Source organism: Glycine soja, chromosome 11 (genome assembly GCF_004193775.1).
Source record: "Glycine soja cultivar W05 chromosome 11, ASM419377v2, whole genome shotgun sequence".
NCBI lineage: Eukaryota > Viridiplantae > Streptophyta > Magnoliopsida > Fabales > Fabaceae > Glycine > Glycine soja.
Window position 1 is genome coordinate 18962347 of NC_041012.1, and position 72089 is coordinate 19034435.

Sequence of the window (72089 nt, forward strand, 5' to 3'; positions counted from 1 at the left end):
GGCCATGTAAACTTGCCTAAGTACCCCTGTTCGGGGTTTTTTTTTTTAAATTATCTGGGAAAGCCGTGAGACTCTCCAAAGGTGGCCTGACTCATGTTTGCACGTCAACGATTCCAAAAAAAATAACAGCAGACACCGGTTCATTCGAAAAGGGCCTGCAACAGAAGGCCCAAAACTCAAAAAAGTTAGTTTCGGGCCAACATTTCCTCTTTATGGACGACACATGGCCTGCTACTCTGGCCCTTATCTGGCATGTCCATCTTTCATGGCGTGACATTTAATTCGTCGTCAGAAAAAACTGAAGGACACCTCACTTGTTTCTCTTTCGGCCGCCACCGATCTTGTTGTCGTCGAAGGCGCCCTTGCGCTTGCCGGTAGAACCTTTTTCGGCAACCTCCTTGTCTTTTCCTTTGGCCTTGTTCGTCCTTTCTACAGAGAATGCAATGAGACCAATGCCAATTGCATGGTCAGAGTTAGAGAAATGGAGAGAGGAAGAAGTGTGTGACTGGAGTGTGTGTAACTTTGAAGAACGAGGAGTCCAAAATGAATTTTACTGTAAAAAATTTCAGGAAAAATGTGACCGACACATATCATGCGGTGCGTAGAAGAATCGGCCATTGGTCAACTTCTCAGAGGAAAAAATCATTTAACTAGTACAAAATAATCTTAAAATTAACAAAATAATTTAACTAAGTAACCCATGAAAGAACCTTCTTCCGTGGGACTCCACGGAAGAACCTTCTTCCATTGAGTCCCACGGAAGAAGGTTCTTCCGCAGTTCCACGGAAGATTTCTTCCGCCCCTGTCAACGGAACAAGTTTGCAAAAAAGCATGAAGAGCATTTTTGGGAATTTTAAAATTTGCTGGGTGCCCCTAGCAAATCCCCCAACAAAAGCTTCGGCTCTGTTGAACAAGCCCATGGATCAAGAGCATATCAAGCCCATAACCCAACCCATAACAAATAAGGGTGTTACTTGGTGCACCCAACATTTTTGCTGGGGCACCCAGCACCCATGGTGAAATGGAAAAATTTCCCTTCATCCTAATATTATAAAAACTCCTAGTTTTTTGTCCGTACGCTGCTTCTTCGTCTCCTACACTACTTCTTCTCCTCCTACGCTGCTTCTTCGTCTCCTACACTACTTCTTCTCCTCCTACGCTGCTTCTTCGTCTTCCTCTTCCTCTGTCATCTTCGTCTTCCTCTTCCACTTCCTCTATTGGTGCTTATTGGTTGTTCCTCTTCCTCTATCACCGTTGGTGCTTGATCCTCTTCATCTTCCGTTGTGCACCTCTTCGTCTATGTTAGGAGTCCATTGATGAGAAGGGGCTGGGGAAAGCTTGAACCCAATTCCTATAGTGATGAATAAAAGTGAAATTAAAATTCCTAGGGAATTATACATTTGTGTATTGATAAACCATGAACAGAAATAGATCCCGTGTCGCCGTTCTTCTTCTTTGTCTCCAACAAAAAAATGACATTTTTCTAGAAAAATCCATACGGATCAGCGATCCGTACGGATTGCTAATCCATATGAGTTTTTTTTTGTTGAATAATTTAAAATTTAAGATTGGATTGCTAAAATTAAGATACGTTTTTTTTAAAATATATTAGTTATTACTAAGATTAGATTAGATTGCTAAAATTAAGATTAGATTGGTGAAACAATTAATTTTCAATATTGTTATAAAAAAATATGGAAACCAAAATTTAAAATATAATCAGATTGTTAGTTTAAGATAATGATTTAGTAGTTATAAAAAATATATTAAAAATATTGAAACCAAAATTGTTATATAATTGATTTAGTAGTTATAAAAAATATTGAAACCAAAATTTAAAATATGATAAGATTGTTAGTTTAAGATAATGATTGAAATCAAATTTAAAAATATATTAGTTATTAATAAGATTGTATTAGATTGCTAAAATTAAGAGTAAATTGGTGAAGCAATTAATTTTCAATATTGTTATAAAAAATATGGAAACCAAAATTTAAGATATAATCAGATTGTTAGTTTAAGATAATGATTTAGTAGTTATAAAATATATTAAAAATATGAAAACCAATATTGTTATATATTTGATTTTATAGTTATAAAAAATATTGAAACCAAAATTTAAAATATGATAAGATTGTTAGTTTAAGATAATGATTGAAATCAAATTTAAAAATATATTTGATTTTGTAATTATAAAAAATATTGAAACCAAAATTTAAAATTTAAAATATGATAAGATTGTTAGTTTAAGATAATGATTGAAATCAAATTTAAAAATATATTAAATTTGGTAGTTATAAAAAATATAGAAACCACAATTTAAGATTTAAAATTTATTATGAATCCATATGTTTTAATTTTTTAAAAATTATTTTTTTAGAAATTTTTTATTCATTTAATTTATTTACAAAATTTAATAATTAAAAAAATTTGATATTTAATTGAATGATGTATTTAAATATTTATTATAATGATTAAAAATTAAATAAATATGATATTTAATTGAATGATGTATTTAGATGTTTTTAATAGCAATTGATAATTAAATAAATTTGATATTTTTTACATATGTAAATACTTATTAAACCTACCATTTTTATTTATAATTTATATATATAAAAAAATTAATTAATATATAAAAAATAATCATCACAAAATTTATTATGTAAATTTACATATACATTAAATATAAATTAGAAATTTTAGTGTTATATATAACGACACTATTTGCTTATAACATAATGCGTCTATTAGCTCGTTTAGTTTGAGTATTCTATTAATAATGCAAGTGATACAAGTTTGATTCCTTCTTGGACCATTAATTTTAAATTAAATCGTAAATTATATTTTTTTAAAAAAAATTAAAAAAAATCTTATGGGTCACGTACGGATTGACAATCCATGGATGTATGATCATACGGATTGGTCATACGGATTATTAATCCATATGTGCATACCATTTTTTTTTTGTTACCTTTCCTTTTCTGACGATGAAAACCGACCAAAAATCACCATATACTCTTGACAAACGTACGTACACCACCGGAGACTAAATACACTTCCAAACCACCCTTAACGGAAGCAAATTACACTAAGTGACAGAAATTTTACAAAAAAAAAATGATGCTGTAGAAATGAAAAAATCATGCTGCTATTTGTAACCGAAAATACCATAAGAGTATTTTTGGTATTTTGATAAAATTACTGGATGCCCCAACAAAAATGCTGGTGCCTCAAGCATTCCCAACAAATAATCAATGTGTACATAGATGGTCTATGGGAGGAAGGGATGTGCGGCCTAATGAAGGAATGCTAGGTAATGCTTGAGCAGCATTCTATAATAGGTGCAGGGGGAGTGTAGGAAAACCAATTAGTATAGTCATTTTGGGGATTAGGAACTTGTTCCTCCGGGTAGCAGGTAAATTCCTCTGGTTGTGTAGCTGTTTTGGGTCCATCTCTTAATACCTTATAGTTTGCGTTTTGATTTTCAATCTATCAAAATGATTTAGTGGCAGCAACTCGATAAAATAGAAGGGTGGAATCTGTTGAGGTGAGAAAGGATCAGTTAAGGCATTATGGAGGATGCAATGAGGGGAGCCCATTAGAACGTTAGGCTATCTATCTTAAAACAAGATGGAAGTATGGAGGATTATGTTATATGTTTTAAAGTCTTGATATGGAGTTGCCAAAACACTAGGTTCTGAGTTATTTACTTGGGGGATTAAAAGAGGACATTAAGACAAGGATCATAACATACCAACATTGTTGAATAATGCAGGCTATTGAGCTGGCGAGGAGCATTGAAAAGGAATAGCGTGTGAAGTGAGGATGTTCAACGCCAATGAAACTGCTGACAATTGGGCACTCAGTAAGAAGATTGGGCTATTCTATTTGTGTTCATACTCATACTCACGCAGGCAATTGGATCTTTTAGTGGGAAGTTGGGCCTTGGGTCAATGCTGCAAGGAACCTCCATGCCCAACACAACTTGACCCAGCTCTATATCATAACTGCAAAGTTCCTCAACCTAGAAGTGCACTATTGTTGACAGCATCCACTAAGCCTCCAATCCATTTAATAGGAACAAAGGCATAAAGCACGTTCCCTACACTAACTAAATGAAATGCAATGGGTTCTGTTTCAGACATGGGGATGCGTACACCCTGTACATCAATACCAAGAGAGAAGTCTGCGATAGAACAACCTAGTAAAAGAGAGAGAATAGTGAAGAACGCTTAAACCCTTATGAACCCCACATTGGAATCACATACTTCCGATATGGGACTGTACCTTGCAATTGAATCCTAACAAGCTGACAATCATGTTGTTATGCAAAGATGAAGAGGGAACTAGGAAGCAAAAACCCCCAACAAGGACACCAGACAAGATGCAAAAACAAACACTTTGAGATTGGGACATTATGCATGTGCTCTCATGCATGCATGTGTAAGTGAGAGAAAGAGAATCAAACGAAATTAAATTTTGACATCATGACAATAGATCTAAATTGAGAATCAAGATTGTATATTCACCTTCTCAAAATAAATTGTTAAGTCTTTACATTTTTCTTATGATAACAAACCTCACAAAAAAGTACTAAGTTGAATCAATGTAAGCACTTTATTTCTTTATAAAGAAATCCCAAAACAAGATAAAATTTATCTTTCAGAAAAGGTATATTCACCTTCTCAAAATAACTTGCTAAGGTTCCCATTTTTCCTATGACAATGGGCCTCACAACTTCTCTCAAGGAAGGATCAAGGATACAAGGAGCAATGTGAGCTTTACCCAAGACCCTTGCATGGTACATGTCTTGAATATCTTATAGGGGTATTTTCCTAAATGGGTTAAAGGAAGAAGTCAAGGGTGAATTGAAAGGTGCCTAGTGGAATACCAAAGATGATGAATTATGCCCTGTAGAAAGATGATAGGAGTTGGATATTAAATGGGGGGATTTTCAGGCAGTGAAGGAAGGGCTATATATAGAAGTTACACATCATACAAAACAACATATGAATTTGTTTCTGGGAAACTTGTAGGAACCAACCCAAAAGAAGGTTCAGTGATGAATTCTGCAACTGGCAGAACCAAATGGTACTTTGACAAGCCAAGAGAGTTTAAGAGATATGTTGATGCATAAATGCAGTTGAATTTCATCTTGATGACAAGGTCAAACTTTTGGTAGTGGGGAGTGTTGTTTCAGATCATGATAATTATAAAGGGAGAGGGGACAATTCACATGTATAATTAAAAATAAAAAGGAAGATGGAGAGTTACCTAGGATAGTTATATGATTTGGTTTTGTTTGAAGGCTTTCGCTTAGTTTGTTTCACTCATTTGGTTTTTCTTTCGTGTTAATTAGTGACAGGATATTTAACTAAGATCAGTTGTGGACTTCTCAGTCCCAACTTTGACTAGTTCCATTTATGTATTCAACTATCAAAGAATCAACCAATCTAAAAGAGATTAAAAAATATTCACATATTAATAAGTTAGAGATAACATATCAGTTAGGGAGATTGGTTGCTAATGGCTGAGTGTCTGTGCTCCTGTTGCAGGGCTGACATGGAGGATTGACATGTGCCTTAGAGTGCCATGTAAGGTGCCACGTGTATTTTGTGGACCATGGATAGTACATCAGCCCCCCAAGCTCTGAGTTGGCTTGTGGGCAAAAGAGATTTTCTGGTGTCGAAGAAGAGTATTTGATGTTTGTGGTTGTTGTCTTGACAAGTAAAGAGCGACTAGTTTGTCGAGCCCCCAAGTGTGGACGAGTGTTTGTCCGATGTTGGGTGTGGTAACCTCGACAGGTGAGAGAATTTCAGGTCGATGTGGCTTGTCAAGCCCCCGAGCCTAGACAAGTGTTGTCTAGACAGCTTCTATCAAGTTGTCTGGGATGGACATGTCTTTGACGTGTCAGGTGAGGAAAGTCTATAGATTTGATAATTTTACCCTTTTCTGACCGTTGGAAGGGTGCATTGAAGACATACATTATGTTTTGTCTGCTGCTATAAGCATCTGCGGCGCACATGCAGTACTCTTGCATACGTGTCACTCATGGAGTGGGTACCTACTGGAGTTGTGATGCGTGGGTGAGTGGGGGTGCATCGTGGTACGAAAATTTAGGGCACCACTTATGCTCCCACCAGTTACCGAAAAGTTTGTCTTCCTTTCAAATGGAGTGAACATTTGATTTTGGGTCACCGTTACTTTGAGCTATTGTTTCCTTGCCTTCTGCTTGCGATCCCTTTTCTTTTTCCTTCACTTTCTTGCGATCCATTTTCTTCTTCCTTCACCTCTACGATGAGTGTCACTGCTCTTTAACGCTAGGTGATGCTGGCAAGCCTTGAGAACTCTTGCAAGATAGTCGTTCAAGCTTGCGGGAGTGATGACTTTCCCTTCTTGAGGGCGACGTCGAGTAGTCCCCCCTTCTTCTTTATTTATAGGTGTCTGTTAGAGGTCTTGGGTCTCATTCTCCTCTTGACCACTTTCTAGTGTGCTTTACTTGAGCACTTGAATGTGGTTCCTTCTCAGCTACACCCAAACAATTGGGCAATGGTGAGAGCTTTTGAAATTTTATGCCTTTTCTTCAACATCCAGCCTATTGTACCAGTCTTTTTGTTTTTCTTTCAAATGAAACTAACTAGCAAGATTGATTGGGTCTTATTGAAAAACATGTCCAAGAAGTTATTTGAGTTCGACTCAAACATCTTTCGCCGCTTTAAGGATCGTTTCTTTAAGGTCATGGTTAATGGTTTGCCACTAATGTTCAATAAGGATGGGGAGTCCCACTTCCCGTTCTACTGGCAGTTTAACCCTACCAAGCTCAAGTCATTTGATGAAGATCTGTTGACCCTTGTGGAGAGGTTCGACAAGGCTATTTTGGAGCAATTGTCGGTCTCGCTGGACTCGCAGGCCATTCTGTCACTTTCCTCAGTGAACATCCCCATGCTGCCTTGGACTATAAAGTGCTTAACCTTGTCCTTTTTTGTGTTTGAGGTTGGTGTTGGCCAAAACTAACACTTGCTTGTGATGTTGTTGCTTATTTTGCAGGTATTATGGGTGACTTTGCTTGGAGGCAACTCATGAAGCAGGTGTTAGTCGCTATTCATGGTTTTTTTGTAGGAATTGTACATATTTTTATGTTTAATGTGATTTTATAGAGTAGATACTCTCATTCTGTGAATTAATGTTGAATCCAACTCAGTTTTAGGCCAAAGAGAGAAGGTTCAAGTAGTTTATGACTCGCTTAGCAAGGCAGATCCGCTCAGCGAGTGACATCTGCTTAGCAAGGCATACAACTTGCTTAGCGGGTTGGGAAACCCTAGAAGAGGATCAATCAAAGATGTGCTCACCCAGCGCACAGCTAGCTCGCCCAGCGAGGACATTGTCTCTGTTGGCGCTCATCACGCCCAGTCTCGCTAAGCCAAAATTCACTTACTCTCGCTTAGCGAGCCTTCGAAAGCTGAAAAGTCTAAGAGCCTTTATAACACTGAGGTTGGCAGAATTTCAAGGGAGAGGGTTTAGAGAGCGCATTTTTTGAAGAACAGAAGATAGAAAGAGAGTAGCAAAGAGAGCTTAGGTTAGAAGGAGTGAAGTTTAAGGGTTTAAAGGTTGTAGGAGACATCCTCAACCATCTTTTGCCATTTTCTTTCACTCAAAGCTATTCCTTCCTTGTATTGTGAGATTGCATTGCTTGTAATGGAAGGCTAATCCTCTTTGTTGGGGAGTTCTGCTGAAAAACCTTGATGTAACATTCTTACACTATCTATTTAATGTTATTTTTATGTGTTCATTGCTTCTATCTATGCTTATTTTACATGCTTGTGGCTGGATCATCCATTTGTATGTACAGTTAGAATTTTTAGCATTGGGAAATGCTTTAAAGCCTTAGAACTTGGTATAGCAATTTAGAAATCTATATGTCTAGGAATGGAGTGTAGTGATCTAGTCCATATTATGCTGTAGGCTTAATGCAACTCTTTTAGACTAAGTTTGTTGAGGGATTAAAGACGAAGTTTAAAGAGAGTTAGGCTCATTCACTAGAGGGATCTTGGTTTGAGTAGGTTCTCAGCATAAGAACATTAGGATAATGTTAAATAGAGAAAAATATGTATTAAACATTAAGGGAAATTCAGTAGAACAACTCAAGGCTTTTTACTTGATAGTTTTCACCTTCATGATTTTAGATATTTAGTTTATGTTCAAATAGATTTTAGTACAGAATCCAACTTGATATTTACCTTGTTTTTAATCCCTACAAATGTTTGCATACTGAATGTACAATGTCTGAGTGAAACAAATTCCCTGAGGATACGATACTCGGTCTTACCGTTTTGTACTACTTGAGCGAATCGGTACACTTGTCGACTAGCGAACAGCAGGTCGAACCCGTGGGTGAGACTGTGTCACCGTTTGCTACTATTCCTATTGTTGGAGAAAGAGGTCAACCTGTTGGTAAGGTTGTCCCTATTGCTGCTCTGAGGTCACCTCTGGTGCCTCTTCTTTTGTTTTGGCAAAGAGAAAATAAGATGATGGTGTTGGGCCGTCTGGCCAAAAAAAGTCGAAGACCTATATGAACCTTCGAGCCCTGAGGCAGGCTGTAGGGTTGGCGCTCGATGTGGGTCACCCTTCGATTATGCAGGGTGTGCCTCCGGCTTCATCGACCATCGAGGCTCCTATTGTTGATGTTGCTACTCCTATTCCTTCATCTCATTCTGTCGTGGTTGTTCGGGAGACTGCTTGTTAGTCGTCATTTACAACTAACTTTTGTATTGAAAAGCTTCATGAAATTTATATCTTTTCCCCAATTTATGGTTCTTTTTGTAGGTTTGTACATATTTTTTGTTTAGTTTAATTTTACTAAGTAGATACTCCCAATATTATGAATTAATGTGGTTCAACTTCAGTTTCAGGCTAAAGGATGAAGAAGAAGAAGGTTGAAGAAGTTGTTGTCTCGCTAAGCGAGGCATATGTGCTTAGTGAGTAATATTCGCTAAGCGAGACATTCAGCTCGCTTAACGAGTGGGAAGAATTTGGAAGAGAATCTTTAGCTCGCTCAACGAGTCATTTGTCTTTTCTCTCGCTCAGCGCGCCCAACTCGCTGAGTGAAAATCCACTAACTCGCGCTTAGCAGGAAAATGGCACTAAGTGAGCCTTCAGAATCAAAAAGCCCTTAAAAGACTAAAGTTGGCAAAAAAATAAGGGGAGTTCAGTGAGTTTTTGTGAAGAGAGACGTAACAGAGCAAGAGAGAAAAACTTGAACGAAAGGCCTCAACTTTCAAGAAGATTTTAGGTTTAGGAGTGATTGTTAGGTTTCTAGAGGTGGAGGAGACATCCCCACAACTTTGTAATCTTAATTTTCCCTCAAAAACTTTATCTTGGTGCGGAAAGGTGCTAACATGCAATGGAAGGCTAATTCTCTTGTTGGGAATTTCTGCCTAGCTTTGATGTAAAACTTTTCACTATCTATTTAAAGTTGTTTTTATGTGTTCATTGCTTCTATCTGTATGCAATTCTTGCGTGCTTGTGGCTTGATCATCCATTTGTGTGTAAAGTTAGGATTTTTAGCATTGGAAAGTGTTTTAAATCATTAGAACTTGATAGAGCAGGCTAGAGAACTGTATGTCTGGACACAGAATGCAGGGATTTAGTTTATAATATGTCGTAATCTTAATGCAAATCATTTAGGCTAAGTTTGACGAGGAATCTAGAACGAATCTTAAATAGAATTAGACTCATTCACTAGAGGGATATTGGTTTGAGTAGTCATTTTCGGCATAGAACACAGAAACAACCTTAAATAGAGAAAAACACTTAATTACGTCATTTTGTTCAGTAGAAGGACCCAACGTTTGAATCATCTGTTTATCTCTCACATTTAGATAGTTAATTTTGTAGTTAAATTAGAACTATAGACATAACTTCTCTTTATATTTACTAGCTTTATACAAATGCTTACCTACTGAATGAATGCTCCCTAAATGAAACAAGTTCCCTGTGGACTCGACACTCGGTCTTACCATTCTATATATTACTTGTGCGACTCGGTGCACTTGCCGATTAGCATCACTGACCAGTGAAACAAGTATTTCAGCGAGAAGCGAACAAAGTTTTTGGCGCCGTTGCCGGGGAACTTCTTTCCATTTGGGAAGTATAGTTCAGTTTGTAGGCATTGATTCTTTATTCTTTGATTAATTTTTGTGTGAATAGTTAGCTGAAATTTATTTTTCTCTTGATTAGGTTGACTGCTGCTCTTGTTAGTGTTTTGTATGCGAGGTAACCCTTCTACAGGTGATTTAGCTTCATTGGATTTGGAGATAGAAGCCACTTGTAGGAGGAACAACATAGATAGAAGAAGGAAAATACTGCAGGACAAGACAACACCACCAATTCCAGAGGAACCTCAATCATCTGAGTCGTCTTCTATTTTTCCAGAGCCAAGAGAATTAGAAATAGGTGCATCTGAGGCTAACATAATGGTTGAAGATCAATCTAGGAGGGTTACCCTTGAAGATTACTCTAGCTCGACTATGCCACAATTCTTCATAAGTATAGTGTGGCCAAAAGTTCAAGCACACAACATTACATACCCTCACTCCTTAATACAGTTAATTCAGGGAAATCTATTTCATGGCTTGCCGAACGAAGACACATATGCACACTTGGCAACATACATTGAGATTTGCAATACATTCAAGTTTGTCGGTGTTCTTGAGGACGCAGTGAGGCTGAGTTTGTTATCTTTTTCATTGTCTGGAGAAGCAAATAGATGGTTACATTCATTTAAGGGAAACAGTCTAAAGACTTGGGATGAAGTGGTGGAGAAATTTTTGAAGAAATATTTCCCTGAGTCTAAGATAGTTGAAGGAAAAGCAACCATCTCTTCATTTCACCAGTTTCCGGATGAGTCTCTAAGCGAAGCACTTGAACGATTCCGTAGCCTGCTGCGGAAAACACCGACTCACAGATTCTCAGTACCAATTCAGCTCAATATTTTTATAAATGGGTTAAGGCTGCAGTCCAATCAACTGTTGGATGCTTTTGCTGGGGGGAAGATCAAATTGAAGACCCCGGAAGAAGCCATGGAACTCATTGAAAACATGGCTACAAGTGATCATGCCATCTTGCGTGATTGGACTCACATTCCAACAAAGAGAAGCCTGCTGGAGCTTTCCTCTTAAGATGCATTATTGGCACAAAACAAGTTGTTGTCTAAGCAGCTTGGACATTGACAGAAACATTGAGTAAGTTGCCTAATTAATTACAGGTTAATCAACCTTCACATTCAGTTGTTTTGCAGGTTGGAGGTTGCAGCATATGCGGAGGAGCTCATGAATCTGGACGCTGTATTCCCCTGGATGACACATCCTAAGAGGTAAATTACATGGGAAACCAAAATAGGCCAGGATTTAATGCAGGTGGATATGCAGGTTACCAACAAGGTTCCAATTATAACCAGAATCAAGGGTAGTGGAGGTCCCACCTTGGAAATCAGTTCAACAAGGACCAAGGCGGATCATCTAATAGGCCTCAGAACCAAAGGCCTAGCCTCTATGATAGAACCACCAAACTGGAGGAGACTTTAGCTCAATTTATGCAGGTTACAATGTCAAATCATAAGAGCACCGAGTCTGCCATTAAAAACCTGGAGATTCAAGTGGGGCAGCTAGTCAAGCGAATAACAGAGAATTCTTCTAGCAATTTTGGAGCAAACACTGAGAAGAATCCAAAGGAAGAATGCAAAGCTATCATGACGAGGAGCAGAAAGGAAAACCTGGTTGAGGATGAGGGAAGGATTAGTGACAAGCAAGAGCTTGTGATTGAAGAAGGAGAAAAAGAGGAAGAAGAGGATCAGTTGATGGAGAACAAAATATATGATTGTAAGAAAGAAATAAATAAAGAAAAAGAAAAAGAAAAAGAAAAAAAATGAAAAAAATAGAGAAAGTGAGGGAGAAAGGAAGACAAAGAGTGAGCTTGCAAGAGAAAAGAAGAAAGAGGTTGTCTCATGTACTGGGAAGGAAGCACCATACCCTCTGGTGTCATCAAAGAAAGAAAAGGAGCGACATCTAGCTCGTTTCCTTGACATCTTCAAGAAATTGGAGATAACCATTCCCTTTGGAGAAGCCCTATAGCAAATGCCACTCTATTCTAAGTTTTTGAAAGATTTGCTGACCAGAAAGAGCAAATACATCCATAGTGATAACATTGTGGTGGAAGGGAACTGTAGTGCGGTGATTCAAAGAATCCTTCCACCTAAGCATAAGGATCCTGGGAGTGTTACTATTCCTTGCTCTATTTGTTCGGTGTCGTTTGGTAAAACTCTCGTTGATTTGGGGTCCAGTATAAATTTGATGTCTCTCTCCATGTGCAGCAAAATTGGAGAGTTGGAGATTATGCCAACTAGAATGACACCACAACTTGCAGATCGGTCTATTACAAGGCCTTATAGCGTAATTGAAGATGTTTTGGTTAAGGTGCAGCATTTTACTTTCCCTGCGGATTTTGTTCTGATGGATATTGAAGAGGACGCTGAAATTCCCTTAATTTTGGGTTATCCCTTCATGTTAATCACCGATTGTGTGGTGGATATGGGAAAGGGTAAGCTAGAAATGAGCATGGATGACCAAAAAGTCACATTTAACTTATTTGAGGCGATGAAGCACCCAGATGATCACAAGGCCTGTTTTAAAGTAGAAAAAGTGGAACATGAGATAGATATGGTAGCTAGAGCCATGGTACTGTAGTCGCTACTTGAAAAAGCATTGAATAACACTATAGAAGGTCTGACAATAGAAGAAGAAAAAGAAGTGCAGACCTATTTGGAGGAATTAGAAGGTGTAAAGAAGGACAATCCAGCGAAAAAGGATAAAGTGGAGTTGAAGACCCTTCCTGAACACCTGAAGTATGTATTTATAGGAGAAAATGAAACCAATCCGGTGATCATCAGCAGTTCTTTGAGGAAGGAAGAGGAGGCTCAGCTGGTGAAGGTTTTGAAGAAACATAAGGCAGCCATTGGATGGCACATTTCTGACTTGAAAGGAATCAACCCATTTTACTGTATGCATAAGATCAATATGGAAGCTGACTATAAGCCTGTAAGACAGCCACAAAGAAGACTTGATCTAGTTATGAAAGAGTAAATGAGGAAGGAAGTGCTTAAATTGGTGGAAATGGAACATAAGGCATATTGGACCTTAAAATTTCTGAACTTTGATGGGGGTTGCATCAAGGGAAAAGAGGAGAAAAGAGGAAGATAAAGCTCTTGGAATTTGAAGAAATGAGATTGAATGCATATGAGTCTTCAAAGTTGTACAAGGACAAAGTGAAGGCTTACCATGATAAGAAGTTGCTCAAGATGGACTTTAGCCCAGGACAACATGTGATGTTGTTCAACTCAAGATTGAAGTTATTCCAAGGCAAGGTCAAATCCAAATGGTCTGGACCATTTACAATCAAGGAAGTCAGGCCATATGGAGCAATAGAATTGTTCGATCCTCAGTCAGAGACTCCAGATAAGACATGGGTAGTAAATGGTCAGAGGTTGAAGCTTTACCATGGTGGAAGCATTGAGAGGTCAACCATCGTTCTTCATTTACAAGACACATGAGGTAATATGTGTCAAGCTAATGACGTTAAGCGAGCGCTTACTGGAAGGCAACCCAACTCTTTTTATTTTCATTAATCATTGCATATAATTAGGATCAACTTGTTTATGATTGCTTGAGTAAGTCATCAGCATGTTTTGCATAGAGATATGGGGTTGTCAAAGCTTCTTTGAAGCTGTGGATGAAAAATAACTTAGAAAATTTTTCAGTCATCCACTCGCTCAACGCGCCCTGTGCACTAAGCAAATCATCATGCATGCGCTGAGCGAGTCATTACTCGCGCTGAGCGAGTCATTACTCGCGCTGAGCGAGTCATTACTCGCGCTAAGCGCATCAACCCCTACCCATTGGATCATGGGGTCTCGCTAAGCGAGCCTTGTGCACTAAGCCTAAAAACCTCTTTGAAATTGCATTTAATGGAATTGGGCTAAGTGAGTCATCTCGCTAAGCGCACAACATAGTCTCGCTAAGCGCAACTTTGCGCTAAGCGCAATTCCTTCTCTGTCTGGACCATCATGTGAATTGGGCCCAGCGGGTCAGTCCGCTAAGCCCAAATCCATCTCGGGTATGGAATTGCGCTAAGTGAGACGGTCTCGCTAAGCGTGCCCCACTACTACATTAGGAAGCATTTAATTCGCTAAGCGGGCACCTGTCCCGCTAAGCGAAAGTTGCAGACCAATCAAAGCTGCAGATCATGCTAAGCGCATACCTTTCGCGCTAAGCCCAAATCCTTCTCGGGTTTTCTAATTTTCGAATTAGGCTGAGCGAGTCTGTCATACTGAGCACGTGAATTTAAAATCTGAAAATTCAAAAGTCACTGAGTGCTTGATTAGTGAGTCACTCGCACTAAGCGAGACAGTCAAAACTGCCAAAAATAAGACTTAACTGCTCTGGGCAGTTTCTTTTATGCACTTTACAAATTTCTTCTACTTGCATCTTTGTCATTTCTGTACTCATCTGCACTGCACACTCACTTTCTCTGCTTCTTGCTCCCAACTTGCATTCTCTACTCACTGCAATCCAAGTAAGTACTTCTCACTTTGCCTTTTTAATTTTCATTTATGAACCTTAGGATAGAAGCCATGCTTAGGTTTTCAAAGCTTTGATTATGTGTTGATTCTACTGTCATTAGGGTAGTTATTAAAAACCATGTTCTTAGGGGTTTTGTTTCGCACATAATGTATGTTGTTTTGCTGTGAATTGCTTAGGTTTTGAGGCCTAATAGAGGCCTATAGTTGGGGGCTGCAAAGCCCCAATTTTTTTGGAATTCTCGATGTTCTCGCTATGCGAGCCCGCTCGTTAAGCGAGTTCATCAATTCTTGATGAATTTCTGGGTTTTTTGATGAACTCGCTAAGCCAGCCCTGTCCCACTAAGCGTGTTCATCATTTTTGTTTAAATGTTTGAATGTATGTATGAAATCGCTAAGCCACTGCACTTCAGCTTAGCGAGTGCTTAAATTTCCAGATTTTGTTTTTATGTTCGTATGAACTTGCTAAGCTGGCATATCGCGCTTAGTGAGTTGTGTTGCTTAGGTCAGAGTCAACGAGGTTGTTAGTCTTCTGTTGGTGGCTAAGCAAGTCAGTCTCGCTAAGCCACCATGCCTCTATAGCTTGAATAAGCCTGGGCTAAGCAAGTCAGTCTCGCTAAGCCTAAGGCAATTTAGTTTTCCGAGTTTTTGTTCATGTGCTAAGCGAGTTAGTCTCGCTAAGCGCAATTTCTTCTCTGTTTTGGAATTAGGCTTAGCAAGCCTGCTCGTTAAGCCAATTATGTTCCAGTGGTCAAGTTTGGCTAAGCGCTTGCTGGCGCTAAGCCTGTATAGTGTGTCACTCTAAGTGAGTCAGTATCGCTAAGCGCAATTAGCTCTTTGTCAGAGAATAAGGCTTGGTGAGCCATGCTCGCTTAGCCATTATGTTGTTTCAGCTAAGCGAGTGTGTCTCGCTCAGCCAAAGTCTGTGTTTTTGTGTTGTCATGCTAAGCGCGCCCTGTGCGCTAAGCGTGTGCTATTATTTTCATAAGCGAGTCAGTCTTACTAAGTGCCCAGTCTGTTTTTCTGTTTAATTTTTCTATTTTCAGTTTGAGATAAAACCTGTCTAACTTGATTCCTGTGATTCTTTTTTGATGCAGATGGCCTCCTGGAAAAGGAAATGCACCGCCTCCCGGCCCTAGGAGCCTTATGACACTACCAGATTTATTTCTAAGGCTACCTAGGAGAGGTATTCCCAGAATGTTCACTCTCGGAACATCCTTCTGGAGAGGAACGTCACTCTTTATGTCACAGAATATGATGAGTTCCGCTAGGAGCTCGAGAGGCGATGTTGGCATAAAGCCTTGACCAGGCAAATGGATGGGCATATAATTGAAGCCCTGGTCAAGGAGTTTTATGTGAATTTGTATGATCCTGAAGACAAATCCCCCAGGCAAGTCAGAGTGCAGGGGAAGCTAATCAAGTTTGATGCCATCTCTCTTAATGCCTTCCCGGAGATGCCACCAGTTCTTCAGCCAGGGGAGCAGTACACTTCTTATTCCATTTTCTGCTGATCATGCCCAAATCCTTAAGAGCTTGCTTCCAAGCTCTGCATTCCAGGGCGCGGATTTGTTTTGAATGCTGAAGGGGCACCCTAAAAGCTCCTGAGGAAGGACTTGACTACTCTGGCACAGACTTGGAGTGTCCTGTCCTATTCTAACCTCGCCCCCACCACTCACACGTTCGATCTGAATATAGACCAAGCAAGGTTAGTTTATGGATTGGTTATGCGGATGGACATGGACTTTGGCTTGCTCATCCCAGGCCAGATCTCACAGATGGCCCAGTCTAACTCCTATCGACTTGGCTTCCCAACCCTCATCACTACTTTATGTATCGCCTAGGGAGTCGTCTTAGATTCACTAACATTTGAGTCCCTGAGCCCCGCCATTAACTTGGCATACATCTGGAAGAATTTTTGGAACCCGGATGATCCTTCGATCACCTTTCCGGGGACCCGCAAGGCTCGGGCTTGGGGACCATCGAATGCTTCTGCTCCCTCTTCTTCTGCTTCTCCAGTTCCAGCCCCATCTTCTTCTGCTCCAAATTCTACTTATGCACCTCCAGTACCTTCCGGCCCCTCCGCTCTAAGCTCAGACGCCATGGTGACGATGTTGTAGAGCCTTCACCAAGGCTTATGTCTGGTGATGCAGAACATTCATAACTTGGCTCAGCATCGACCCATCATTAGCATGGAGGATTTCATGGCTCGGGTGGTCTGGCCAGGAGTCCAACCTTCTCCTTTGGGGGGAGGTGAGGCTCCTACAACCCAGGAGCCGTAGCCAGAGGCACAGCCCACGTCGGAGGTCACATAGGAGGCTACACCAGAGGTCTCACCTGCTGCCACACCACTTTGTGGAGGTCTCTGAGGAGGAGGATGGTGCTGCAGACACCGATTATGCAGCTAATATGGTAGCAACATAGAACACTTGGGATCCCTGGCCCACAGCAGCACAGAAGACATCTCAGTCAGCTCAGGATGCTCCTTCCTCACCTTGGGATGATCAGATACCGGTGCAGGATGAGTGATGACAGGACTATCATTTATTTTCCTACTTTAGATACAGTTTTATGTTTTTAGTTTCAGTTTATTTAGTTAGCAAATTTCAAATCTTCTTGAACAGTTTACATTCATTTATGCAGTGGTTGTTTTGGTTTGGAATTTCAGTGTTTGTGAATGATTTGAAATTGATCAATGGCATGAATTAAGTGAATTGTGATGATTAGATCACGTGCTTTGAATGAGTATGCAATAATTAGAAGAGAAAGAACATGAATTAGGGATGTGAGTGAAAATGTTAGTTGGTTTGACAGGTAAATTGTGAAGGTAATCATTAGCCATAAACTGGTGAGTTGTGTGAACCTTAATTGTGAGAGAATGACTAGCATTGAGTACCGATTTTTGCATGAATCTCTGAATACTGAATGAATGCATGAATTTGGAAATGATGAAGGTCATGATTGATTGAAATAGCCACTTAGCTAAATAGCTTACCTTGTTCATGAATGAATTATCCTTTGCACCCACGTTGAGCTTAAACTTGATTGATTAAATTGAACCCTGAGCCTGTTGAAGTGTAATCTCCATCTACCTTTTCTTAGGTTGTAGGAGAGCATCATGGTTCAAAGCAAATTTGTCCCAAATTTGGGGGAGGATGTTGGGTGACAATAATTGTGGTAAGACAAATAACAGCCACACAAAAATATCATAAAGTAGTAAGTAAAAACTGCTAAAATAAAATATAAAAAAAAGAAAAAGAAAGAAAGAAAAGAGAAATTTCAAGAATAAAAGTATGTGTGTGTTGTTACTTAAGCTAAGTGCCTTAAATGTTGATTGGCAAGTCAGTAGAAGCTGGGAATAAAAAGAAAAAGAGTTGATCTAAGGATGAATGCTCTCCTAGAACCTAAGTTTTGCATCCTAGAAAAACCATGAGTTGTTTGCAGCCTAGCCTCATTACAAGCCAAGAAAGTCCTTCAAATTCAATTTATGTGTTTGTGATTGTATGGCATGAGATGAAATGCAAAAGTTGAGACTTGTGTTGGTTGTTGACTAAAGAATTGCCTTAAACACTTGTGCTTATGAGTGAAATAGTGACAATGAGGATTTGGCTTGATGAACCTTCCTTGATACCTATCTTGCTTGCTAGATTATTTCACTTGTGTTGCTTAATAACCATGTTCATATCTTTGAAATTCTGCATATCTTTATGAGAAGTTGTTGGTTGAAAGCAATGTTTGCCACTTGTGTTCATATGATTGAATGCTTTGGAACAAACACAATTTTTAATAACCACTGTGATTTTGTCACTTGAGGACAAGTGAACTGTTCTTTCCTTGCTTGAGGATAAGCGAAATTGTAAATTTGGGGGAGTTTGTTAGTTGTCATTTATGACTAACTTTTGTATTGAAAAGCTTCATGAAATTTATATCTTTTCCCCAATTTATGGTTCTTTTTGTAGGTTTGTACATATTTTTTTTGTTTAGTTTAATTTTACTTAGTAGATATTCCCAATATTGTGATTTAATGTGGTTTAACTTCAGTTTCAGGCCAAAGGATGAAGAAGAAGAAGGTTGAAGTAGCTAGTGTCTCGCTAAGCGAGGCATATGCACTTAGTGAGTAACATCCGCTAAGCGAGGCGCTCAGCTCGCTTAGCGAGTGGGAAAAATCTAGAAGAGAATCTTCAGCTCGCTCAACGAGTCATTTGTCTCTTCTCTCACTCAGCGTGCCCAGCTCGCTAAGCGAAAATCCACTAACTCGCGCTTAGCGGGAAAATGGCGCTAAACGAGCCTTCAGGATCAAAAAGCCCTTAAAAGACTAAAGTTGGCGAAAAAATAAGGGGAGTTCAGTGAGTTTTTATGAAGAGAGACGTAACAGAGCAAGAGAGAAAAGCTTGAACGAAAGGCCTCAACTAAATTATGTCTAGACACGGAGTGCAGGGATTTAGTTTATAATATGTTGTAATCTTAATGCAATTCATTTAGGCTAAGTTCGACGAGGAATCTAGAACGAAGCTTAAATAGAATTAGACTCATTCACTAGAGGAATCTTGGTTTGAGTAGTCGTTTTCGGCATAGAAACACATAAACAACCTTAAATAGAGAAAAACACTTAATTACATCATTTTGTTCAGTAGAAGGACCCAACGTTTTCATCATCTGTTTATCTCTCACATTTAGATAGTTAATTTAGTAGTTAAATTAAAACTGTAGACACAACTTCTCTTTATATTTACTGGCTTTATACAACTGCTTACCTACTGAATGAATGCTCCCTGAATGAAACAAGTTCCTTGTGGACTCGACACTCGTTCTTACCATTTTATATATTACTTGTGCGACTCGGTGCACTTGCCGATTAACATTGCTAACCTGTGAAACAAGTATTTTAGCGAGAAGCGAACACTGCTCTTGTTGTTGCTGAAGTTAGTATGCCAACTGCTTTGGTTGGTTCTGTTATGGCACCATCGTCCACCGTTGCTACACCTTTGTTGAGTGTCGGTGTAGAGACCATCAGTGCTCTTGTGGTGTCTCCTCCTTCCTCTTCGGCTCCAATGGTCATCCCTCCACTGCGTTGGCGGCGACATCACCTTCTTCGTCTTCTTGTCCCCGTGTCTCCTTGGATCATTTGTACACCTTTAGTGATACTGATTCACTATGGGGTACAAGTTACAAGCTGGAGCAGAAGACCCCAATTGGCTTTGTTTTAGCCTTTGATAAGAACCTTATTAGGTCAGCTGGGGTGCAGAATGCTACGCATTTTGCCAAAGTTTTTCTTTAGAGAAGTTTGGCGATTCTGGAGGAGAACGAATAGTGGCACCAAGAGGCTTTGCATAAGGTGGCATCCTTAGAGGCAGAGGTCGCCAAATGAAGGGCTACTGCTCGCACAGTTTGGAGAGTGGAGCACCCTAAGGTGACTAATGCCACCATAGCCTTTGTTAAGGTCGTAAGGTCAAATCGCCAACTGTCTTCCAAAGTTGGTGGTGTGTTGGCCAAGTTGCTACGCACCAAGTTGGATGGTGATGAATTGTTCAAATGCTACAAGGACTTGCAAGTGGATAAAAGCTACCTAGCTAGCAAGATGGAGGGCATTGTGGCAGAGAGGGACGAGCTTGTGAAGGTGAATGTTGATTTAGAGGCTCGACTTAAGGAGTCAAAGTCTCGGTTAAAGGAGTACGAGCTGTGGGCTGCCAAGGAAAGGGAGGCCAGCAAGGAGCTTAGGGAGGAGTTGCTCGTTTACAAGAAGGAAGCCATGGAGCAACATGAAAAAGGATTCAACAAGGCCGTCAGGCAGGCCGAGTTCTTTGCCAAGGACCTTGACTTGGGTCTCTTTGACCTTTAAAGGATGTGAAGGATGATGTCTTGCTTGACGAGGAAGAAATTGTTGTGGACAAAGAGGCTATTGATGAAGAGCAGAGTGTTGAGGAGCAAGGCGATGATACTTGTGTCTAGGTTGCCTTTGCCTTTACCTTTCTTCTTTTCTTCATTGTTAGAATTTGAGTCGTACAGGCCTTGTAACTATGACAATTATTTTTATTTTTCCTTAATGCGTATGTCTTCAATGCACATGCTTTCCTTCGATGGTGAATTTTTTCCTATGTGTATGTTATGTATGTTGCCTTTGTCTATGCAACACTCTATTACTTGTGGTAGTATGGATAGGTCGTCGTGATGGTAAGTATAGAATCTTTGATGGCAAAAGTATTTACGCTGAATACTTGTTCCACTGGTCAGCGATGCTAATCAGCAAGTGCACTGAGTCGCACAAGTAATATAAAATGGTAAGACCGAGTATCGTATCCACAGGGAACTTGTTTCATTCAGAGATCATTCATTCAGTAGGTAAACATTTGTATAAAGCCAGTAAATATAAAAAGAAGTTGTGTCAACAGTTCTAATTTAGCTACAAAACTTACTATCTAAATATGAGAGATAAACAGATGATTGAAACGTTCGGTCTTTCTATTGAACAAAATGATGTAATTAAGTGTTTTTCTCTATTTAAGGTTGTTTCTGTGTTCTATGCCAAAAATGACTAGTCAAACCAAGATCCCTCTAGTAAATGAGTCTAATTCTATTTAAGCTTCGTTCTAGATTCCTCGTCGAACTTAGCTTAAACGAATTGCATTAATATTATGGCATATTATAAACTAAATCCCTGCATTTTGTGTCCAGACATACAGTTCTCTAGCCTGCTCTATCCAGTTCTAAGGATTTAAAATACTTTCCAATGCTAAAAATCTTAACTTTACACACAAATGGGTGATCAAGCCACAAGCATGCAAGAATTAAATACAGATAGAAGCAATGAACACATAAAAACAACTTTAAATAGATAGTGAAGATTTTTACATCAAAGCTCAGCAGAAATCCCCAACAAGAGATTTAGCCTTCCATTACAAGTTAGCACCTTTCAGCACCAAGATGAGGTTTTTGAAGGAAAATTAAGATTACAAAGTGGTGGGGATGTCTCCTCCATCTCTAAAAACCTAACAATCACTCCTAAACCTAAAATCCTCTTGAAAGCTGAGGCCTTTCGTTCAAGCTTTTCTCTCTTGCTTTGTTTTTCGGCTTTGTTACGTCTCTCTTCCATAAGAACTCCCTATTTTTTCTCCAACTTCAGTCTTTTAAAGGCTTTTTGATCCTGAAGGCTCGCTTAGCGCCATTTTCTCGCTAAGCGCGAGTTAGTGAATTCTCACTTAGCGAGCTGGACGCATTGAGCGCGAGAAGAGACAGATAACTCGTTGAGCGAGCTAATGGTGCACTGGGCGCGTGCATGAATGGCAGATTTTCTTCCAGATTCTCCCCACTCGCTAAGCGAGCTAAGTGCCTCGCTTAGCAGATGTTACTTGCTAAGCGCATATGCCTCGCTTAGCGAGACACCAACTGCTTCAACCTTCTTCTTCTTCATCCTTTAGCCTGAAACTGAAGTAGAACCACATTAATTCACAATATTGGGAATATCTACTCAGTAAAATTAAACTAAACATAAAAATATGTACAAACCTACAAAAAGAACCATAAATTGGGGAAAAGATATAAATTTTATGAAACTTTTCAATACAAAAGTTAGCCCTAAATGACGACTAACAACAAGAAGCAAGACCTTGGCAATGTAGAGGTAGGACTGTGGTGGTCTTGCAAAAAGTAGATGACAAGAAATCATCTCAGGTTTGATTTCAACCTGGTTAAAGGTCTTGTCACCCATTTGGTAGGGCTTCCTTTTGCTTTGTGGAGCTTTTCCCCTGATGTTTGTCAGAAGTATGTTTGACTTGCTCCTGGTTGAAGGTTTTGCTAGCCAGTTTGGGGGTAGGTCGTGTAACCTGCGAAGCTTCTCCTTTAATGGTTATGAAGAGTAAGTATGACTTCCACTTGATTGAAGGTCTTTCCAAATAGTCTAGTGGTAGTTCATTTTGTTGAATTTGGACCTTTGACGATGGTCATCGTAGTTGGTGCAAGTGAGCAGACCAAAGGGGTGCCTTGGGTTTTGTAGGAGTACTTACCAAGGGTGGACCTTGGGGTTTGGAGGAGTGTGTACCAAGGGTAGACCTTGGGTTTTTTATATACTTGTATTCCTGCACAGATAAAAATTAGTAATAGAGAAGATCATTAAGGGTAAACCTTGCATACCTTGAGTTCCTATGGAGATGGAACTTAGTAACAAAAAGGGCTCACCAAGCATGAACCTTGGGTTTATCGAGCCTTGGACCGGGGATGTATTTGCCCTAGGTTTTATCAAGCTTGTGGAGCTGCGTCGAGGCTTACCAAGGATGAGCCTTGGATTTTGTGAAACTATAAGAATTACCAAGCATGGAGCTTGGATTTAACGAGTCTTATGTGCAGCGAAAGTGTTGTGCACTTGCATACATGGCACTAGCCGTGGATGGCATGTACTAGAGATGTAATGGTGTGCTCTTGCATACGTGCCTCTTACAAAGCGACATGTATTAGAGACATGGTGGTGTAAATTAGTAGGACCCACCAAGGGTGGACCTTGGGTTTTGCGATCCTTTTGGAGGATTAACCAGGGGATTGTCTGACTTGGGTTTTGGGCGTCATGCTCTTGCACGCATGCCACTTGCCATGGGTGGCATATACTAGAGTCATAGTATTGTGCTCGTGCGTACATGTTGCTTGTCGTGGGTGACATGTACTGGAGACGTAATAGTGTGCTTGTACGTACATGTCACTCACCGTGGGTGACAAGTACTCGAGACTTAGTAGTGTGCTCATGTGTATATGTCACTCACCGTGGGTGACACGTATTGGAGACATAGTAGTGTGTTCATGCGTACATGTCACTCGCCGTTGGAGGCATGTACTAGAGAAATAATAGTGTCCTCGTGCGTACATGTCACTCGTCATGGGTGGCATGTACTGGAGATGTAGTAATGTGTTTGTGCGTACATGTCACTCGCCACGGGTGGCATGTACTGGAGATTTAATGCTAGAGGGAGGGCTCACTAAGGGCAATTCTTGGGTTTTAAGATCCTTGGAGCTACGACTATGGATGCTCGTCTTGATAAGAGAAATGTGAGAAGGGGTGTAAAATTTTTATTCAATGTATTTGATTAAGTACAAATTACATTAATTATCCTAGATGTGCCTCGTTAAAACCTCTCAAGCCAAAACCCTGATTTTTCTATTTTTGGGACAAAAGACCTGAGTAAGAGAAAAGTACAACATTGGGTTTGCATTTAGGTCAACTGAAGTAAAACTTTAGGTGGGTGAAGTTCCACGTTCTTGGAATTGCTTTGCCATCTAGGTCTTGTAGTCTATATGCTCCGTTGCCAAGGTTGGTTGTGACCCTGAATGCTCGTTCCCAGCTGGGGCCAAGCTTTCCCGCTTGGGAATCTTTTTTGGCTTCACCTTGGACTCATCATACAATGTCTCCAGGTTGAAAGGCTCGTGGTTGAACCTTTGCATTGTATCTCCTTGCTGCTCGGAGCTTGGCAGCTTCTTCCCTGATCCTCGCCATATCTTGGACTTCGTCTGTGGTTTCGAGTTCTACCTTCATATTTTCTTCATTTTGCTGTTGATGGAACAACAATCTCCTTATTGACAGTTCCCTGACTTCAACAAGGATCATGGCGTTTGTGCCATATGTGAGTCGGTAAAGAGTTTCATTGGTTGCTATGTGGGGTGAACAGTGGTACGCCCAGAGTATGCTGGAGAGCTCCTTTTTCCATAGACCCTTAGACTTGTTGATTCTAGTACGTAGCACCCTAAGAATGACTCTATCAATTGCCTCTACCTGACTATTGGTCTGAGGATGTTCGACAAAGGTGACTAGGTGCTTTATGCCTAGCCTTGTCAAGAAGTCTTTGTAAGTCTGAGCTTTGAATTGAGTGTTGTTGTCCGTGACAGTGGCATATGAGAGGTCGTACCTACAGATAAGGTGTTTCCAGGTGAATTTCTCCACCTCGTTGGCCGTAATTTCCCACAGTGGTTTTGCTTTTATCCACTTGGTGAAGTAGTCGATAACAACTAGCAAGTATTTGACTACTCCTGGGGCCTTTGGCAGTGATCCCAATATGTTCATTCCCCAGGTGGCGAAGGGCCAAGGGGAGCTTAGATTGTGGAGATTGTTAGGAGGGGTGCATGGTAGATCTATACCTCCTAGTAAAGTTGATGGTGTCTGCCCTGAGTGTTGGCCAATAGTAGTCGGCTCGCACCACTTTGGTCGCAAGGGAGCATCCTCCGTTGTGGAGACCACATATCCTTTCATGAAGTTCTCTCATGACGTAGTTTTCCTGTTGGGTGTTTAGGCATTTGAGTAGGGGTGTTGTCAACCCTTTTATGAATAGCTTGCCATCAAGGATAACGTTGTAGTTGGCCTTTCATTTGAGGCGTCAGGCTTCGTCCTCTTTTGGTGGTAGTTCCCCTCGAATTAGGAAGTTCTTGTAGGGGGTCATCCATTCTGGTTCCTCTTCTTCTCTAGCCATAACTTCCTCAACATCTATGGTGGGAGTTTAGAGGGTTTCCCAGATGATAGTCTTGAGGTGCCCGACCTTTTTGGTGCTGGCCAGCTTGGAGGGTCTCCCTGGGTATGTAGTACATTTTGAAACATTCAAAATTTTCAATGAGAGTCTTCATGATGTGATAGTACTTGAGCAACATTGTTTCCTTAGTTTGGTATCTCTTAGCAACTTGTCCTTGGACAAGCTGCAAGTTTGTGTAGCATCGTAACCTCTTGGCTCCGACTTCTCTTGATGGCTTCAAACTTGCAATGAGCACCTCATACTCTACCTAGTTGTTTGAGGCTTTGAAATTGAGCTTGAGGGCTTGCTCTAGAGTGACATTGTTAGGGCGTTCGAGGATGATTCCTGCCCCGTTTCCTTTTACGTTGGACACACCATCAATGTAAAGGTTCCACTAGTCTGGGATGGTTGTGTCGTTTCCAGTGAATTCTGTTAGAAAGTCAGTCATGAATTATGTCTTTATGAGGCTGCGAGGTTTGTAGTCGATGTAAAACTCTGAAAGTTTGACAAATCAGGCCACCATCCTTCATGAGAGTTCAAGCTTTAGCAAAACTTGCTTAATGGGGTAGTTCGTTTTGATGACCACTTGATGACTCTAGAAGTAGGGCCTGAGTCGTCGGGCCAAGGTAATGAGTGCTAGCGCTACCTTTTCTATCATTTGGTAGCTCTTTTTAGCGTCATGAAGTGTGCAACTGGTGAAATAAAAAGGGAGTTGGTGTTTCCCTTCCTCTTGTACGAGCATTGAGCTAATGGCTTTGTCAGCTACTGAGAGATACAAAAGTAGGGGTACTTTTGGCCTGGGTCAACTCTAAACTAGTGGTGTGGCTATGCTCTTCTTGAAAGCTAGGAAAGTTTGTTCGCAAGTCTCATCCCATAGGAAGGGCTCAGGATTTTTGAGCAATTTGTAAAATGGCTTTGCCTTTTCAGCAAGCCTCGGGAGGAACCTAGACATGGATGCTAGCCTACCATTCAATTTCTGAACTTCTTAGATGTTAGTTGGGCTGCACATCTCTAGTATGGTAATGCATTTTTTAGGGTTGGCTTCAATTCCCCGGTGAGTGATCATGAAGCCAAGGAACTTTCCTCTGCCTACCTCGATAGTATATTTTTTGGGGTTGAGGCGCATGTCATATTTACAGAGTTCCCCAAAGACTTCTTCCAGGTCTGTCATGTGTTGAGCTATGCTTTGAGACTTGACGTCCATGTCATCCACATATATCTCGATGTTTCATCCGATCCACTATTTAAAGACTCGGTCCATCAGTCGTTGGCATGTAATGCCTGTGTTTTTTAGGGCGAAGGGCATGATCCTGTAGCAAAAGTTGGCATCTTCTGTGATAAATGTCATTTTCTCTTCGTTTGGAGCATGCATCCTGATCTGGTTGTATCTTGAGTAAGTATCCAAGAAGCTTAGAACCTAAAACAGGGAGGCTCCATCGACTAGCCTGTCGATATTGGGCAAAGGGTATGCATCGGCACGCCCTGTTTAGATCAGTGTAGTTGGTGTACATTTGCCATTTGTCGTTGGTCTTTTTGACCATGACGACGTTGGCGAGCCAAGTGGAGTACCTAACTTCTCTAATAAAGTTAGCGTTGGGGAGTTTGTCGACTTCTTCTTTGATAGCTTTGCATCGTTCTTCACCCATCTTTCTTTTCTTTTGTGATATTGGTTTGGCTTGGGGATAGATGGCAAGTTTGTGGAAGATGATGTTGGGATGGATTCTCGGCATCTCAAATGGGTGCCAAGAAAACAAATCAAAATTTTTGTGTAACACATCAGCGATGCACCGGTGCTCATGGCTGGTGAGGTCCCTACTCAGCTGCATACACTACCCAGGTTTAGGTCCGAGCTGCAGCTTGATGAGCTCTTTGATGGGTTTTGGGCCTTTGTGTCACACGGATCTATGTCGAATTCATTTTCTAGGCTTGCTTGGTAGACGGCCACGGCTCGGATTGGAGACCCTTCATTCACGCTCATGACTCGAGTGCCTTCAGCTATTGTGGGGTGAGGATATGGTGCTACCTTCAAGCTTTTTGCATAGCATTGTTGTGCTTGATTTTGTTCTGCCATGACGGTTATTATCTCCCTGGTTAGGGTATGGAATTTCATTTTCAAATGGGGCATGGAGATTATGGCTTTAAGCTCATTAAGTGTCTTCTTGCCGATTAAAGCAAAATATAATGTATTTGCATCAACAAGTAGATATCTTATGGTGAATCTCCTAGAGAGCTTGCCTTGACCGAAGGTGGTCATTAAGTCAGTATAGCCTCTGGTCTCTACTCTTTCCCCTGTAAAGCTGAGGAGTGGACCAGCGTGAGGGTGGACAGTGTCGGGGGAGACCTCGAGTGTCTGGAAAGTTTTTAAATACAAGATATCAGTGGAACTGCCCTGGTCGATGAGGACCTTAGACACCATGAAGTTTGCAATGATGATGGAGACAACCATGGGATCGTCCTGGTTGACGAGGTTGATACCCTTGAATTCCCTATCTGTGGAGGTGGTAGGAAGGAGACTTCGTTGTGATGGTGCATCGACAAAATTGATGTCGATGTTTCGAATGGCGTGAAGATGGCATTTTCGGGACTGTTCGCGGCCAGCAAGTGTACCGGATCACACAAGTAGTATAAAATGGTAAGAACCAAGTATCGAACTCTCGGGGAACTTGTGTTATCTGGAAAGCTATTTCGGTAAATAGGTGTCTGGTATGAAAAGATGATTGTGGTTATGAACAGGTATATAAACTATCTATGCAAAAAGAAAGAAAATCACGTAAGAGAAATGTTGTATAAAAACAAGTAGAGAACAGGTTGGTCTTCCTAATAGGTTCCTGATGCTAGAACGAATGTTCTCTATCTAACAATGCCCATGTATTCCTATGTTGTCTCCTGGATTGTTAGACCCCGATTCCTCATGATAGCCTAGCCTAATCCAGATCAAGCCTCGTCCGCAGATTCTTCTTGTAAGACTAAACTCAACCAGGACCGCATTAAGATACACATACACAACTAAGTTCTTGTACCCCGATTCCTCGTGACAGCACAACAACTTAGCCCCATACTATCAAGGACTTTAGAATCAGACCAGTTTCCACTGTTGAATGACCCTAACAAAGCATGCATCTACGTGATCAAGGTAAAGGCATACTAGAATGAAAAGCAGATAGCACAGAGAACACACAAAACATCATTACAGAGATAGAAATATATTTACATCAGGTACCTACAGGGAAGATCCAATAGAGGATTTAGCTTTCCATGGTTCGGAAACCTCCTTTACAACACAGAGAAGAACAAGATGAAAGATAGCAAAAATACAAGTGGTGAGGATGTCTCCTTCACCTCTAGGATCTCACAATCACTCACAAACTCATCTCAAGTTCTCAGAACGACTTCCGCTTCGAGCTCTCGTCTCTGTAGATCTTCACACAGCAAAATCTCTCAGAACTCTTTGGAACTTGGACCTTTCTCTCTCTAGAACTTCCTAAACATGCAAAGCTTCAAGCCAAGGTCAGACTCTCGTGCATGCAGAGGCTTCTTCAAGAAAAATGCCAAACTCCCTCAAAAAATCTGATTTCAAGTTTAAATAGGTGGGTTGGTCCCTGCTCGCACGCTTAGCGTAAATCTGGATCGCTTAGCACGCATAAGTGGATTGTGGCTTACCGCGCTTCTCTCACTTAGCGGATGAGCTGAAGTGGTGCGCTTGATGACCTGGAGTGGTGCCCTCAGCGAACCTGACAGATCATCTTCTTCTAGATTCTTCCTCGTGCTTAGCCATTGAGTGTCAAGCTTAGTGAATGCTCGCTAAGCCAGCAGATTGGCTTAGTGAGAAGGTGAAAACAACATTTTTACCAATTTGCCTAATTAACCTGAAATTAAGAGAAATTGATTATTAAACACACAAAACAAAAGTATAAATTATCTATTATCTATATTTAACATAAAGTACTTATAATATTATAAAACAACTATAAATTGGAGAAGTTTGATACAGTATACACAAGTTTTATACACAAAAGTTAGTCGTTTTCACAGACTAACAGGGACTAGTTGGACTATCCTCAATAGGAAAATCCGCCCGCAATGGTGTTGATTCACCCCTAATTTGTTAGGCGGATTCTTGTTCTTGTGGAGGTTGTCGTTCACACCGTTGTTGTTGGTGTCTCTGTCTTCCTCGGTCTTCCGCTCTATCTCTTCTTCTATTTGCATTGTGAATCCTTTATTGCTCCTCCGGGTCTTGTTCCAACTTGGTGGTTGTCTGGCCTATTGACAAACTGGGCTAGGTATCCAACTTGTATAAGCTTTTCTATCTTGTCCTTAAGGGCCCAACAATCTTCTGTGTTATGACCAATACCGTGATGATACCTGCAGTATTTGGTTACGTCTAACCCCGACCTGGGAGGTTTCGTTGGGGGTAGCCTGATGGGTACCTTTAAGTTGAAAGCTTCCTCTAGAATTGTAGTGTGATTAACCGTTAGGGGTGTGTAACGCTCATACCTGGACCCTTTTGGGAAAGGTTGATGCTTGTCTGACTTGTGTAAGTCGGTCTTGGTACTTCTTTCTCACTTGTCGAGCTTCTGTATGACTTGTTTGACTTCATTCTTGAATTTGGACATTTTTCCATCTGGATGTAGCCTTTGGCTTACTCGCGCAACTCGTCCATGCTATCATGGATTTTTTTTTGCACAGATTGTCCGCAAAATTGTTGGGGTGTAGGGCGAGGAGCATGGAATGCAACACTACCTTAGGGTTAAGATTTTGGATTTGGACGATTGTGCGCCCAAATCTATCCATGAATTTTCTGAGAGACTCGTCATTTGCTTGTCACAGACTAGCTAAGGCAGTCGAGGTCATACGGTGAGATCTACCGGTTACATACTGCACACTGAAGTGTTCAATGAGGGTGTCGAAGCTGTCTATAGACCTAGGTGGTAGTTCGTTGTACTAGGTCAATGTCGCCCCCTTAAGGGACATTAGGAAGACATGACATAGAATCACATGTCATCATTAGTGTATAGGTTCGCCCGAGTCAGGAAGGCATTTAGGTGCTCATCTGGGTTTATGGTCCCATCATACCACTCGAGGTTGAGTGGTTTCCACCCCAAGGGTATGTCAGCCTCCATGATGCAGTCAACAAAGGGATGTTGACGAGTAGTCCGCCCTACTGGACAATGCATGTGGGAGAGACTTAAGTCATCTGCAGTGTTGACTGTGCGTCGGGGGTGTGATTCCCCTTGGATGTGCTCAAGCAATGTGTGAGCGAAGTGCTCATTGCCTTGGGGACGTCTGATACGAGCCTCCAGCTGATCGTGGTCAGCCTTTAGCTTTCTCAGCTCCTCCTCATAGCATTGCTCCTTCTCCGTAATTCGGTTTTGAAGTTGCTATAGAGAATCTGTGTCTGTCATAACTGCCGAATGAGGATGAAAGTCTTCGAAAGGAGTCTTGCATCTAAGGCTAGACCAAGTGCTAACCATGGGTGAAAAAGGAGAGAGTTGATGAGAGACCGCGGGGTATATTTTACCATGTCCCCACGGTGGGTGCCAAATGTACTTACCAAAATCCGAAGCTAGGACACATCAGGCTAGACGTGGCCAATGTAGGCTCTTGAACTTCACAAGTCGACTTAGAGAGGCACCTTTGTTAAGAGGACAAGAGGGGGGACCTGCAAAACAAAGGACTCTGATGCTCAAGTAAGTATATGAGTTAGGAGATAAAGCAAGTGTATGCTTAAATGTAGGCTCGAGTGAGCAATAGAGAGAGATAAGCATAGGCTTGTTGCTTGTGTGCTGGTGTGTGTGGCATGTGTTGAGGGTTCAGTGGAACCTAGTATTTATAAGAGTGGAGCATATTTGTGGATTCTTGTTGGTAGGGGCTGTTATAGCCTTTGCATATAATTCTTGACTTATAGATAATAGCTGATAGCTTGTAGATAATGTTAGAGATAAGCTGTAGTTTATAGATAAAAGCTAGAAAATAATTGTACTTTGTAGATAATGTGTGGCTTTGTAGATAATTAACTACCTGCCAGTAGATAAAGATATTCAATTATATTCAAATATTAATAGGTTAGAGATAACCTGTTAGTCAGGGAGCCTAACTGCTAAGGGCCGAGTGTTCATGCTCCTGTTGCAGGGCTGACGTGGAGGGTTGACACGTGTCTTAGAGTGCCATGTAAGGTGTCAATTATATTTTGTGGACCCTGGACAGTAAATGTGATTTCATATTATTAATTGATTGAATTATTGTTGTGGTGCGATTTTAAGAATTATTATTGGATGCATGAAATTAGGGAGTTTGTTGGTAGTTTTTTTAATGGTATTCTTATAATTTTGTAAGTTGATCATCACCTTCTGGGAAAGGATGATGATATACATTTTATTATGAGATTATAATGTTATATACCTTCATCTGGGATGAGAATAATATTTATTTATAGATACTCCCATCTAAGATGGGGGAGAGATTCTAGATACCTCCATCTATGATAGGGAAGACTATGAGATACCATTACATGAAATATGAGCTCATAAACTTTTTGAAGAATCTGAAATCTACACTGATTTTGGAAACCAAAAAATTGAGTCTTGTGATTCTGGAAATCACTAAATTATGTCTGTTATATTTATTTGAATACACTGAGGTATTGTTGTTTATTTAAATATTTTATTTATTCAGAATGTCATGAATTGTGAGTGTTTTAATCTTATTTTTATTAGAGTATACACACACACACAAAATCTTATTTTAAATTCATTATGGATACCATGACTGATTTTCGGATTACAACGCCAGTTGAGAACAACATTATTTACAAAACTCTAAGTTTGTTTTATTCACTAGGATTATCATCTCATTAAAAGTGTTGTTTTCAAAGCACAAGGAAGAAGTTTTTGGAATTGAGGAGGCTTGAAAACTTAGTTACCTTTAAATACATTTTTAGCTTTGTTAGTACTCAGAATAATATGTCGAATGTGACTGATTACGTTATACTTTTAGTGTCGGTTATTTTTAGATACCTATATTTGAGAGTAATATTTTTACTTATGTAAAGACTTATTTATTTGACTTTATTTATTATACATGAGGTATTTTCGGACTAATATAATTTTGAGATTTTATATTCTTTTTAGTATGAGTTGTTATTTTAATAAAGGCGTTATGGTGGTTGTAGTAATAGTGGTGATTGTGGTGATGATAAATTAAATCTTTAAAATATTTGATTTTCTATTTGATAAATCTTATAGAGATTTTATAGTTAAACGAGAATTTAATTTAAATTTAAAATATTTTAATCTTGACCTTACATTTTAATATAATGGATGAGAATGATCATTCTCATTCTCACATAAGAAGATCATTCTCACCTGAAACGTCCTCCGATCTTTCTTTATGTATATGAAACATCTTTCTTTTTCTCTCTATATACAGGGATGTCAATGTACACATGTTATTCTTTAGCGAGTGCATTAACAACCAACACCATAAATATTTGTAAAAAAAAACCCATTGAATTCCTTTGTCATTAACTTTAATGTAAGGATATTATAATAATTTATATTTTAATTTTAATGTTTACGAGTGAGAAAAAATGATTGATAATTTAATGCTTAGAGAAAATTATCTAAAAATTAATGTGGACAAAGATGAGAGAAGAAAGATAAATAATTATTTTAAAATTGAATCATAAATTAATATAATATCCTTAAATTAACTTATTATACAAAGGAATTTATTGATTTTTTTTACAAATATTTATGGTATTCCTTATATATACTTAAGTATAAAAGTTATAATTTTTATTTTATATCGAATAATGTGGATTAACTATTGACTTATTAAGTTGATTCCTGTCCTAATATTACGATCGAATAGATTATCAATTCGAATTCGAATCTAATAACAGTGCTCAATAGCAACTTCATCTAATATCTACATGACATGCCGCATCATTAAAATTGAAAATTTGATCGGATATTTGATCAAAAACAGATCCATACAAGTGATATCTTTTGAAAGAGATCCATTTTGGTAAATATTTAGAGAGGTAAAGGTCGAAGTAAAGGTAGAAGTAAAGAGACCCATGTAAAAACTGACCCAAATTGGTCAAATAGCCGTTGTAAGTTATAACCACGTGGAGTGGAGCAGCGACTGGTAAAGGTAGAAGTAACCATAGCGAACGTCGTTTTATTTCTTATTCCCCACGTTTCAAAAAAACCGTGAAATTTTCTTAATCTGTTGGCCTTCTTCCACGATTCCTCTGACCTTTCTTCTTCACTTTTAATTTCTGGTCTTCGGTGATACCCAATCTATCTTCCGTTCAAATCCCAAACCCCCTTCGCATCCAATGCCCTAGTTTCGCTCCATTCTCTCCGGTTCCTCCCCACGATGTCCAGCGACACCTCCTTCGCGGACCACAAGCTCTGCGGTTTCCTCTGTACGGTTCTCACACTCACTCCCCGCGACGACTCAGACACCACCGACATACCCTTCCCCGAGCCATGCGAAATCTTCGGCGAAGGGGGCGAGGTCGGCTTCCGGACCCCGAACGGCGTCGTTCTGGGCCCGGTGCTCGATTCGTTGCAATGCGGCGGTGGCGGCGGTGGCGGCTCCAACAAGATCAAGAGAAGGAACAAGATTGGAATGGTGAACGGGAGCGTGAGCGTGGTTCACCAGCTCCACGCCATGGTCACTCGCAAGTGCGCCAGAATCGACGCTCGCGTGGTGTGCGTTGAAGCGCTTCCTAGGGTTGTGGTGCTGGTTGACGTGTATGTCCCCGTTCAGGTATGGAGTGGCTGGCAGTTTCCGAGATCGGGACCCGTCGCTGGCGCCGTTTTTCGCCATTTGAGGTTAGCTTCTTCTTTCTCGCCTTCGAATTCTTTGTATTTATGTTTAGGGATTTAGTTACTAATAACATTGCAATGTGTAGAGAAAGATCACATGAACGATTTTGGTGAATTCTGCATAAGTAATAGTTTGCCATACTGTAGTTGTTTGAGGTTTTAATTTTTAAACTGTGGTTGAGTGGTATTTATTGGTGTATGTTTTGATTAAAGTTTGAAATCATAGTGTAGCGTGGTTTTACAGTTTGAGCAAAGTTTTTGAAATTCTGCACTACTTAGTCCTTTGACAGTTAGTCAGTTACCATGCTAAATTTGGCATTTTTAAAAAATAAAATAAAATTAAGGAAATAAATAACTATTTTAGCTAGATGTCATGGTTTTAATTGAAGGACTACAAGTACATACTACTAGAGATGGTGTAACTGTTTCATGTGATGTTGTCTGCGATTTGAATCTTTGGTTATCTTATTGCTTGTTTGGTCACGTGTGTTGGTGTGTATTTATGTGTAAATCGAGAAGCTGTGAATTGTAGCTTTCATGTTATTCTACAATTTGACATGAGATTTTACATGTATAACATAAATCTGAACAGACTATAAATACACTATAATTATTTAGTGGTGTGGATGAGATGGAAGATAGTTGTAACCTATGTAACTGATGTAATGTTCTTGCAAGGGTAGTTGCCGGATTCTTTTAGCTACTCTGCATACTAGAGAGTAGAGACTATTGCCTTGCAAACACGGTAACTTTGTGGTCACATGTTTCATTCCTGATGGGTTATATGAATATCATGACAATTATTGATGCATTGTGTTGATTTGCAAAAACATTGTTTTGAGAGAAAACTCAACATTTCTTTCTCTTTCCATTTCTATTGGGGGGGGGGGGGGGGGGTTAAAATGCATCTCAGATCATAAGATCCTTCCTAAAATGCAAATACATAACTCATAATAAAGATTAAAATTCAATACATAACACTCAACTCAAAATAGGTTCATAAGTCATAACATAACTCATAGTAAGTTCATAATTACTTAATACATGCACACTAAACTAGGAGATCATTCAAATTAAAATCAGGAAAGTCATCTGTCATCCTCCAGATGATCTTCATCCTCTTTAATGGCATTTCCTCTACCTTCATCATCATCATCAACAATTGGAGGAACCTCCAAATCATCTACTGGTGCACCACCACCTACTAGCTTCTTCTCCTGCTTCAACTAAGATAGCTTCATCTAAAGCATCCAATTCTAAATTTGCTTCGTTCTCCACCACAATCCATTCTTCATCAGAAGCTTTGGGGGAAAGTTTCAAAAGAATTTATATGATACATTGGTAAAATATGCATTCTTAGCTAGTTTCGTATTACACTACAAATTGATCATTTTATCAAACCTAATACCATCTCTAACATGATCATACAAGATCACTCACTGGTTTTATTCTCGGAATTCTGTAAACAATAAATTAAATTGTCTGCCTTCATTTTCCTGTGTGAATATACTTAACGGATGTCTTTGGCTGTCTTAGTTAGCTAATAGCTAAATGTTTATGCAGCTGTGATTGGAATGAGAGACGTTCAATGCTTTCATATCCAGACTATTGTAGGAAGACTTATGGAGCAAATGAGAGCATTTGGAACCTTTCTGATTGTCATGTACTTGGTTGCAAGCTCCATTCCGGTGTGAGCAATTCTTCAAGGAAAATACTATTTCAACTTCATGAAATTTTTAAGGCACTACCTGGTGTAGGAAAGCGGCAGACATTTAATAGTTCCAAGATAATACCTATGGATAACATTTGCAGATCAGGCATTTGGGAGTTATCTGATGATATTTTAACTAAGATTTTAGCTTCCCTGGGCCCAATGGACCTCACTAGGGTTTCTGCAACATGTCATCATTTAAGATCCTTGGCTGCTTCGGTAATGCCTTATACCAAGTTAAATCTGTTTCCTCATCAGAGGACAGCAGTTGAGTGGATGTTGCATCGTGAGCGAAATGCTGAGCTTTTGCCACATCCGTTATTTGTAGCTCTCTCAACTGAAGATGGCTTTAGTTTCCATGTAAATACTGTAACTGGTGATATTGTTACTGGGGAAGCTCCCACCGTCAAGGATTTTCGTGGAGGAATGTTTTGTGACGAGCCTGGCTTGGGTAAGACTGTAACAGCTCTCTCTCTTATTATGAAGACGCGAGGTACATTGGCAGACCCGCCAGATGGGGCACAAGTAGTCTGGTGTCAACATAATGGTAATCAGAAATGTGGATATTACGAGGTCAGTGTTAGTGGTAATCACATCACTGGTTGTACTACCTTGGGTAAGAGGGATGTGTGCCAAGATACCAGCAGAACTAATGATAACCATGATTACTCCTCCAAAAGAGCCAGATTGATAGATCCTGATCAGCAAATAACTAAACTTCATGATTCATGTTCCAGGGAAGAAAACAAATCACCTGTTGATGCATGTTTCAAGGAATCTATGCATTCAAATCAGTTCACTGGGAGTTTGAGTCGCATAAAGAAAAATCTACATTTCACATTTGAAGATGAAGCTATGATTTCCAAGGAAAGAGAAATTGGTGAAGGATTAATTAAAGCAAAGCATGCATTAGATGTTACATCTCATGTATCTCAAAACAAGTCGCCTGGGAAGCCTAAAGGTGACTGTTTTGAGTACAATGATACATGGATTCAGTGTGATGCTTGTCACAAGTGGCGAAAGCTTGTAGACAATAGTATGGCTAATTCTAGTGCAGCATGGTTTTGTAGTATGAACACTGACCCTCTGTATCAAAGTTGTAGTGTCCCTGAACAACATTTTCATAATATCTGTAAGATAACACACTTGCCAGGGTTTCATTTGAAAGGAACTTGTGGAGGTGAGAAACAAAATGTTTCTTTTTTCACTAGCGTGCTTAAGGAGCACTACTCCTTGATAAATTCTCAGACAAAGAAGGCCCTGACGTGGTTGGCTAAAATTTCAACAGACAAGCTTGCAGGAATGGAAACAAATGGCATCAGGGGTCCTATTTTAAACATTTGTACTGCATCTAATAGACATTTCCACAAAATATTTCAAGCATTTGGCCTCTTAAAGAGAGTAGAGAAAGGTGTTTGCAAGTGGTACTACCCTCAACATCTTAACAATTTGACTTTTGATGTGGCTGCCCTTGGCATGGCTCTCCGTGAACCATTAGATTTTGTTAGGTTATACTTGTCAAGAGCTACCCTGGTAGTTGTTCCAGCAAACTTGGTTGATCATTGGAAAACGCAAATAGAAAAGCATGTGAGGCCTGGTCAATTGCGGGTTTATGTTTGGACTGATCATCAAAAGCCATCTGTGCATTGTCTTGCATGGGATTATGATGTTGTCATAACTACTTTTAGTCGTTTGAGTGCAGAGTGGGGCCCACGTAAGAGGAGTGCTTTGATTCAAGTGCATTGGTTTAGGATAATTTTAGATGAAGGGCACACTCTTGGGTCAAGCCTGAACTTAACAAACAAGTTGCAAATGGCTATTTCATTGATAGCTTCAAATCGATGGATACTAACAGGAACTCCAACGCCTAACACTCCTAACAGCCAACTTCCTCATCTACAACCATTGCTAAGGTTCCTTCATGAAGAATCTTATGGACTGAATCAAAAGTCATGGGAAGCTGGTGTGCTTAGGCCATTTGAAGCAGAGATGGAGGAAGGGAGGTCTCGTCTGTTACATTTACTTCAAAAATGCATGATTAGTGCTAGAAAGATAGATTTACAAAGCATTCCACCATGCACGAAGAAAGTTGTTTATCTAGATTTTAATGAGGAGCATGCTAGGAGTTACAATGAATTGGTAATCACTGTACGACGTAATATATTGATGGCTGATTGGAATGATCCTTCACATATTGAGAGTCTACTGAATCCAAAACAGTGGAAATTTCGTAGTGCAACTTTAAAAAATGTGAGGCTTTCATGCTGTGTTGCTGGACATATTAAAGTTACACATGCTGGAGAAGATATTCAAGAAACAATGGATATGTTAGTACAAAGTGGTCTGGACCCTACTTCAGGAGAGTATACCTCCGTAAGATATAATCTCTTGTATGGTGGTCACTGTGTCAGGTAGTACCTAGGTTTTATTCTTTCTTGTGGCTTTATTTTTCTTCTGGTTGTTGCTGTTTATTAATTTTTTTCTTAATAAATTGTGAAGGTGCAAGGAATGGTGTCGCCTTCCACTCATTACCCCATGTCGGCATCTGTTGTGCCTTGATTGTGTTTCTATAGACAATACCAAGTGTACTTATCCTGGCTGCAGTAAATTGTATGAGATGCAGAGTAGAGAGGCCCGACCTGAAAATCCTAAACCGAAGTGGCCTGTACCCAAAGATCTTATTGAGCTACAACCTTCATATAAGCAGGCATGGTTAATGGAGAACTCAGTTAACATTCATCTTTTTTTCCCTCTTTCTGGTTTGCAATGCTAACATGCAATGTTGATTATTTAATACCCAGGATAATTGGGATCCTGATTGGCAATCTACATCTAGTAGTAAAGTCTCCTATCTCGTCCAGAGGTTGAAAGCTTTGCGAGGAACCAATGAAGAGACATACTTCAATACAGAAAATAGCAATGATGATTTGCATATTGAGAATAGTTTGCATAGAAGTGATGACAAATCATCAATTCAGACATGTTCTATGAGCAGCACTAAGACCAATTTGAACCCTGAGAAAGTTCTGATATTTTCTCAATTTCTTGAGCATATACATGCCATTGAACAGCAGGTACAGTTTTATGCCGCATTTTGTGTGTGATCTTTCATGAATTGTTCTATTTTATTTTTTGGCATCTGTGAATTCTTTTGCAAATGATCAAACTATTAAATTGGATTTCTCTTTGGCAGTTGACTATTGCTGGTATCAAATATACTGGAATGTATAGCCCAATGCATTCCAGCAACAAGGTATAATGCTGGAATTTTCTTTTACTGTTTCTTAAAATTAAAATTTACTTTTGGTTTCTGACCGTTGGTTAATTTGCCTTTTCCTTTTCCAGAAGAAGTCATTAGCCATGTTCCAGCATGATTCAAATTGTATGGCACTTCTGATGGATGGAAGTGCTGCATTGGGTCTTGACTTGAGTTTTGTTACGCATGTATTTCTAATGGAGCCAATTTGGGACCGAAGGTTAATATATCAAACTAATATAATTTACAAACAAGAATATAAAATTAATTTTTTATTGCTTTTAAGACTGAGGGATAAAATGATTTTGAGAAATTTTAAAATTCTACATTATTTAATTTTCTTCTCAAGTTGAGCATAGTAAAATTTTCTGTGAACTTTCTGTGTGGCTAATATGCATTGTCAATACTGAACTTTTCTGTTTTGGGATTTAGCATGCAAACTGGAACCATGCTGCATAAAGTGACTGGCAGTGTATCTCTTGGTTTCCCAATTTGCTGGATCCTTCTACTTCAACCGAAATTGGCATGTTTATCCAGTTTAATTATTTTCTAACTTGACCAAAATGTTTTCAGTATGGAGGAGCAAGTAATTAGTCGTGCTCATCGTATGGGTGCTTCTCGTCCTATTTATGTGGAAACATTAGCAATGCGTGGTACAATTGAAGAGCAAATGCTAGACTTTTTACAGGTAAATCTCTATAAATTGAACTATCTTACACCTATTTGAGTGTACTACTAACAATGATGGGTCTCTTTGAAGGCCTTGTTAGTTTATGTTGTCGTTCATGTATGTCACTGAAAATTGTCTCCTCAATGTCTTTTGTTTTGTTTAGCTTTTATATTGTTGTTGTTGTTCATCTTTCAATTTGTTGATGGTTTAAGCAGGATGCTGATAACTTTAGAAGATCACCAATTAAGGATGCTACCGAATCTGTTGATGATAGTGGGGGACGAGGATATAGATCATTGCATGATTTTGCTGAGAGTAGTTATCTACTGAAACTTAGATCTGTGTATACTAATTTGGAAAGTCCAAAAGGTTTGTACATACAGTTTTTCCTTAACTGTTTTTTGTTAGCAAACATAGATTCAACAGAAAGATGAGTGATATTGCATTTGAGAAATTGAATGCGAGTAGTTTTTATGACTTCTATTCCTTAACTGTTTATTTGAAATTTTTGCCTGAAACAAAAAGTAAAAAGGTTATGGTTATGTTTTCGCCTAAACTGACTAATAAGATGCTTTAAAGTTTATAAGCCACCAGCTAAAAGTTTATAAGCTTGCATATTAAATTATAAGTGTTTTGTAAAATTATTGGAATAGTTGGTAAATGTAAAATAACATAAACATATTGTATAACTGTTTTATGTGAATTCTATTTTTGTTTTGTAGTCAAAAACATTTAATTAAAAGCTAATTAAATAGTTCTGTTAAAGTAAATACTAAAATATTATATGAAATAAATAACCCAAAAATTAATAAAAAGAGAAAAGTAATTAAAAAATAGTTACATATGAACAATGTTGAAGAACAGATCGAGGGTAAAGGTATATTAAAATAGTAAGGATATAAAGGAAGGAAAAAATAAACTACATGCTTATAAATTATAAGCTACCTGAAGTAGCTATAAGTTAGTGAAATATACTTGTTTACCAAATACCTTAATTTGGTCAAACAAAGCTTACAATGTAGTCAACTAAGTTACAAGTTTGCTTATTGGACATGCCAAACACACTAGATGTTTGGAAGTGATAAAGCTGTTGAAATCCTACTATGATTTTCTTTTCGAGTGAAAGAATCAAGTGATACTTGCATTGCTCAAAAGTCACAAGTTATTGTCAATTCACTTGGTGAATTTTGGTTAAATGAAATATTGTACTCCCTTCGTCCCTAAATATTAGACTCTTTTAAATAATTCACACCCTTTAAGAAAGTTAGTTAATATATTTAATAGTATTAAAATTGTTAACAATTTGTTTTATTTTGCCAAAGTTACCCTTAAAATTATTGGGACTCATATCTTTCCTTTCACTTAATTACTTCCCCACTTAATTAATTAATGTGTGTTAATCTTATCTAATCCTTATAAGAGAAATAATGATTTATCTTTTTAGTACATAACATTTATTGTAAAGTAATTAAGAGTATTTGGATCAAAATATAATTAATGCAAAAGACAACTTGAAACAAACATAATTGAAAAAAGACTCTTATATTTAGGGACGAAGGAAGTATGTCCGAGCACTTTAAGCCTGTTGAAACTGATGGCATGCTCTGACCCCTCTGAATAGGACACCCTCTCCTCTCAACTTTCCCTTACCAAATTGTATGTTTTTTGAAAATGAATTTAGGATATGCACTTGCACTTGAATGAATTCTTTTACTTTTCTTTATTAACTTGTTAATTTATTTATTTTTTTAGAATATAATTAGAATGTATTGAGTTACACTGTCTTCCAATATGAATAGTCATATAGGTGAAAGTTGTTGACTTTTAAAAGTCTATCTAGAATGATTTCTAATTAGTTGATAATGTAAAAATCTTTATACTATCACTATCTTAATTAAACTCTTGTGATAATGACTTTTTTATCCGTTTTTACTTCAGGTGTTTGATTGATCAACATCAAGCAAGTACTGACTAATTTACTTGGAGCAAGTCCTGTGTACATTTTGCAAGTTTGCATGCTCTTGAATATGGTTTTACTTTTTGAGTATATAGTCTTACAAGTGCTCATCTAATGAGAGATGCTTCCATATGCATTGGAGAGTGGAAACTATTCTTTTTGTGCAGATTATGGAGCTATTTGCAGCGTCGCTTCTGTTTGCCAGTGATTAATGAAATACCGGAAGTGTCCCTGCTTATTCTTATGTAAAGGATTTAGTCTAGTTGATTTGATGTGATCTAGTAGGCAATTTGGAGTCAAGTATTCGAATTGAAATAAAATGTTGAGTTATTGGAAAACAAGTGTTCTCCCACACCCTTTCTCTTAACAGTAGGTAATATTGAAAAATCATAATAACCCTTGCCCCCTAAAATTGGTGATATCATGTATGTTCTTATGACTATCGATTTCATTATATGCAGCTAATATTGTAATTATTAGCAATGATCCCAGTGCTTATTAGTCAACAGAAATTTCAAGATATATTAGCAATTTGAGGGAGAAAAGGTTTCTGTTCAATTTATTCTCATGTTAGCCTGGGTTTTTAATTGATTATTATGCTTTGTAGGTTTGTTCATTTAGTCATTTGATTTTGTTGGTCATTCGGAACGACCACCTGGATAGTGTAGAAGTTCAATTAGTTATACAATAGGATATAATATATATGGATGGAGAGATAATGATAAAGATAGATGGATGAATGGATAGAGGTAAAGACAGATGGATAATCTTGGATTAAATTTAATTTTGGTTACGTATGAGTAGAAACTCCCAAATTCTATAATTGTATTCACTCACAAGTTCTACTCCCAAATTCAATATTCACTCACAAGACACAAGTTGATTATTATGGGACAACATAAGGGGATAGGATTACCTCCTAGGGGAGGAAAGAAATTAAAAGTTAATTTTCAAAATAGTAACCAACCTCCCCGTATCAATGTGTTTTTTCACGTTAAAAAGGAAAAATAAATATCACCAATCATGCTATAGGCCTCAATTTAGCCCAAAATATGCAGACAAGTCTAAAATCCATAATTAACTAATAAAAATGGTCCTAATGTATTCCAAGCTTGAAATCAAGAATCGACCAATCAAAATATTCTTAAATAATTACAGGTTCAATTTAGGACTTAATGACAATACAAAATCCATACTTAAGCTCAAAATATTTGATTTAATCTTTCAATCAAGTCCATAACGACTCATGGATAGCTAACACCAAATTGGATGAATTTCGACAATTAGGTTTTTCATAACTTCTCTAACTCTCTTGACGCTTTTGTCATTAGATACAAACCACAAATGGTTCAATTGTAATTTGTCTTTGGTATATTGATAGGTTCAATATTATTTTTTTCCGTTCTTTCACTCCAAAGATTGAAGGAAAAAGAAACTTTATGTTAAAAAAATGTAACTTAAAATTATATTTTCTTTTCATCCTTTGGTCTCTTCTGCTTCTAATATTATCCAGAAATAATGAATTGAGTTCATATAAACATTTTGGATGCTGCCATTGAAATAGTGGTTCTTGCTATATTTCACAGGGCCTCACCCATTTTATAAAGTATTTTTTTCCATGTTTAATGATAGTTAAAAAATATTCGATAGTAGTAGTAGTAAATTTGCTATAATTTTGACAAAAAAATGAGTATTTTATTAAACTCACTACAAATTTCATAGAAAAATTTATTTTTTTCTGCACAATTTCTTACAAACTTTGTTTTGTATTATAAACTTACATATTTTTTCTCAAAAAAATTACAATAAATTTTCCATTTTTTAAAATCAGTACCTTATAATTTATTTTTTTAAAAAAAATACCTTTAAGAGTGCTACTAAATTTCCTTAAATTCACTAAGAAATCATAAAAAAAATAGTTTTTTCTGCAAAGTTTTTTTTACGAAATTTGTTTTGTATAAAAAAAATTCTTTTAGATTTTCCAAAAAAAAAATTACAAATAAATTTTCCATTTTTTATATATTCGGTACCAAATAAATTGTAAGAAAAACCTTAGGAGTGCTATGAAAATAAAGTAAGGAAAATATATTTTAATATTATAAAAGTCAATTAATTAAAAAAATAGTTAATATTTGAATAGTATCGCTAAATGCTTAAAATTAACTATAACAAATGATATTATATAAATCATTATTTTAATTTGTAGATTATAGATTATTTTAGCCGTTTCAATTTGGTTTTTCTCTGCCACTTCCAAATATAATTGAATTTTCAAAAGTATAATTTACTTATATATATTTTTATTTGAATAAATTTTGGAAGAAGAGAGCTAGGTTAAGATTAATGTCTGTCCTTACTTAAATCCTTTCTAAAAAAGGAACAATTTATGAGTGAAAATTAATAAGCTTAAACATTTTAGTCTCAAGATTGTCTCTAAATAAAAATAAAGCATTTCTAATTTAATTGAATGCATGTACATAAGTGAAAGCTACCACACGTAGTTTTGGATTACAAGGTGTTTATAGTCCGACAGTTTCTATGTGATACATAATTGAGTTTTTCAATTTACTAAAAAAATTAATAATATTCCCTTATGTGTCATATTAACATAGATTGAAATTATAGTGGTCCCTAATCATATGCAGATAAGGCCTCTTGATGCCAAGACCTTTAAGTAGCTGCCTATCATTTTGGAAGCATGTGTAGTAGGAGGTATTTCTTAGAATTTGACATCGATGTTTTAAGAGAATCAGATGAGTCATCAAACTGATAAAGATAATGGATTAATAGGTCACTAATCAGATCAAAATTTCATTAATCAAACTGGTTTAACTTGATATATATTAAAAAAATTATAAAAAATATAATTAATTAATTTTATTTAATCATTCAATACTCTAAATTTAAAATGATTGTCGTTATAAAATACCTAATATATCAAATAGTCATCAATATTCATGTCAATGCAACTTTATAAATAAGTTTCAAATACAAACAAACATTCAATGGGTTAAAAATAAAATTAAGTTTACAAAAAATTTATATATATATATATATATATATATATATATATATATATATATAATAACACTTGATTCAATCAAAGACTCAATGGATTTAACCTGGACTACACCAATTCTAATATATTTACGATCCCGACCGGTGTGTTTATTGGATTCCGATTGAATTCTGTCCAATCCGATTCTTAAAGCAATGCGTGACATGCGTCCAAGTTAACCTATTTTGGTCGATGGTGGAGGGGAGCGAATCTTCCGCTCAATAATGCATTTACTTGACCAATAGTGTTAGTAATGCATGCTTGATTTCTTTATGCAAGATTTTGATTCTGGGCTTTGTGTATAACAATAATTTCTAATAGAACATTTAATCCCATTATATTCTGAAATTTACACAAAAGCTGAGTTCTAAGATGGGTTCTGCAATTCACATACATTGTTGCTGAAATCCAGCATCAGTACTTCAAATTCCACTTGTCATGCTTGATTACGACGAACGAATGCCGACACTACGCTGGCTTTGGACCATAAATTTAAGTAAATAATTAAAACCAGCGTTTTTAAGTTACACACTCATCATATAATGTGGTCTTTAACATCTTGATTGTGACACTACACATGCTATAATTTGCATGTATAGTGATGCAATTTGACCGTAGAAGTAATTTTAACGTTACTATTAAATCCTTTTTTCAACTTGCCAAGGCTTGTGGGGTTGTCGCATTTAATATAAACATGTCTTGAAGTTTCTCACAAGATAAGGAGTGTCCCCTCTCATTGAAATTTATATCGAACTTTTGACTTTTCAATAGAAAAGCATGAAATTTATTGAATTTGAAATTTAAAAAATGTTTTTTTTAACCGAGAGACATTGAAATAATTTATTTGTCACTCAACTAATTTTCTTTTATCATATGGTCCCATTTTAAGATAAAATAATATCTTTAATTATAACTTAATTCTCAAGTTAGAGATCAAACATTATACCTTAATTAGTTAAAAATCCAACTGTGTGAAATCACTTCTATCAACAACGAATTTTGGCCCATCTTGTGCTAACAACTAAGTTGTTATTAATTACTATACAGATTGCGTCTAGGTTCTTCATTTACAATACCATGGGACCTAGGAGTCTCAATCCCTTTTGAATAATCCACACCAAACTTTGGCATATAATACAATGACAAAGCAAGTCATTAATGACCTAGATTGAGACCTAGCACCTACACCGAGCCCTTACTAGTATAAAAACCGAACACTAAGTGTGAGTTATGCACACCAACACCAAAACAAACCCACTAAGATGGCTTCCTTTGTATCCTTCCTAGTGCTGCTTCTTGCAGCCCTTATCCTCATGCCTCAAGGGCTTGCTACTTACTACAAACCAATTAAGAAGCCACCAGTGTACAAGCCTCCAGTGTACAAGCCACCAGTGTACAAACCACCGGTTTATAAGCCAAAACCACCGGTTTACAAGCCGAAACCACCGGTTTACAAGCCACCATATAAGAAGCCACCATACAAGAAACCACCTTATGGAAAGTACCCTCCAGTAGAGGACAACACCCATGCCTAAAGCAAGCAATGAGGTCTATTATCTACTTAATAAATAAGAGGAACTGCTTTGTGTTTTCTAGCATTGTGATTTACAACTTCGTAGCAATGCATATTCTTGACTCTTGCATGCACTTCAATCCTTCGTAGCATTAATGATGTGGCCAAGTCATCATGAGCATCATACTTATTTCTTTGTGAATGTAAATCAAAATTATAAGAGAGAAAATGGTGCTTTTGTACTACAGATTACTATAAATAAAAAACTTTTATGGTTTTCAGATTGTGCTGGTTGATTGATTTGCTATACCATTAATTATGACGAAACGTAGTTTTTTTTCTTCTCTTTTTTAATCCGTAAAAATAAAAAAAAATAAAAAAAATAAATTTATAATAATTCACACTTTATTTAATTAATCGAAATAAATTCCATAATAGATGATACATAGTTTGACATACTATTGTTAAGCTTAAGATTAAAGATCGACCCTATGTTGCAACTAAACTTTCTACAATCAATTTTATAAATTGGATTGGTGCATGTAAGTCTAGCTAGCTAGAGGCAGAAGAACAGTACTAGAGTAGTAGATGGAAGCCACTCTCCACGCACCTCAAATAACTCGCAATTAAACTTGAGCATAACATCAATAGCGACTTAAGTTAATTTCAATTATGGGCTCTATTTGAACAAATTTCTCTATAAATATTTCCAGAAGAAAATATTAAGAAAACAATAAATTGAACTTCTCATTTAAGTTAAAATAAACATATTTGTATATTTTTTATATAAAAACTCTCATTTAACTTCTCTTAAAAATATTGAAGTATATAAATTAATTTTAGCTTATGAAAAAAAAAATCAACTTATTTTAATTTTCTATTCTTAAAAAGCCATAGTTATAGTTAATGTGTACAAAGACCAGTTCCTACGAGAGTTGCTGTATCCTCCTAAACCAAATATCCGAATACTCCTACTCAGTAAGAATATTTTGATATCTGTTAATAATTTTATAATAAATTATTTATTTAATTTGACATTTTAATATTTAATTTCTTTCCAAGTTTACCCCTTTTCCATATGACCAGTCAACTTATCCTCTTCATTCGACTTTAAAAAGAGTGGGTGGTGGTGCGGTGAAGCTGAAAACCACACACAATGATGGTGGTGGAGAATGTGAAAATGGTTGTGGTCGGAGAAGGAGGTACAAGGGACAAAGTTAACTGAGGAAAAAAAAACTCAGCGTGAGAGAGGGTCTTTTGAAAAAAAGGACAAATTTGGAAAGGAGAAAAAAAGTTAAAAAGTGTGTTAACAAGTGTGAATGCTTAGGTGATTCAGTTACTTTTTCGCCACATATGATCGGAGGAATAAACATTTCTCTTTTTCATATTACTATTTTTGTATGTTTGTCTACACGTACATGTGGACGGTTATTTGTATCAAGTATCAACTACATATGGGTGTCAAAATTTAAAACTGAACCGAATTTAATGAATTGATTCAACAACTCTAATATATATGTGATGTGATTTGAATTTTAATAATTTGCGTACGATTTTAATTTAATTTTGAACCTACTTCAGTACAAAAATTTACGTATAATCTTACTACAAGTACTTAAGTCACCACAATCATCTACACTCACATCTTGAAAAAGTGACATTGATAGCAAATTCATGAAGTACTCACAGCTAACGTCATTTGATGGTTGAATGAACCCCTCAGCTACCCATAGCTGAATGAGTGTTCTCTTATCAAACTCAAAACCTTTTGAAAACAATGAACAATAAGCAAAACAGTTTTCCAAAAATGAAGGAAGATGGTCAAAACTCAGTTTAAGGATTGCAAAGATTTTGTCCTTCTCTTGATCTATCTTTGAAAACCCAACTTCCTTAGAGGCTATTACTATGCGCACCCAGCATAATTACTGGTACATCCAGCATAACAGCATAATTCCCGTTTTGTCCTTTCCTAAAACTGATACAAATTGTCAATCCATATAAGATTTACGGATTGTCCAATCTGTAAGTAGCCCAAATATTTTTTTAATTTTTTTTAAAAAAATATGTTTTATGAATTAATTTAAAATTAATGATTCATGCAAGAATCAAACTTATAACTTTCACGTTATTAACACGACATTCTAACCAATCTCAATATTCTTGTCAACCCTTTTGAGTTATTTTCTTTATGTTAGTTTTTAACCGATGTTGAAAGTGCCGATGTTGAATGTATTATCGTTAACATCGGTTTTAAAAAAACTGATGTTAACGTTAATTTTACAACATCGTTTATTTAAATAACCAATATTGATAATAAGAATTACACCCAAAAAAATGTATTAATGTTGATAGTTAACATCGGTTTTTTGGAAAAATCGATGTTAACGTAACTTAACATCGGTTTTTTTATATAAAATTGATGTTAACGTATGTGTTAATGTTGACAGTTAATATCGATTTTTTGGAAAAACCGATGTTAACGTAACTTAACATCGGTTTTTTTTACAGAAAACCGATGTTAACGTATGTGTTAATGTTGACAGTTAACATCGATTTTCTGTAAAAAAAAAAGAAAACCAATTTTAACGTACGTTAACATCAGTTTTTTCCAAAAACCCGATGTTAACGTATGTGTTAATGTTGACAATTAACATCGTTTTTTCCAAATAATCGATGTTGTTTTTAGGATTTTTTTTTAAATATTCTCTCTGTTTTTACAAAAAAACCAAAATTTAACCTGTAAATTTAAAATCAGACCACACAGCATATATGATTTGCATTTTGCTTTCAAATAGGTTTTAGCATAAAACTAGCTAGTAAACTATTAAAATGAAACATCAATTGTAAAAAATGTAATGCAAAGTACGGTAAACTAATTAAGTAACCTAAAGTTACATAGTTCCCTAACATCCTATGTTTGATTTCTAACTTTTAGATAATATTGTGCCCACTGCATGTGAAGCGCCTTGAATCTCTCTGCTTCCAATGATCTAACATCATTAAAATACTGGATGATCAAATAAAAGATAAATTAATGATGTAATAACAATGATAAGAAAATCAACTTTGTTTGAAATAAACAATTACCGTTTCTCAATTATTCCTGAAAGTTCCTGAGATTATCGTGGACATCTAGTGCATGACGTAATAGCTGCACTCAGTGCTTCGTTTTTGTCTATTACACTAAATACATAATGAAATTTGGATATTAATTAAGCGTTAACTACAATTAGTGTACACACACATAAGCAGTATATATAATTAGAAGTTTAATTTAAATCACGTACCTTAACAACAATCCACCTAGCCGCAGCCTTGGATTTAGGTTGTGGAGTATCATCAAGTCCTTTCAAAGCACTATTGAATACGAGGAACATTAAAATATTGATGTTGTTGAGTTATGCTAATGCAAATATATTGAAAACAACATTGACCTGTTAATTATTCCCTTAAGGTAATTGTCTGGCCTGTTATGTAAAGAACAAAACCAGACAACTAGGTTTTCCTTAGGCAAAATGACGACCATTTGCCAGTGTCCGCTGCAGTGGAGACGAATATGGGCTATTGTAATAGTATAGATTATTTAAATTCAGTTGTTGTGTTTGACTTACCAATTCAGGTAAGCTCCAAGGTAAACATCGCGTTTTGAACCCTGCATCCAACTCTTGATGTAACTTTTCGATTCAAATTGTGATTGCCCAAATCTCTGAATGGACTGTGGCTCGAGAAATCCATACACATCGGAATTCCCCGCTCACATACTTGTCTCAGTCAGATGCCTGTGTTGTTAAGACAAAGTTAATTATGTATGAATTTAAAACAATTACTTTGTTAATTAACAGTAATCTAAATTGACTTACAAAATTCACAATTGTATAACAGAGATGCTGAGACATTGACCACCGTGTGCTATTTCATACAGATCTTCATGCTTTATGTACAAGGGAAAGTCTGAATTAAACAGCCCGAACAGGGAAGCATCCCACATAACCTTGAGAGGCTTCAAAAACAATTGTGGGATGGTCAATGTCATCAGATGCAGAGGATCATCGACCTCACGATCCGGGCTTTTTGGAGGTTTTGCTAGAGACACAACTGCCTGTTAATCAAACATAGTTAATTAACAAGTTTTGATTACAGTGAACAAATCAATTGAAAAAAAGAAACATATAATCAGAGTAAAATACTTGTTCTGATAAACGTTTCACGAGATGTATCGGCCAAGCAAGGAAGGTGTTAAGTGTCTGCCCCACTAAGGTAACCTTGTCAGTGGGTACAGGAACGGGAGTCTCTGCATCTTTAACCTCCTCAACACCAACCTTCACTTGGCCATGCAACAAAGGGATGTTGTGAACCGCTGTGGATCCCTCATAAAGTCTTCCTAGGGCAACCAAGCAGGAAGGATTTTCTTCAATTTACAGCCCGCATTTGTCTGAGTCATCCGTCTCTGGATCGTTCCCTGAGGGATCAACACAACTCTCCTTTGTGCTGACACGAGCACTTGAGGGACCAACCTTTGGCTCCGGAGGCAGTGTAAGTCCCTGTGATTGCATCTGAGACTGAAACTGGGACTGCATTTGGCTGAAGGATGCCATCACCTGCTGAGTCACTTTTTCTGTGATCGACTCCTCCAGCTAGTCCCTGATTTGTTGGGTTAACTGTTGTAGGTCTTCAGGAGGCATAGAGGAAGAACTACAGGACATTCGTGTAGCCAATCCGAAATATTGCTTTATGGTCACATCAGCTCCAGCAGCACGGACACGGCCAGGGTGCTCTGATCACCCAATGACAACAGTCAGGACATCCTGACGTCTATGGGGGACGAACGATCCCTGTGACGCCTGCTCCTCCAAAGAATCCTGTACATAACACATATATTTGTCCAAGGCATTCACAAAATACACAAAGATAATTACAATTCTTAATTGAAAATGACTTACAATCTTCTCAGTTATTTCCTTTGTTGCCTCAGACGTCATCAGCCCAGTTTTCTTTGTGTAGACCATTTTTCACTTCATGTGGCGTCTGATGGGAGATGGAGGGTCAATGACGCCCTCAGTGCTTTCGGATTGGGCAGCTTCCTCTAGTCTTTTCTTTGTCTTCTCAGCCATAAGCTTTTGTTCTAAATATTCATAACCCCCACGAAACAACACGTGGGGGGCAGTGTTTTGCTTCTGGATGACTTGTGTTTTTTTCCGCACATCCTGCAAAAATCGAACATTAATGAAAATGATTACTACAATGAATTATAAGAAGTTATTTTTTTTGTGGAAAACAACTAAAATGACAAACTACATACCTCCCACGAGGGGTCTCTGCGGGTCTGACAAAACTTGGCCCATTTCTCCTTGCTAATGTCGCATTTTTCACAGACAGTGTCGTCCACACCGTCCTTGTCGGCTGCAAGTGCCCATTTCCTGGTCAAGTCAGATTTAAACTGCCTCCACGGCTCGTCGACAGTCTGAAGAATTTTCTTCTTTGTCCTACTGTTAGAAGCTTCAGGGATTTCAGATGTTAAGATCAAGTAGTTAACATCGGTTTTGACATCGGTTTTGAAAAAACCAATGTTAACTAACTCGACTTATTTACAAAAATGTCATCGTGCTTTTCTTAACATTGGTTTTTTAAAAAATCGATGTTAATCGTGCGATGTTAAATCTATATTTTGTAGTAGTGTTTAGGTATCTCATAAATTAGTCAATTTTATTTTGAGTTCTTAAATTTTTTTCTTTTTATTTGATCCTTGATATTTTATTTTTGAGTTCATGCCGTTAAAAATTTTAAAATGCAATTTTTTACTAATAAAAATCATAACAATGTAAATTTATTTAAAATATTAAATTACCATTTATGGCAATTCAATTGGAAAAAATGAAGTAGATATGATCAAATAAAACCTTACAGACAAGACGAAGTCTAAGGTGGTCAAGTGAGTTAGGTGATTTCTGGTGGTCAAGTAAGTTTTTGCCAATAGATTTATTAATAAAATATTAAACCATTCAGATGAAATCTTTTTGTCAGTTTTTAACAATTAAAATTATTTCCTCCCTTGTCTGTCGTGCACCACCATTGGCAGCACGTCACTACCTTGCTTTACTTTCCACTCTTCTTCTTTCCCTCTATTTCCCTTCGTACTTTGACACCTCCGCAACCTCACTGTCATGTTGTTGAATTCACATCCTTGATTTTAATTATGACAAACCATTAGCAAAACAAATTGAAAGGGTGATGGGTTTAAGTGATGGCTAACATTTCTCCCAAGCGTTTCAGTGTTTATTCCTTAAGAAGCATAAGTGTTCTTTCATTCTGATGTACTTAGAATGATGCTTAGAAAGGTTCGAAGAATTGTTGTGAGAGTTGAAAACTTAGAAGAATCCTTAAAGCCCATCAAAATGATGAAATTTGCTTCCCTTTGAATACTTAGTTCTTGGCAAGATACTGAACAACCTTACATAAAAGATTCATCAAAAGATTCATCAAAGGCTACTAGAAGAACATCTTGGTTTAGAATGAAGTTATGCAAAGTCTACATAGAATGACAAACACCTTGACTCTGAGTTTCTAAACATCAGAATGATTCAGAAAGACTCATAATGCATCACTTAAACAATATTAGAAGATTAAAGTTTCACATTTCTTCACTTTGCATATGCCACCACAATCACTGTAGGCACGTTAGAAAGTAAGAATTGACTGCATAAAAAGATGTAAAATTGTTGAATGATGAAGTTGTCCATGAGAAGCATTAATGTAAACCATCAGATTGAAGGACTAAAGAAAACTACTCAGCCTGACCATAGACAAAACACTAACACACCAACAACTCAATTTCTACTAAGTCTTTCTAAAGTAAATCAACTTAAGAATGTTTCAAAGTTGTGAACAAGTGTTAAGAGTGATGAAGTTGTACGACTTCGGATTGAAATTTCTATCTAAACTTCGTCAAAGGAATTCATTAAGCATGGACTCATTCTTTACAAACATCATAATGACTATTGTGATGGTTCTTCAGAATCCGCATAAAAAAAGTTCCTCAGAATGGTAGTCTCCAAATGGTTTTGTCTATTGTCACTTCATGATAGTTATAAGGTGAACCTACTTGCTCCAGAAATGTTTCAGTTGTGTGGAGCCCACTATAATGATTTTCTTGGGAGCTTTATAAGGAATTTTAGAAGGCTATGAAGAACAAGTTGAAGCATTCCAAATTTGTATCACATTGTGCAAGTCCTTTGAGTAAGAAATTTGTGTTTTAGCTTCAACCCTCTCCGTCAGAGTGACCCACTTTTGTATTGTGCTTTTAAAGCTTGTAATAATCTTAGATAGAAATGAGAGATTAAGTTCTTGAGTGGAATCCCTCATGTGAGGTGAAAATCTTTAGCATGTGTCGTAAAACCATAGATATTTTTTTTATGTAAAGTCCAATAGTGACTAGCAAAGGTGAAATCCAGTGGTGCAGCTGGTCTAGTAGAAGATTGAAGTCTAGTAAGGAATTGACAAGGTTGTGAAACCCAATGGTTGTTGGTCCAATTGTGAATTGGTTGTGTTACTGAAATAACATCTTTAAGGGTGAGGATTGGACGTAGCCCAAGGTTGGGGTGAACCAGTATAAAAACCTCTGTGCACTTTCTTCTCTTTCTCTATATTTTGTTCTTGCACAAATCTAAAACTACTTTTGTATAAAATACTAAATTTGTTAACTCTTTATCTTAACAACTAAACTAAGTTTTGTTTTATCAAGATGTATTAGTAAAGAACTATCTTTAAAACAAAAGTCTTAAAACTGCAAAAGAACTATTTTTTTTTAATGGTTTGCATTTTCATTCTGAGTTGCTTGAATTTCCATTCTAAGCTCATAACAATTTTTATATTCTGAACTACCATAAAAAAAACCTTTTTGTTTTCAAAGGAAGATTAAAAGTTTTCAAAACCCCAATTAAACCCCCATTTTTGGTATTTTTCTCACTTCAATTAGCATCAAAGTTTAAATGAGTTATTCACGAGCCCTTAATGTCAAGCTTTCAAAGCTTGAGTTTGACTCATTTAAATAATCAAGCTTAATCTCAAGCTTAAATTTGTTTATTTAATTAAACAAATGAACTTAAACGATTAATTAACAAGTTGAACTTGAATAGTTCACAAATAGTTTGGCTTATTCACATCCCTAACTCTTCATTTTTTTATCCATAGGAATTGAATAAGATATAAAAAAATTTACAACACTCAGACACCCTGCTTAATCAACTAAGTTAGACACCTTTAATCCCTAACTCTTCATATGGTTATAATCATATTCTAGTAACAATATGCTTCATTTCACTACCTTACTAAATTACAGGACTGACTTCATTATTTTGCAACACCCTTTACATCACTTCATTCATTCATAAAATTTGCATTAGTTAAATAAAATTATTCATCATCAACAACTATGTAATGTATACCACCATGCAATCAAAGGATAAGCAATTAAGAAAATATTTAAGCTTATATAATCCAAGTAGCATGATTGCCTTAATTGGTACATAATGCAAGGCATAAAAACCAAAAAGTGGCAGTGTGTGTAATAACAAAATGAAACAAAGGAAGGAGAAAAAATTATTTTTGTGTTACAAATAAAGAGGAGGAAGAAGGAAAAATTAGAAAATAACTCCATATATTATTTGTTCTATTATTTTATCCAATGAATTGTGAAGAAAATAGATGCATTAGTAACTAATTATCTATAAAATTATATGAATTGGTCCAATATATTATTTATTTATTTTGTAATTGAAGAATTTTCTCATGATTAACTTAGATGAATAATGAATAAGTTAATTATTTTGTTGCTCCTAATTTAACCTGGTGTGTCTATAACTCATGGTTCAGGTTGACCCATTCTCTTAATCTAACTTTGTTTGTTCATTGAGTTGCTCTTTAATATGGGGGGGCTTATTATCAACATGGCCAGTAATAATGGGAATTGAATCATGCACTCTCATAAGTGTATCCTAGATCCCACTATTCCGTTTGAAATTATTTGATTGCCTTTAATCAATTAGCACTATCTTCCCCAACCCATTCGCGATGTCTCCCTCCTACGAAGGTTGCTCCCTTCCTCCTTCGTCTCAAACCTGCATATCCTCGTTCCCTTCCTTCTTCGTCATTGAAGGCAAGCTTCTTCCTTTCTAGTGGGGTTAGGGTTGGGTTCTGGTAGGGATGGGTTTTGGGGGTGGCTTCTGGTAGGGGTGGTTTCCGATGTGGATGGGGTCGCATTTCAAAATGCTCATTCTGTAACCAAAAAATGCTTTCGGAATGAGCTTTTCATAAGCAAAAAAAGCTTCAATTTTTCATAAGCCAAAAAAACATTCAGAATAGTTGTTCTGGAAGTACTTTAGCTTAAGCAACGACTATTCCATAAGCAAATTTGTAAATCCAAAACATCCTGTCTAGAAGTGTATTTTATATATTTTGTAAGGGGGGTTCCAAAAATTAGTATTGGGCTTACAAAAAGCCCATTATGGAAGCAACATCTGCAATCCAAAGTAGCCTTTCCAAAAGTGTATTTTGCATCTTTCAAAAAGTACGATTTTGGCTTATGGAATGACCATTTCGAAAACAAAATTGCAATCCATAATAGTTTTTTGGGAGTATATTTTGTACCTTCCAAATGTTCATTTGAGACAACAATATTTTTACTTACGAAATAGGTGTTCCATAAGATTTTTCCTTCTGAAATGGTCATTCCATAAGTGAATTTATCCCTTACGGAAAGCCTATTTCGGAAACAAGTCTACAACATGAACGTGAATGCACGTTAAAATGTACCTGCAAAGTGGAGAGTTAGAGAAGGAGAGGGACTTTTGCGGTGTTGAGTTGGACTTGCTTTGTACCTTCAATGGTTGCGAGAAAAAGAGTTGGAGAAGATAAGAAGAACTGGAAAAGGGGTTTAGACTTGCGCTATAGGAAGAAAAGAACGAGAATGGGCTGCAACTACGAGAGAAAGAAGGGAAACCGAGGATGAGGATAGAAAGGGTAGGTTGGGGTTTATTAAAAAATGGGAGATGCATGATACATTTAGGGAGGTGCAGAATTCCAGTAATGACCAACTCAAGTCCAATTAATGGTGACATCATAAGTTAATGACTTAGTGTCACTTTTGGTCCTATGTTTCGCAATTATTTTGTTTTAATACATTGAGTTTAAAATGTTTCATTCCAATCCTTTATGTTTTTGAAATATATTGTTTTGACTCTTTTTCTAATTTTCTATTTGAAATGTTAGTTTTCTGTTAATATTTAAATTTCAAAATAATTAATTTATGACAGTGGTGATTAAAAATCGTCACAATATTTAAATTAATTATCTTATTATAAATATAATTATTTAAACATTAATTGTAGCAATTTTTAATTCCAACAAATTTCTTATTAAATTTTTATAAATGATTCTTCATCCTTGAAGATTCAATCTTCATTCCACAAATCAACAAATGCAGTTTACAAATAGCAAGAACAATTTTTATTTGCAAGAAACATAGAGATGTTCACTCAATAATGATATAAAACTTGTTCTTTTTTACACAACAAAACACAATGAGCCCTTTTTTTTTTATCACATATGACGAAAGCAACAGCTCCAGGGTCATTAATTAGCTTTGCAAACGGGATCTGATAATCACAACCGTGGTTGATAATCCTCCAATGTAATTTGTGTTTATAAATTTTATTTTTTACTCCTTTATATACTATTCATTTTCTAAAAAAGATTACTCATGTATGTAACTAAAGATTATATTTTTTGTTTCTGTTTAAAAAAATGTTTTCTTATGTTAATTTTTTTTCTTAATCGATGCTTTAATGATATAAGTAATTAACTATTTTCTCCTGCAATGTAGTTTAAGTGTTATGCTACATTGTTAGTTTTTATATATGCATGTGGGAAGGTTCACTTGGAACAAGTTGCAGTGCAAACTTGGAGTCTAATATACATATAACCATTAATGGAAGCCTTCATTCCAATAGACAATATATATAAGTTGTTTCGTGCTTATAAAATTGTAATGTTTTTTGTAAAGGATGTTTAAGTGTGTCAAATATGTTATAGCAAGGCAAGGTACGTAGCAGTAAACTTTAAATGATGAGTCAAGCATTTCCAGTAAATCTACTCTAATTGCATGTTTACATTGAAATTTTAAAGTATTATTCATTTTATGTTAGTAGTCCTACAGCTGGCTACTAGCTAGCATGAATGTTTATGTTGTTATTTTGTGGAGAAAGTCAAATAATTGTTTTAGGTGATTAATTTCACGCATTTAGATATGGATGCTGAAAATTCTTAAGTCAGACTTTGAATTGTTTCATGTTCATATTAATATTCATATAAAGAGATAAACAAATATGTAACTTAGCTCTATTTTTGTTTTGGTGAATTAGCTCTATTTATTATAGTCTAATAATAATGGCTGCATGTTGGACTAAATAGCAGAAATATACTTTGCGGAGATCATTAATTGTGATCAAAATTGTGGCATTTTTTTATTACCACTCATAAAATTATCACCATGAAAACCCTACTAATTACGCATTTAACGATCCTCAATTATTTCAGTAAAATAAATTTTTGTCTACCTTAATTTTTTTTTTCTGTAAAATTCTCCTATAGTTAAATTTACAATAGAAATTTTCAAACGATACTTTTTTTAAGTAAATAATTAATTAAATTTATGCAAAATAATTAAATTAGGTCATATCAAATTTAATATGAATTAGATTATTATTTTAATACTTATTTACTTACATAAAAATATTTATTTTTAAAAAATATAATTATTCACATGAGATTTATAGCAAATAATTTTTTAACTTAATATTTTTTTAACTTATTACAACTTTTTTAAACATTATACACCATTGTTTTATTTTTTGCAATTTATTTTTCTGTAGTTAAGGTACAACTTTGATGAGGAAAATGGACCAATATTATAGATAAATCACATTAGTCAAAAAAATGTGAATAAGATGATTTATTAAAAATCATATCACCATTAATTTAATGTTTTATATAAAAGACAGGTTTGATAATGAGTTTATAGTTTAGGAAATTTAAATTAAGTGAAGGGTAAAATGTCATGAATAAGTTTGAAAATTCATATCTTATTTTTAGGTATTGAGAGAAGGATAATGAATTTTAATGATTTTAATATTGTTTATTTGAATTTGTGCATTCGTTCAATGAATTTTATTTTTCAATAAAAATATCAAATGTAGAAAATAAAATAAAAGATATTTTCTTTTTCACTATTTTGATTCTTAATTTCATAAATATTTTAAATAAATTTTATATTAAAATTAAAAATATAATAAAAATATTTGTTTTAATCAAACGTGTTTTTATTTTTTATATGATTTTGAAAAGAAATTAAAAGAGAGAAAATACAAAATTTTACTCACAATATAAATTTTTTTTTCATGTTATAAAAAAATAAAATAGGATTAATAAAATTTTGTATGATAAAATAATTAATAGTAAATTTATTTATTCTTTCTTTTACTTATCATTATTTTAAAAATATATAAAATTTCATCAAAAATAAATATATTGTAATTCTTCCACAAGTTAAATGATATATAAAGTTATATTTTCTTAACTCTAATTTTTCTTTATATTGTTAAATTTCCCTTTACTTCCAAATAAATAATAATTTTCATTTTCAAAAACAAAATTAGGTGAAGAGATGATTTGGAAAAATAAGTAAAATTTGAGATAATTATTTTTAATTATATTAAAATTTCTAAACAAAAATTGTGAATGTTTATCTGATATTATTTTTCTGAAGTTTTAAATTTATCGTTTAAAAAAAATTACACCTCCTACACATAATTTGTCCAGTGTGTCGCACAGAAACATGTACTAGTGTATGAATATAAGAATAACACATCCTTATATAAGTAATTTGGTGTGATCATTTATATTTTCTTTTTCTTTTATGTGATTCTCATCATATAATATAAACGGTAATATTAATATATCGTTAGTTTGAGTATAATTAAGCTTATTTTTTAAAAATAAAATCTAAGATTCAAATGTTATAAATAAATAAAAAATATGATTAAAAAAAAGTCATCTAATTTTTTTTGACAAAAGGTTAATGATAAGTTTAATCTGAGCAATAACATGACAGTAGAAGCAACCGACTGCAACTCGTCTACTTGAATATCTTCCTAATAATTGTTTCAACTTTCAAGCCTCGTGTGCTTTGACATTTATGCTCCATATCCTGAAAATTTTGATAAGATAAGGGACCAATCTATACACAGTCCCAAGGAGATTTGCAAGTAAGAAGAGAAAAAAATAAAATTCCAGACCCATTGTTGGTGAAGGCGAAATGTGTAGTGGGTTGTCAACGCAAGGCAATGGTTCACAGTGTGGTGGTCTTATTGATGTTTTTTGGTTGCAGGTTCAATGGTGGTTCTGATGTAGAGAAGAAGATGAAAGGGCCAAGGAGGAGAGAATGGAACAGAGGAAGAAGAAGAGGGTAGATGAGGAAAGAGAGAAAGAAAAATCCAAAAAGAAAATAAAAATCCCAGCCATTGATTTTAATTTTAAAATATCTAATAATTTCAATTAGTTTCGCACTGTGCCTATCTCGTAAAACTTTCGTATTGCACCGTGCCTCGCTGTTGAAGGGTTTCCACGCTAGCCTCTGTCAACGCGGTCTGACATTTCAATTAGGGGTGGATAAATGGGTCGGTTTAATCCGTTTAAGATCTGGTTTGTAAAATAGAAAGATTTTTTTTTTTTTTAGATTTGTATTGGTTTCCTAATCCGGTAAATAAATGGTTTGGTCCGTGGGTTCAATTAATAATTTAAAAATAAAAAAATATTTTTAATTGTTTGGTAGGTTCGCAAGCAAGAGAGGGGTGACATAGGTTAGCTAAAGAAGAGAAAGTGATCTTGTGGGTCTGGTGACAGAATGAGAGCTGGGGAAGGAGTGAGAGTTGAAAAGAAGAGATTACGAAATATAAAGTCTCAACTCTCAATTCAAATATTAAATTTATGTAATTTTTATTTTAAAATTAATTTTATCTTATTCATAAATCTGTGTATAAAATTCGTTAAATTTGCCTACTTAACGAACGAATCCAACTCAAATATTATTTATAATTATATGGATTTATAAAAAATAAATTGATAATATGCTCAATCGACGCAAATAACGGACCGTCCCCGCAAACCTGAATAGTCATCCCTAATTTCAACGGAGTGGAAAGTGGGAAACCATGAAACTTGCTACGTACTGTGAAATTAAAAGGTCCGTACTAATGTACGAAATTAATAATCTTCTCCTCCCTTGTCGTCATTTCTCACCTCATCATATACATAATAATACATTAGTACTTTTTTAGGAGGACAGGCCATATATATTTTTAACACATTTTTAATATTATTTGTTGTTAATTAGTTTTTTAATAAATTATAAGTTAAGTTAAAATTTATTAAATTTACAAAACTATAAGAAAAAAACATTAAATAAGATGTAGGATCTACAAAATTTATAATTTATAATAAATTTTAACTAATAAATTTTAACTAACAAATTTTCAGCATTTTTCTATTCTTTTAGACTACAAGTATTGATTAAGTTAAAACAACCATGTGTTAATGGTTCCTATAGTAATATTATTAGGATAGAATATAATTATTTTTGGTACAAAAATACATGGGATTTAGATAAAAAAAATCCTGTTAATTAATGTTACAAGATACATTATTTAAACATTTAAAAATTAACATTACATTTAGCATTTCAAGTTTTCAACGGAGTAGAAAGTGGGAAACGATGAAATTTGCTACTCTTAATTTAAAAGGTTCGTACTATAAATTATAATGAGATTCGTCTTTACTTTCGCACCCTCTATACATTATAGTAATTTAAAGTGCATGTGATATGGTATGCGAATATTTCTACCTGTTGTTTAAAATTTATTTAGAATATAGTACGACACTGAAACATTATTATCTCATAAAAAAATTTATATAATTAAAAATAAATTTAATTTAATACATTGATAATATAATTTTTTTATATCATCAATTAATTAAAAATCATTCTAAATATAAATTTTAAAATAACTATTATAAAAGTAAAAAAAATTAGTATACACAACAATTCATAATTAGATGACATTGCGTTTTAATTAATTCATTGAAAATTAGTGCCTTTTATAATAAATAATCTAGAAGTGATATTTAAAGTGGTTTCTAATTAGTTATTAGTATACATTTTTACAGTAGCATAGTTTTAAAATTAAACTTCCAGTATATGTTTTTATTTTCTAGATATACATGCAGATTAAAAATATATTTTAAAACTAAAGGAGACTTTTTTGTTATATAATAATAATAATAATAATAATAATAATAATAATAATAATAATAAGTGAGAGATGGAAATGTATGAGGGGACGATGTTCGATTTATTTTTATGATGGGAACATAATTTTTTAAAATAAAAAATAATTAGAAAATTTTATTTAAAATATTTTTATTATTAATATATCTCTTATTAAAATTATATATATATATATATATATATATATATGAGATTGCTAGCATACTCTAATGTTAGAGTATTTAAATAACCTACATCAAATTATTAGAATAAAAAGCTTAACTATTTATTTTGTGATAATAAATTTATTTAAAAAAATATGATAATTTAATATTTATATTTTTAAAATTCATTTATTTATCTCTTCAACTCATTCTCTCTCCTCTCTTTTTCTCTCACATCATTTAATATTTATATTTTCAAAATTAAAATTTAAAATATTTACCGAGAGAATGAATGAGGAAAATAAATAAATGAGTTTTAAAAATATAAACATTAAATTATCATATTATTCTTAAATAAATTTATTATCACACAATAAATAGTTTATTCTTTGATCTAAATAATTTGGTGTAGGTTAAATACTCTAACATGAGAGAGTAAGTTAACAAATCATTTTATGAATGTACGTATGGGAAGGAAGAATGTAATAGAAAACAAAAAAGAAAGAAAAAGAAGGAAATTAAAAATAATAAATGTAATTAATGATTTAAGAAAAAAATAAAAATATAGTATACAAACGAGAAAATAATTACAGTCAGACTCAGAAACTGTCATGATATTTATTCATCTCTAAGTAAAACATAATTTTATTTTATTTTATTTTCCCCTCAGAATTTTAAAAACTCAAGTGTCTCATGTATAGCCAAAAAAACCATAGACGCATGGTAGTTGGAGAGCCGAGAGCCTACAATTATTTCTGAGACAAAAGATGGAAGATAAAGTTTACATAATTGTTCTCTCTCCAATTTCTATTATAAGAAAAAAAAATTTCATATTAATTATAAAATTAATTAATTTTATTAAATTATGTTAATTCCAAATAAAAATAAGTTTTTTTTAAAAAATTATTTTTCATTAAAACTTGATATCAAACATAAAAAAAAATTATCCTATCAAATGAAAGACATTTATTTAAAAATAGTTTTATTAAATACGGTAAAGTTAATTAACTTTTGTTTATATAAAAAAAAGCAATTTTTTTGTTGCTTATTAAAAAGACCAGTGGGAGTACTAATTAAAACAAAACTATGGCTGCTATGTAACATGGCACCAGAGAGTCTCAATCCTTAGAGAAATTAAATACCAAACTTTGACATTTCACAGAGTGATGGTAGTAATAAATGACAAGGAATGAGACCCAGCATGGACCCAGTCCTTTGACCACTATTATTGTCCAGCTCAATTGAAATTTTTTTATTAAGAGTTTAACTTAGTTGAATATGATAAATAAATTATTATAATTTTTTTAATATTTATTTTTAATTTTTATGAATAAAAAACTATTACAATCTCAGTTCATTTTCTTGGGACACGTAATCAAGTTTAATAACTATTTCTCATAGCTTAAAAATTCAGTTATGTCGAGTATTTATGTACAAATTAGTTAGAACAATAGGCGCGTATAGTGGTCGCCCTCTAAGACATATAATTGTGAAGATCGAAGAGAAGCTGTATACAATTATTAATGATAAAACTATCATTGTTATATAACATGGGGCCATAAATGAGTGCATGGATTGAATGATGCAAAATTGTTACAACTTAATTAATTATCTTGAGTTTTAATTTTAAATATATATTTGTGTTAAATACTCCGGAAAGAGTTTTATGTTCATAATTATTATATTTAACTTGAACAATATTAACTCAACTGATGATGCATATATAGTTTATACAAAAAATATATATATAACATGGGACCTAGGCGATGGCAAAACGGGTTGGATCTATTCGATCAACCCATTTTGGGCTTTTTTTTCGAATTAGGTTGGAATTTTCAATCCTTCAACTGCTTTGCTATGTTTTGATCCGCTACAAAATGGGTTGAGAGGAAAGTAGAACGGACCAACTCTCTAACCCGTTTTTTTTATTAAGAAATAATTTTAGTATTTATTTTGATATTTTATACTAATATTTATTAATTTTCAATTAGCTTATTTTTTGTCTAAATAAATTATTATTAAAAATTTAAGGTAATACATTTAATTTTTTAGTAAGTATTTATTATTTAATATTTATAAAAGATAAAATTAATTAAAATACATTTATAATTTATTTTTTTAGTTTTGACATGACAAAAACGAAATGAACTGAACACTTTGAATCTATATATAAAATACGGGATGAGATGGGATGGATTGATCCGTTTTTTATGGATTGATCCCTTTTTGCTAGCCCTAATGGGACCAAAGAGTCACTATCCTTTAGAAAAATTCACACCAAACTTTTGACATTACAGGCAGGGACAATGCGAGTAATAAATGGCATAGAATGAGACCCTAGTCCTCTGGCCACTATAAAAAGGGATGATTGTGTGTGTTACATGCATCAGCCACCACCATTGACTAGTATCATTAAGATGGCTAATTCCTACTTATCCTTGCTTGTCTTGATCCTTGTAGCTCTGCTCCTCACCCCTCAAGGGCTTGCTGATGAATCTGATTCTTACTATAAGCCACCAGTTTACAAGAAACCACCAGTGTACAAGCCCAAGCCCAAGCCACCCATTCACAAGCCCAAGCCACCCGTTTACAAGCCCAAGCCACCCGTTTACAAGAAACCCCCTTATGGTAAGTACCCACCAGTTCAAGACAACGATCACTTCTAAACCATGCAACAAGGCATGTTAATGTTAACTATCTACTAAAATAAAGAGGTTCAGTTAACCTACTACGTACGTTGCTCCTTTTAATTCCTAAATCGTAATTTACAACTTTGTAGGGATGAGACATTCTTGGCTAGCTCTGCACTTCAATCCTTTATTTGTACAATGCTATGGCCAAGTCAATACCATGCATCTTATCTATGTGTGTCATTGAACGAAGTAGTTGCGTGAAAATGATGCTTGTACTATGAATAAATAATAAAAGAACTTTATCATTTCAAGATTGTGCTGTTTAGTTTATTTGCTGAACCACCGTTACTGACCATAAATAATACACATGCAGGTCTTGTTTAGGATAAACTTAATTATCCGTAACTTTTGAGAAAGAATATTCAAAATTAAAATAAATTAAACTTTTCTAGCAATTTAAAATCAACTTGATTTATTCTCCTCCTTCTAACATAATTTATTTTCTGAATTATTTAGTTAAGGAACACAAAGTGTTATCATTTGTACTAATTAGTATTGATGTACTTATGCTTTTTAATCTTTATAAATATTAACTGTTTTTATTGATGTATAAGTTAGTTTTAACTCATAAAAAAGTTTAACTTTTTTATATTTTCATTTTATTTTTCTATATATATATATATATATATATATATATATATATATATTCATAGAAAAATTTATCCAAACACGATCATAGTCCAACTTGCTGGTTATGTTTAAGGAAGTGTTTGAAAAGGTTTATATTGAACTTATTCAAATTTATAAAATTAGTTTATAAATTATAACTTAATATAAGTTTTTTTAAAATATTTTACATTGAGTAGTATGAGATGATTTAGTATGGAAATTGTACAAATATATATAACACATGAAATTATGTTTTAGTGTATAAAATTAATAAGTTATGAAATAACAAAAAGACAAATGAAACTGAAAAAGAATTCTGGACTCATTAATTTTAATATGTATTATATGAATTTTCACAACTTATTAATAAAACATGTGTTATATTCACCAAATAAAAATGTTAAATTAAAGTATTTTATATTAATAAATTAGAATGATGGCATATTTGCTTGATTAGGCCATATAGGCCGAGAGATTATGCTATAGGGTCCGAATTTGCATTCATAATAATGCAGAGTTTAACAAAGGACAAAAAACAGATTTTTTTTATAGAAGGATTTTATTTAAGCAATAATACAGAGTCCACCTTTTCAACAAAAAAATGTAGTGTCCACACAAAAATTCATTCCTTCCATGTACGGATGTACGGAATAAGAAGGGAGAGAAGCAATAAGTCTTTGGTAGCGCTTTTTTATCAAATAAGGGTAACTTTTTTTTTTTACGACTTTCATGTCATAATTTTTTATTTTATTATTTTTTAACTGAAGCTGTAAATAATAATTTTTTTTACGATTTTAAAATTATAAAAAAAAATTTAATTTTTTTTAAGGTTTATGACTTTAAAGTCATAAACCTATTTTTTTTAAAAGTTTTTTTTTAAAATTTACAATTGTTTACGATTTTATTTTTATTTAAAAAAAATTAAAAAAGTATTTAAATATATAATAAATAATATTAAGTTGACTTATTTATTAATATTTTTTTATGATTTTATTTGATATGTTATTAATTTATTTAATGTTTTATTATTTAAAACATGTTATATATATATATATATATTCAATATAGTTTAATTTAAATGTTTTTTTTATTTAAAGTTTAAATAATCTATTAATAAAAATAAAAAAATAACATAATCAATACATTAATATAAAATACATAATACAAATGAAAAAAAAAACATAAAAAGTACAAGTTATTTTAGTTATGTACTTGTTTGTATGGACACTTAATATGATTATGTTCTTCACTTCTACATAATGAGCTTTCTTAGACCTATTTGGAATTGATTCATTCATCTCATTATATATTTGAGTAGTGGCCGACCTGCTTGATGTCTGTCATCGTTTCGAAAGATCAAACATAAAATGTGAACCTAAATATTGAGGTCTGTGTCTTCACTTCCAAGGAAATGAAAATGATGTTGATAAACTTTGAAAATGTTTTCCAACTTGTATACAGGATCAACAAAGTCATCATAATTTAAATTGCAAAAAGCACATGCTGCAATTGCATGCAAGTATGGTAGTCGAAGTGCTTAAAATTATCCACAATCACATGACCATTCATTCAATCTGACAGTGCATGCCATTGCTCGTCGACCAAGTCGCGTGTTTATAATTTCTTGAAACTTAAACTCCCCTGTTTCTCGAGCATACATGCAAACATAATGCGAGGTAGCAATGTGTTGATTTTCTTGCATCATGACATATACGTCTTCGGAGTATCTATGTCCTGCCTTTATCATATTCATGATTTTGATGTCGTTAGTAACAAATGAATCATTTATTTTATTAAATGTTTCATTGACTAAGGCAGTAATAGGTAATGCTCGGGCTCCTTTCAAAACAGAATTCATACATTCGGCAAGGTTGGTAGTCATATGGTCATACCATTTTCCTTCATCATAGGTCTGGGTCCATTTACTCTTAGGAATTTGATCCAACCAATATGCTGCTTGTGGAAACTCTGCTCGCATAGTGAGAAACTTAGCCTCAAATTGTGATTTCCTCATCTCATACCCTATGCCAAAAGATAAAATAATGAGTAATAAATTTAGTGAACATGTAATAAAGCAAGAATATGATGCATAAAATAGGAAGAAACATACCCATATTGATGACTTGTTTGTTTCAAGTCAACATTTTTAAATTGTTTGTTGAAATTTGATGCAATTTGGCAAATGCAATACGCGGATGAAACATCTGGTCCATTCCAGCCAATGCATTCGGATTGTAAAGCTACTAGCAAACCAGTTCATCTGTCTAATATAATACCCAAATTTGGTTGCGGTGTAACATATCTTCGCAAATAATGCAAGAACCCCATCCAAGCTTCTTTAGTCTCGCTCTCAACAATTGCAAAAGCACATGGAAAATTATTCCTACTACCATCTTGTCTGATGATAGTCAACAAAGTACCACGATATTTGCCCGTTAAAAATGTTCCATCTACTTGCACAAGTGGCTTGCAATATTTGAAGTCTTCAATGTATGGATTAAACACCCAAAATACACGACTAAGAATCACCCTAGGAGGGTCATCGTCACCTTCCTCCATTGAAGATAAAGTTTTGTATTTTACTATGGTACCTGGTACAAAGTGTTGAGCAGATGTCAACCATACAGGCAGGTAACTGTATGATTGTTCCCAACTTCCAAATGTCATTTCAAGGGCTTTTTGTTTAGTTGTCCATGCTTTTTTGTATGAAACAGTGTAACCAAACTGTTGATGCATGTCTGCAATCAAGGTTTTGATTTCGATATCCAGATTTGTTTTCACTAAATGAACAATATTATGGGCAATTACAGAAGAATCTAACCTAACATGATCTTGTGATATGACAGAATTTGTGCAGGTGTGAATACCGTTTGATTTCTTCAACTCCCACCTTTTGCGTATTTTGTTGAACGATACTTTTTCCCTCCAATAACGTTCATTACCATTCAAAATTAAATGAATGCATAAAATGAAATTGTTTAATGGCATTCACGGTTGCTTGTTTTGATTCAAATGTCAACCTTTCATAAAGGTTTGTACTAACACTCCCTCTCCTTTGATAAGGATTTGACTACTCTTGATTTTCTGAAAGTTGGCTACTAATAGTTTCAAAATATGAAGATGAATCACTTTGATTGCTTAGTTCAGCATGTTCATGAAAATCACGTTGTTGCTCGTCATCATTGAAGTCACTAACATTATCTCTTATTATAGGTTCTTCACTAGCCATTTGTAAAAAAAAAGTTATTTATTAGTGAAATGAAATCATTGGATTGCATGTAATGTAAAAAAAAACTTTTTAAATACCTTTTCATGTATGTAACGCTAAGAAAATTATGCCAGTATGACTCTAAGTAACACGTCAAAATTAGAGAACCAATCGATTATTTGGATGCAACAGATGCAAGATTGTGTAAATGTGAATTATAAGTGAAAATGAACCATCCTTTTATAAGTTACGCCGAACAATTCATGCTACATGTATCCACCAATATACTAAAACATAAAATAATAATTTAACAAAATTATTTTAACATGTATAATAATTTATCTAACTAAACCATAAATTAATAATAACTAAACACTAATATATTAAACATAAAATAATAATTTAACAAAATTATTTTAACATGTATAATAATTTATCTAACTAAGTCGTAAATTAATAATAACTAAACACTAATATACTAAAACATAAAATAATAATTTAACAAAATTATTTTAACATGTATAATAATTTATCTAACTAAACTGTAAATTAATAATGACTAAATACTAATATACTAAAACATAAAATAATGATTTAACAAAATTAATTTAACATGTATAATAATTTATCGTCTCTGAATTGTCACTGAATTGTCAAATGGAATCATTGGAATGGTTATATTGTTCATGGTAAAATGGATCAAGGTCTTTTACATGAAAATTCATAATACATGCAATGGTATATACGTCAAACTAGACGATATATATCGCATGAAGAAACAATATCTACTGAGATTGTAAATCTACTTTACAATTTTAATCATTCTTGATATTATTATTCATTGTTATTTCTAACTTTGTAAATTTGAATCACAATATTATCCTGGTCATCATCAACATCAATCATATGTAGAACCCAATGTACCTCCAGTGCATGTTCCTGGATTTATGTACTAACATCATCCATCACAAACACAATATCAATCAACAAGTTTCTCTGGTCACACATCTCAAGGATGTCAACAAAGTTTTCAACCACTAGGGTTCTCATCATATATACCTCAATACTCATTTCAAGTCTCTTCTACCTTAAATGTTTTTTATGGTCCCTCACAAATATTTGCCACCATTTTCAACACTCCACCATGTGCATATAATCTAGCACCATCGAGTTCTTGTTATCGTCCATCATTACCTACTCAAATGTGTGACATGGGTCATGAAGATGAGGAGGAGGATGATGATAACAACAATAACAACGATGATGATGATGATGATGGTGATGATGATGATAACGGTGGTTATCATGTTCCTCAACAACAACACACAATTACACATGAGCATCCTAGACCAAGATGAGGTAGAGGCCGTAGACCAAAAGGACAACAAACAAGACAAATCCAGTCCAACAAGATGAGAGACTGAGACGCATATCTAGAAGAACTTGGGACATCGTCTTATTATTAGTTTAACAAATATGTAATTTTTATTTAAATATAATCAATTTTTAAACTAAAGTCTTTCAAATTTTTAATATTTCATTTTAATTTTTTTATGTATTTTTGTTCATAGATTATTTAAACTTTAAATAAAAAACATTTAAATAAAACTATATTAAAAATATATATAACATGTTTTAAATGATAAAACATTAAGAATCACTTTGATAAGGATTTGACTACTCTTGATTTTCTGAAAGTTGGCTACTAATAGTTTCAAAATATGAAGATGAATCACTTTGATTGCTTAGTTCACCATGTTCATGAAAATCACGTTGTTGCTCGTCATCACTGAAGTCACTAACATTATCTCTTATTATAGGTTCTTCACTAGCCATTTGTAAAAAAAAAAGTTATTTATTAGTGAAATGAAATCATTGGATTGTATGTAATGTAAAAAAAAACTTTTTAAATACTTTTTCGTGTATGTAATGATAAGAAAATTATGCCAGTATGACTCTAAGTAACACGTCAAAATCAGAGAACCAATCGATTATTTGGATGCAACAGATGCAAGATTGTGTAAATGTGAATTATAAGTGAAAATGAACCATCCATTTATAAGTTACGTCGAACAGTTCATGCTACATGTATCCACCAATATACTAAAACATAAAATAATAATTTAACAAAATTATTTTAACATGTATAATAATTTATCTAACTAAACCATAAATTAATAATAACTAAACACTAATATATTAAACATAAAATAATAATTTAACAAAATTATTTTGACATGTATAATAATTTATCTAACTAAGTCGTAAATTAATAATAACTAAACACTAATATACTAAAATATAAAATAATAATTTAACAAAATTATTTTAACATGTATAATAATTTATCTAACTAAACTGTAAATTAATAATGACTAAATACTAATATACTAAAACATAAAATAATGATTTAATAAAATTAATTTAACATGTATAATAATTTATCTAACTAAACCCAAAATTAATAATAACTAAACACTAATATACTAAAACATAAAACAATAATTTAACAAAATTAATTTAACATGTATAATAATTTAAAAAAATTAATTTAACACTAAATCCTAAATTAATAATAACTAAACACTAATTTATGTTACATATACAATATATGATGAAAGTATAATATTTATAAGAAAGCGTACGAATGCAATACAAATTCATTAGGATATATATATATAAAAAATCATTTGCATGAATAGTGAAGTCGTGTGGTATTTCACGACTTCAATAATTCAGCAAATGTCCCATGCTTCAATTTGCGCCATCCATTCTTTCATGATTCAATCTTGGCCGTTGACTCCAATAGTGAAGTCGTAGGAGGAGCACGACTTCAAAGTCGTTTGTTTCTTCACGACTTTGTCAATCTGCAATTGTCGTTTCATTCCATAATGCAATGATATTTTGCGTGTTTAATGCAGTCATTAACATGATGTCTTCCTTGTGATAATCCAGTGATATGTTGTGGGTTGGTTGTAGGGATTAGCATGTCGTTAAAGTGCTACAAAATGCAGCTGAAAATTGCACCATTTTTGTTTTACTTGGAGCTTGTTTAATGTAGTGTGTTGTTCACTCAATGTGCAACAAAGAAAAAGCCGAAAACAACAGTGTTTTAATCTCGTGAACCTACCACATGACTTTCATTTATGATTCTTGAACCTACCAAGGAAATAGCTAAGACTGAAAAAGCATATGAGCATGTAGTGTTTGTGTTTGCACATGGTAGCTTTAGAAGTATGCTGAAAACAAGCTTTGTAGGCTCCAATAATTTGCACCCGTGAAGGTTGCACATGCATCAATAGTATAAAAGTAAATTGGTGTGTAAGAAGCATGCACATGCTACTCACAGTTGGTATATCGTGAAGCATGCTTATAGGTACATGAAATAATGTATGAGACCGTGGAATCTTGTTATTCACAGTACCTATCTTGTGAAGGTATCTCATGAAGCATGCTTATACGATCGTTTATGGTGAAATGATGTATGATACCATGGAATCTTGCCAGAAATAAAGTAGTCAATAATAACTTATGTTGACAGCAATAATGGTACTCTAATAGCTTGAATCACAGACCAACATGCTTTAAGTTGTGTATATTAGACTTCAACAAGTGTGCAACAATATTATACAAGTTAACATATTAGAAGGTTTTACTTTTTCAAAAAAACATTGTGTCAACGAGTACCTTACACCACTCTCCTTTCATACCTCCTCCTTTCATTCTTCCTCATTCTTATTTTCATCCTTCTATCCATTTACCAATGGCATATGCACAACCCGGACCAGTTGATGGCTCTTTGTTGCGCTTACAAGACAACCATATTTCAAATTAAGTGTGGGAAGGCCAGAAGAGAATCATTCGTCTGAGGTATACTTTTGTTTGAGCTTTTACCCACTTGGATCAAATAGATAATTGGGCAAAAAATCTAAT

General features: G+C 35.1%; 2 protein-coding genes across 2 annotated transcripts; both read left to right on the top strand.

The window, feature by feature from the left end:
• The first annotated feature begins 33256 nt into the window (after positions 1-33256).
• Positions 33257-42021, top strand: LOC114376033 (F-box protein At3g54460). The gene is made up of 9 exons (XM_028333935.1): positions 33257-33950; positions 35508-38066; positions 38155-38362; positions 38457-38729; positions 38849-38908; positions 39001-39131; positions 39485-39599; positions 39797-39950; positions 41520-42021. Exons 1-9 carry the CDS (start codon positions 33490-33492, stop codon positions 41525-41527), a joined length of 3969 nt encoding a protein of 1322 aa, XP_028189736.1. The 5' UTR covers positions 33257-33489; the 3' UTR covers positions 41528-42021.
• Positions 42022-45809: 3788 nt separating this feature from the next.
• Positions 45810-46390, top strand: LOC114377101 (repetitive proline-rich cell wall protein 3). Its single transcript, XM_028335497.1, has one exon. It carries the CDS (start codon positions 45859-45861, stop codon positions 46129-46131), a length of 273 nt encoding a protein of 90 aa, XP_028191298.1. The 5' UTR covers positions 45810-45858; the 3' UTR covers positions 46132-46390.
• Positions 46391-72089: the final 25699 nt, after the last annotated feature.

Bases quoted from the DNA above. Each gene is read 5' to 3' on its own strand.
- LOC114376033 (XM_028333935.1), top strand. From the start codon at position 33,490: ATGTCCAGCGACACCTCCTTCGCGGACCACAAGCTCTGCGGTTTCCTC. The intron at 38,730-38,848 runs GTACAGTTTTAT...TCTCTTTGGCAG, and splicing joins TACATGCCATTGAACAGCAG to TTGACTATTGCTGGTATCAA. The intron at 39,600-39,796 runs GTAAATCTCTAT...TGGTTTAAGCAG, and splicing joins AAATGCTAGACTTTTTACAG to GATGCTGATAACTTTAGAAG.
- LOC114377101 (XM_028335497.1), top strand. From the start codon at position 45,859: ATGGCTTCCTTTGTATCCTTCCTAGTGCTGCTTCTTGCAGCCCTTATC.